Source organism: Oncorhynchus clarkii, chromosome 11 (genome assembly GCF_045791955.1).
Source record: "Oncorhynchus clarkii lewisi isolate Uvic-CL-2024 chromosome 11, UVic_Ocla_1.0, whole genome shotgun sequence".
In the NCBI taxonomy this organism is placed as follows: domain Eukaryota; kingdom Metazoa; phylum Chordata; class Actinopteri; order Salmoniformes; family Salmonidae; genus Oncorhynchus; species Oncorhynchus clarkii.
In genome coordinates this window covers 17,330,923-17,401,427 of record NC_092157.1, presented here as the reverse complement: position 1 = coordinate 17,401,427, position 70,505 = coordinate 17,330,923, and the positions used below count along the sequence as shown (strand labels likewise).

Here is a 70,505-nt window from a genome sequence, read left to right as displayed (position 1 = left end):
CAGTTGACAACTTCAAATCACCAGCCCAGCTGTTGATGAGCCGCTCAAGCCTTCCTAGCACCAACCAGCAGCTGCAACCTGAGGTCGTCAGCTACAAGGAAATGCAAGAAAAACATGAACAGAGACAACAACAAAAGTGATACTTCAACGGGTCAGCTAGACTACTGTCACCACTGAACGACGGAGAGTCAGTTAGAATCCAGGAGCATGGCCACTGGAAGCCAGCAGTCGTCATCCAGCCAGCTGACACTGAACGTTCATATCACGTCAGCACCGCAGAAGGAGCAGTGTACCGCCGCAATCGTCGTCACCTACTGAACACAAAAGAACAAGACCCTGACGAGAAGAACTGTTCCCCTGAAAGCGAACGTGATGGACTAAACACACACACAGCACAACATACACCATACTTACCTGCAACACCACAAGAACTGATGACTGACACAGAAGCATGCTCAGCATCATATCACACAAGGTCAGGAAGAGAGGTCAAGCCCAGAGCTGTCCTAGACCTGTGAAATGTCAAAGGGTGTAGGCGGATCGCTGCCCTGAAAGAGTTCCAGACTGTAAACTTGTTATTGAAAAGTTGACTTGAAATGCTTTGGTATTTGTTTGAAACGTGAAGATGTCATTGCTACAGTGAGAGCTGAGTTGCTGAGAATCATTTGTTCTAAAAGGAACCGTATGCTGAATCATTGATTCAGAGTCTGTTGTGTTGATTCAGTTGGTGCAGTATGCAGTATAAATGGTTACCTTGAGTTCAAACTACAGAACATGTATTCTAAATAAACACTCAGAATATGTAAAACAATTTTGTTCTAAAAAAGGGGGATGTAATATTCATGTGTAAACAATTGTAATTGGATGCATTTTACCGCTGTATCATACTGCGCTATGATTGGTTATGCCCACCCAGGTGGAGAGGTCATGGTCAGTTGATCATGGTATGAGACACGTGAACATGCCAGTTATAGCTAGCTAAAGAGCTAAGTTAAGAAATATCCTGTCGTACTGCATTTTATTATTTTGTACAAATTGTGCAAAACAAGACAACAGGTTACCCCCTCATTCGAACGTAACGCAGCATAAGATCCTTGGTCTTGAAACTGTGACAACAGATAATTCCTGGGCGAGGACGTTGGCTCGGTCCAGGCATGGGGATGAGTTTGCGATGTGCACGGTCCAGCTGCGGCTCCGAAGCCAAAACTTTCGATCGCATTGTATCCCTCAGTAGCTTAGTGAAGAAGTCGGTGGGACGAGAGCCAGCCTCCACCCCCTCTGCCAGACCTGCAATGCGAAGGTTATGACATCTGGACCGGCCTTTTAAGTCAACCATTTTCACAGAAAGCCTCTGCACACTCTCCTGCAAGGATGTACATAGCTTCTCTAACTCATTGATCCTACCAGCGTTGAATTTAGAAGCCTTCTCAAAGTCCACAATACTCTGGCCTTGCGAAGCAACCATTTGATTTGTGCTCTCAATTTCGGTGTCCAGTTCAGCAATAGCAGCCTTGAAATCCTCAGCTATAGCAACACGTAGTTCTCCCAGAGCCAGGGTAAGTTCTGAAAGTGTCACGTTATGACATGTGCCTTCCGCCATGGCTGCCTCGCTGTTTGGTGGGGAGGAGGCCTCCAATGACGATTTCTTGTCCTTTAGTCACCTATTACTCAACATGTTGACAAAAATTCACGCTATTGTATTAAAGACTTATGGTGCAAAAAGTGAGATAAAGTAGGTTAAGTATGTTTTGTAAAAAGTTGCGGGAGCCTCTCTCAAACACAGCCTTTCACTCCAACATGCTAGCACCGCCCCCGAAAGAACTTGTTTTTAGTATTGACGAGACACTGATGTGACTAGGACATAGCATGGCTACCAGATAAGCTGTTGAAAAGATTAACAACTTGCTCGACTCCATCTTATATAAACTTAGATCGGGTGCTGAATCCTTGTATATATCCAAAGAATAAAAGATCCCAGATCTCCCAGAGGAGGATCTCTCCTGTCCTATTTGCCATGATCTCTTCAAAGATTCTGTTGTCCTGTTGTGTAGGCACAGTGTCTGTAAAACTTGTCTGCAGTAACACTGGAAACAAAGGCTACATCGGGAATGTCCAGTGTGCAGGAAGAGAAGCAACTCAAATTCTTAAAGAACATATGTGTCTTTCTTACTGGAGAGGAGTCAAAGAGATTCAGGGGAGTTTGAGGAGCTCTGCAGTCTACACAGGGAGAAACTCAAGCTCTTCTGTCTAGAGGATAAACAGCCCATCTGTGTGGTGTGCCAGGCCTCCAGAAAACACAAAAAACACAACTGCTGCCCCATGGATGAAGCTGCACAGTATCAAAAGGTACAGTTGCATAAAGATCTGCATTTAATATCCCAAAATATATCAGATATAGTATAGTATCAATGTGTTGTATTTGTGTGTGTGAAACCAGTGTATTTTTCAGAGATGTAGTGGTAAAAACTAGGTAGGTAAACTAACGCTCCCTTAGCTCTCGAAAACCCTTATTTTCTGTATGTAAGGTTTTCAGCCATTACATTCCCCCAAGGTTGGTTCCATGCAAACTACAATTCCAACACTGTGAATGTTTAGAAACGTCTGTCACGTCCTGACCTTAGTTCCTTTTTCATGTCTCTATTTTGGTTTGGTCAGGGCGTGAGTTGGGGTGGGCATTCTATGTTTTTCATTCTGTGTTTTGTTCTGTGTGTTGTATTTCTATGTGTTTGGCCTGGTATGGTTCCCAATCACAGGCAGATGTCAATCGTTGTCTCTGATTGAGAACCACACTTAGGTAGCCTGTTCTCACCTGTGTTTGTGGGTAGTTGTTTACTTTTTTGTGTTGTGTCACCTTTCAGGACTGTTTCGATTTTCGTTGTTTCACTTTGTTATTTTGTATTTCGTGTTCAGTTATATTAATTTACATGGACACTTACCACGCTGCACCTTGGTCCTCACCTTCTTCCACCAACAGTCGTTACAACGTCAATAATCTTTGCTTTCAAATGGCTTTCGAAACTTATGAGAATATGCTCTTTATCTTTCATGTCAGCGAGAAATAATCTTTCAAATCAAAATATACACTTACTGTAGCAGGGGTGGGTATAATCTGTGGAACGTTCCAACAGTTCCAAAAACGTCATAAATAACAAGGTTGCCAACAAACAACGCATACAAAGTTATATAGTGGCAGAATAAGATACAGGGCAGGGAGTGGGCTATTTAATTAAAATTTTCACGTCGAAAAATGTCTGTCCTCACACCTGTCTCGCTCCTCACCGCCCCTGGGACTGTGTCATCAACCTGCTTGCAGGTTCAGCACCTCCGCACAAATGCATCTATCCTCTGTCGGTGGCTGAGACCCAGGCCATGGAGGATTACATCCAAGAGGCACTCCAACAAGGGTTCATCTGCACGTCCACTTCTCCTGCATCAGCTGGTTTCTTCTTCGTGACCAAGAAGGATGGAGGGCTACGTCCATGCATTGACTACAGAGGACTCAATGAGATTACCACAAAGTATCGTTACCCTCTCCCGTTTTGTGCCGGCAGCCATCGAACAGCTGCGCGGGGCCCGGTTCTTTACCATATTGGACCTGAGGAGTGCTTACAATCTCATCTGCATCCGGGAGGGGGATGAGTGGAAGACTGAGTTTAGCACGATGTCTGGTCACTACGAGTACTTGGTGATGCCATTTGGCTTAGCCAATGCTTCGTCAGTGTTCCAGTGTTATAGGCATTCGTTGCTCGGATGCCAGGTGGTTGTGTATATCGATGACCTCTTGATCTACTCGGCTACCTTGGAGGATCACATCACTCACGTTCAAGCAATCCTGGAACGCCTCCTGGCTAACCACCTGTTCGTCAAGGCTGAGAAGTGCCACTTTTATCAGAGGGCAGTCTCCTTCTTAGCCTTCTTAGGCTACTAAATCATTCCGCAGGGAGTGAAAATGGACAACAAGAATGTAGGTGCAGTCAGGTCATGGCCAGTCCCAACCACCATAAATGGGTTACAATGGTATTTGAGTTTTGCCAATTTCTACCGCTGTTTCATCAGGAACTTCTGCTCCGCTCACCTCTCTCCTTAAGGGAGGGCCCTGTATGTTGTTTTGGAGCCCAACAGCCGACTGGGCCTTCTGTCTACTCAAGGGACATTTTACCTCCGCCCCATTGCTCAAACACCCATGTGTGTTTACTATAAGAAACTGTCCCCTGCAGAGAGGAATTATGACGTCGGTGATCGTGAGCTCCTGACAGTTAAGTTGGCATTAGTGGAGTGGAGACACTGGCTGGAGAGCACCAAATAACCATTCGTCATTCTCACCAACCATCAGAACCTGGAGTACATACGGACAGCGAGGAGGCTGAATCCTTGCCAAGAAAGGTGGGCCCTTCACAAGGTTTGACTTCACACTGTCGCCCAGGTTCTAAGAACAGCAAGGCCGATGCCCTGTCACGTCTCTACGATTCGAGAGAGGGTCCATTCCAGAATGCGCCTATATTCCCATCCTCCCGAGTCATAGCTCCTGTGGTCTGGGATGTAGATTTGTCACGTCTACTCCCGTTCCTCCCCTCCAGCGTTCAACGTCGCCGGTATACTAAACACCGGGCCTGGGATCCATCATTACAAATACATGGCTTCTATCATTACACGCACCTGCAGATCATCATTATACCCACCTGGACTCCATTACCTTCCTGAATACCTCCCCTATATCTGTCCCTCCCTTGGGTACTTCCTCAGTCAGTATTGTTCCTATGTTCATGTGTAAACACCACTGTTGTGTTGTCTCGTTTCATGTTTGTTATTTTATTAAACGTTTCTCCTGCTCCTGCACCTGCGTCTATGAATGAAGTAACGCTCCTTATACATTCAATGCATTTTTCTGCAAAAGGTGGTTGAACTGTTGAGCAAAAAAAAAGTGTAAACTTTGTTTACTTGCGTTTATCCTTCAGAGCAGAGTACTGCTGATATTTTTCAAGTACTTTTCTCAGTGGAGAATAATTTCCTCATTCCTGTAAAACAGATATATCCGGATCTAACCACACACGTGACGCACCTACTGTACACTCACATAACCTGACTTAAACACAGAGGAGAGCAGTCTATTCATCTTTCTTCCATGTAGATAAACTCTAATTAAAAAAGGAAGGAACATTTCGATAAAACATCCTCTCATTCCAGGAGGACCTATAGACTTTCCTGAAGCCCTTACAGGAAAAACAGGCGGTCTTTAATAAAGTTAAACAAACCTGTGACCAAACAGTTAAGCACATTAACGTGAGGATGACTAGTAATAAGAGAACAGAGAATTGTATGTATTCGGATCACAGTATTTTTGTGGGTAAACTGTGACAATTCAATTAACATAATTTAGTTGCTCACTGTCTCCAGACCCAGCACACAAAGATAATGATTAAAAAAGCTTTTCATAAGTTCCGCCAGTTTTTTTTCTTAACTGCATTGTTGGTTAAGGGCTAAGTAAGCATTTCGCTGGAAGGTCTACACCTGTTGTATTCTGCGCATGTGACAAATAAAATTTGATTTGACTATCAACTGTGCAGTACAATTTTAGCAGTATCAATGACAGTTGTACACAACTATTATTAACTTAACATGTTCTTCTTGGCTTCCAAAAAACATCACCAACTAGAAATCACCCACAGTTCTAATCTAGACTGAACAAAAATATAAATGGAACGTGCAACAATTTCAAAGATTTTACTGAGTTATAGTTCAAATAAGGAAATCCGTCAATTGAAATACAGATAAGCATTTGCTGGTCACAGATACTGTACCTTTAAAAAAAAGTAGGGGTGTGGATCATAAAACCAGTCAGTATCTGGTTTGACCATTTGCCTCATGCAGCGCGACACATTTCCTTCACATAGAGTTGATCAGGTTGTTGATTGTGGCCTGTGGAATGTTGTCACACTCCTCTTCAAATGACTGCGAAGTTGCTGGATATGGGCAGGAAATGGAACACGCTGTCATACACGTCGATCCAGAGCATCCCAAACATGCTCAATGGGTGACATGTCTGGTGAATATGCAGGCAATGGAAGAACTGGGACATTTTCAGCTTCCAGGAATTGTGTACAGATCCTTAAGACATGGGGCAGTGCATTATCTTGCTAAAACATGAGGTGATGGCGGCGGATGAATGCTACAACAATGGGCCTTGAGAGAAATAATGTTTTTGTCCGTATGGAAAATTTGTGGGATATTTTATTTCAGCTCATGTAACATGGGACCAACACTCAGCTCCTGTCACTCTGGACCCAGACACTGCCTACCCAGATCTCTGGATGTCTGAGGATCTGACCAGTGTGAAACGCAGGAATGAGACATTGTAGCTTCCTGATAACCCAAAGAGGTTTGATGACTGTATGGATCTGGATCTTGGGTTCTGAGGGCTTTAACTCAGGAACACAGCTGGGACGTTGAGGTTGGGAACAATAAATTATGTCAACTGGGTGTGATAGAAAAGTCTGTCCAGAGGAAGACAGCAGTTAAGAGTGGACACTGGCGATTCTGGCACTTCAAACATAAATACAGTGTATTTTCCCCACCAGAATCAACCAGTGTACTCCCAGTGGCAAAGAAACCCCAGACGATATCAGAGTGCAGCTGGACTGGGACAAAGGAAAGCTATCATTCTCTGACCCTGATAAGAACACATGTTTACACACTATTGCACACACCTTCACTGAGAAAGTCTTTCCATATTCTTGGTAGTTATTGCAAGCTCTCCCCTCTGAGAATCTTTCCAGGGATGGTCTCTGTAAAAGGACAAAATAGTTAGTTAGTCTGGCTGTAATGGGACAGCCCTGGTGGTGATGTTGTGATTATGGTACAGTATGTCAAGGTTTTATCCCGGGAACAAGACGATACTGTTGAGTGTGTTAGTGGATTTTAGGGGAAAACCAATTGTCTTAATAAAGTTTTAAAAAGGCATCTTTGAAATCAACTGAATGATACTTAGTACTATAACGTAAAGAAATTGTTGTTGTTTTTTACAGTGAAATATTTTGTATTGCATGTTTAAGGTCATTGCGCTGTATGAGTGTGAAACTCTTTTTCTTGATCAACCTTGTCACAGTGTACTACCATTTCCCTACCCCAACATATTTATGTAAATTAATTGTACAATTATTTGGGAAGCTGAGTCATTGCAGGCTTCTAATTAGGCAGACTGGGGTCATGTTTGGTCCAGGGCACCCTCAGCGGTGCCAGATGCAACCAGTGTTCAGGGGAAATGGAAAGGGAGCCTGTGACGCAACTTCCAATTTTGGACATTGAGACAACTCCTCCACATTTACTGAATTGGTTCAACACTGCAGACGAGAACCTCCTCTGACAGGTAGATTGTTTTCACATTAGGGCAAAAAAAAAAGAAACGCCACTCAGGCTATGTTAAATTATTGGTGCTTTGAAAAAAACAAGGGCAAATATTGAAATTAGTGATCTTCGGGTCAGAAAGTCGGAGCTCTAGAAAGATACCAGAGTAATTCAGTTGGATGACCATTCAAAACTATTTTAACCAGTTGGAGCTAGTTTTTATCCCCGAGTTCCCAGTTGTCTTGAATGCACTGAAGTCTGAGATTTCCAAATTCCTAGTTGTTTTGAACACATCATTAGTACAGGGTAATCCGGGACAAAGAACCATGAAGAATAGAATAGCGCCATTCAGAGGTGAGAGGTGTCTGATTTACAACAACTGACCCAGGTCCTAGGTTCTGTCGATCTATTGGTCGGTGGGATGGGTTACAGAGTGTTGATGAGGGAGTAGGGTGAAGTTGCCACTAGAGATGCTGATTTTGAGTCAGTTTAGCATTTTCCAACCTAATGGTTAAGGTTAGGATTGTGGAAGGGGAAGTTGATCCTAGATCTATACCTAGGGCAAACTTCAACCCAGAGCGTTGATGGGCGAGTGAGGTAACCCCAATGCCTGGTCAGTAAGGACAGGACATGTATAAAGTGTCCTGGAGTCCCTTTGGCTGCCACGGCTCCTGGTGGTCTGACCTGTTCGGAGTCTATGGAAGACCAATTGCCTTGTAGGGTTTGAACCTCAGCAGAGCAGGCTGGGGGGGAGTTGTTGTACAAGAGGTATTCTATCCACCCTCAGTATTATAAATTAATTATAAAATTGTTTAAACGCCTGTTGTACGTTTTTTTTTATTACCAGTAGTTCTATATAATTAAGTCTGACAAAAACATGGTGTTCTTAGTATGAGCGTTTAGAATAGCCTGAGCGCCAGTCTGTTTACGCTATCATGCCAAGTCCTGTCACTCAATGCCAATGGCTTGAAAATGAGCAATGGGGTTGGCAAGAGCATGAGCACAGATCTGGGTCCAGGCTAGGTTTAGAACACTGAGGAGAGCAATAACAGTATGTGCAGAGTTCCAGTTGACTCAAATATCCACCCCTAATCAATCTATCAATTAAATGTATTTATAAAGCCCTTCTTACATCAGCCGATGTTACAAAGTGCTACAGAGAAACCCAGCCTAAAACGACAACCAGCAAGCAAGGCAGATGTAGAAGTACGGTGGCTAGGAAAAATTCCCTAGAAAGGCAGGAACCTAGGAATAAACCTGGAGAGGAACCAGGCTCTGAGGGGTGGCCAGTCCACTTCTGGCTATGCCGGGTTGAGATTATAACAGTATATGGCCAAGATGTTCAAACGTTCGTAGATGACCAGCAGGGTCAGATAATAATAATAATCACAGTGGTTGTAGTGTGTGTAACAAGTCAGCACTTCATGAGTAAATGTCAGTTGGCTTGTCATTGCTGAGCATTCAGAGTTAGAGACAGCAGGTGCGGTAGAGAGAGAGTGAGTCAAAAACAGCCGGTCCGGGACAAGGTAACACGTCTGGTGAACAGGTCAGGGTTCCATAGCCGTATCCATCAGCCCCTCACCTGACATTCACCTGCTCATGGTAATATACTGTACAATCCCATAAAACTTAAAGATCCACCCCTCACACACCAAGTCCATGATTACACACCTGCTCACGGTAATGTACAACCCTCTCAGCTCTCTTAGGACATAAAACAGGACTTCTACAAAAAGCAAGTTTAAACTGAACCATTGAATATTCCACGTAAACTGTAACTTTCAGGCCCTGCTAACCAAACAAGGGTGAGTCTTGGAAGTGAACTGTTGCCTCCAGAAGCCATTCCAGAGAAAGGAATGTGACTATAAGAGAAAATGGCTTCCAAATTGTTGCGCATATCTCCTGTCCATTGTGGCATGACATCTTCAAGAATCCAGTCCTACTTTATTGTGTAGCCACAGCTTCTGTAAACCCTGTCTGCAGAAACACTGGGGAGAGGAGGAAGAAAAGGAATGTTCTGAATGCAAGAGAAAATCTTCAACAGAGCTTTTCCTTCACCTGGCTCTAAAGGACATATGTGAGGCCTTCTTACAGGAGAGAGCTTCAACAAACTCCAAACGTGCTATGCAGTCTGCACAGGGAGAAATTCAAGCTCTTCTGTCAGGAGGATAAACAGCCAATCTGTGTGAAATACCAGACCTCAATAAAACATAAACACTGGATCAGATCCATAGATGAAGCTTCACAGGTTTATAAGGTTTAGGAAAACATTGATTAAATTCAAAAATATTATTTGTGTTTACTATTCATAAAACAAGCAAAACATGGATAGACGCTTTAAACAGTTTTTTCCTGATGGTTGTCAGTCTGTAGGGCAACGATATGTTTAAATTGTGAAAGGGGTTATATATTTTCTATAGTCACTTTACAGACAGTTACCAAGTTTCCCTGTCTGATGTCATACATGTTTGAGTTTAGCCACGCCGATCACTTATATTTTGAATACAGTGCTCTGTTCTCTCTGTTAAGCTCCTGTGATTCTAGACACTGCCCACCCAGATCTCATCCTGTCTGAGGATCTGACCAGTGTCAAAGTCAGTGAGACACAGCAGCTTCCTGACAACCCAGAGAGGTTTGATAGCTACAAATGGCTCCTGGGCTCTGAGGGCTTTCACTCAGGCACACACAGCTGGGACATTGAGGTTGGGGACAGTTATTGTCACTGGGTGTGATACAGGAGGGTGTCTGAACGAAGGGAGTAGTTAAGAGTGAGTACTGGTCATTGAAGCAGTTTGATGCAAAATACACAGCACAGTTGCCACCAGGACCATCCATTGATCTGACCGTAGCACAGAAGCCCCAGAGGATCAGAGTGCTCCTGGACTGGGACAAAGGAATGCTGTCCTTCTCTGGACCTGTTAACAACACACACATACACACTTTCACACACACTTTCACTGAGAGAGTATTTCCATTAATTGGTGATTACGGCAAACACCAGTGCATAAGCATCTTGGCAGAGGAGGCCTTTTTAACAGTGGAATAACCCTGCAATGATATTTACTCACAGCCAAATACAGCTGAGGTAAACACTCCACAATGCTTCGGTATTTTTATTTTGAATTTGTCAGCAATGTTCCATTTATTTATTTTTAACTGCTCCTTGCACTGCCATGTATTATTAGGCCTGTTCTTTGAGTGGTGAGGACTTGTTAAAATCCTTGTGGAACTGTTTTGGATGAGCTGTAATCTGTTGTTTGCAAGTACAAGTAAGCCTACAACCACTGTTTCCATAATCAATTCTGAAGAGAAAATAACCAATGATATTATTGTTTTATATGATTGTTGTAGAGATTATTGTTTTGTATAGACCAACAGATTATTTTGTACTACAAATAATTGTTTTGTATAAGCCTACAGATAATTGTTTTGTACAGGCATACAGATAATACTGATTTTAGTTTTGTTGCCCCTCACTAGGCTAGGGAAATTCAGATGGCTGATTGTTGGCCTTTTACTGACTGTTGTTCTTTATGATTGTGTTGTATTGCTCTAGTTTTCATAGTGTATTAATGTGTATATTTTTGACATTTTTGTAATTACAGGGCTCTTATGAAAAACCTTGTTCTCAGCATGATCAAAATAAAGGTTCAATAAAAGACTGTGGCTAGACAGCATTGAAACACAAGTTTCAACAATACAGATTGGGAAAGGAGGACCAAGGCTCTCTTCATATAATGAATTAAAATGACTTTATTTGTATGGCATGCTCAATGGAAACAAAGTTTATAAACTCCGACGTGTTTTGGCTGCTTGGCCCGTCAGGGAGTACAAAGATATGATAATAGTCCTCTTTTGAACATCTTTTTCCAATCAACCCTGATTTGAAGAGGGAGTGGTTACATAATTAATTAGACAACACCTAGTAAGCAATACTATACACATTCAAAAGTGAAATACTGTAGATATGTTATCAAAAATGCAACTGAAGGCTAGAAGCATCAGAACCCATAGAAAGGTAGTTAACCTTGAATATGACAGGGCAAAGTGCTAAGAATAGGAGAGCCATCTATTTTATAGTACACTAGAACACAGAAAACATGGACCACAGCAGTCTAAACATAGCTGAGTGCATTAGAGCAAAATGTCCACTAGATGACAGCAAATGGACCTATCACAACCCTATAGGAAAGGTGAGAAATCCGTATCTTCATTTAAACCAGGGTACTTAGCGGTCTGTAGTTTGTAAATCCATATCTTCATTTAAACCAGGGTACTTAGTGGCCTGTAGTTTGTAAATCCATATCTTCATTTAAACCAGGGTACTTAGCGGTCTGTAGTTTGTAAATCCATATCTTCATTTAAACCAGGGTACTTAGTGGCCTGTAGTTTGTAAACCGAAAAACATTCCCTTTGGTTTAGCTGTTTAAGACGGTCCCCTTTTTTAATTGAAGCCAAAACATGATCAACATCCATAGCTTGTAGGGTTGCCATGGTGTAAGGACTTGTAGTGCCTAGCCATGGGGTAGTCTTCATAGCCTACCCGTATGGCGTACTTGTGTTCCTCTAAGTGCTCTTGAAGGCATCTCTTTATCTGTCCAATGTAGAACACCTTGCACTGTGGACATTTCAATCTGTAGATGACATGAGCGGTTTTGCAGTTAATGAAATGCTTGACATGATTCTCCATTTAAAATCTGTGTCAACAAAATGCTTTTTCTGTGCAATATTTCCAGAATGGGACATGGGAGTGAGTCTTTTTACAATGTTTTATTTCACCTTTATTTATCCAGGTAAGCTAGTTGAGAACAAGTACTCATTTACAACTGCGACCTGGCCAAGATAAAGCAAAGCAGTGCGACAAACAAGAACACAGAGTTACACATGGAATAAAGAAACATACAGTCAATAATACAATAGAAAAAGTCTATATACAGTGTGTGCAAACAAGGTAGGATAAGGGAGGTAAGGCAATAAATGGGCCATAGTGGCGAAATAATTACAATATAGCAATTAAACACTGGAGTGGTAGATGTGCAGTAGATGAGTGTGCAAGTAGAGATACTGGGGTGCAAAGGAGCAAAATAAATCAAATAAATAACAGTATGGGGATGAAGTAGTTGGATGGGCTATTTACAGAAGGGCTATGTACAGGTGCAGTGATCTGTGAGCTGCTCTGACAGCTGGTGCTTAAAACTAGTGAGGGAGATATGAGTCTCCAGCATCAGTGATTTTTGCAGTTTGTTCCAGTCATTGGCAGTAGAGACCTGGAAGGAAAGGCAGCCGAAGTAGGAATTGGCTTTGGGGGTGACCAGTGAAATATACCTGCTGGTGCGCGTGCTACGGGTGGGTGCTGCTATGATGACCAGTGAGCTGAGATAAGGCGGGGCTTTACCTAGCAAAGACTTATAGATGACCTGGAGCCAGTGGGTTTGGCGACAAATATGAAGCGAGGGCCAGCCAACGAGTGAATACAGGTCGCAGTGGTGGGTAGTATATGGGGCTTTGGTGTCAAAACGGATGGAACTGTGATAGACTGCATCCAATTTGGAAGCTATTTTGTAAATTACATTGCCGAAGTCGAGGATAGTCAGTTTTACGAGGGTATGTTGGCAGCATGAGTGAAGGATGCTTTGTTGCAAAATAGGATGCCGATTCTAGATTTAATTTTGGATTGGAGATGCTTAATGTGAGTCTGGAAGGAGAGTTTACAGTCTAACCAGACACCTAGGTATTTGTAGTTGTCCACATATTCTAAGTCAGAACCGTCCAGAGTAGTGATGCTGGACGGGCGGGCAGGTGTGGGCAGCGATCAGTTGAAGAGCATGCATTTAGTTGTATTTGCATTTAAGAGCAGTTGGAGGCCACGGAAGGAGAGTTGTATGGCATTGAAGCTCGTCTGGAGGTTAGTTAACACAGTGTACAAAGAAGGGCCAGAAGTATACAAAATGGTGTCGTCTGCATAGAGGTGGATCAGAGAATCACCAGCAGCAAGAGTGACATCATTGATGTATACAGAGAAAAGAGTCGACCCGAGGATTAAACCCTGTGGCATAACCATAGAGACTGCCAGAGGTCCGGACAGGCCCTCCGATTTGACACACTGAACTCTGTCTGAGAAGTAGTTGGTGAACCAGGCGAGGCAGTCATTTGAGAAACCAAGGCTGTTGAGTCTGCCAATAAGAACGTGGTGATTGACAGAGTCGAAAGCCTTGGCCAGGTTGATGAATACAGCTGCACAGTATTGTCTCTTATCGATGGCGGATATGATATCATTTAGGACCTTGAGCGTGGCTGAGATGCACCCATGACCAGCTCGGAAACAAGATTGCATAGTGGAGAAGGTACGGTGGGATTCGAAATGGTTGGTGTTCTGTTTCTTAACTTGGCTTTCGAAGACCTTAGAAAGGCAGTGTAGGATAGATATAGGTCTGTAGCAGTTTGGGTATAGAGTGTCTCCCCCTTTGATGAGGGGGATGACCGCGGAAACGTTCCAATCTTTGGGGATCTCAGACGATACGAAAGAGAGGTTGAACAGGCTAGTAGTAGGGGTTGCAACAATTTTGGCAGATAATTTTAGAAAGAGAGGGTCCAGATTGTCTAGCCCTGCTGATTTATAGGGGTCCAGATTTTGCAGCTCTTTCAGAACATCAGCTATCTGGATTTGGGTGAAGGAGAAATGGGGGAGTTTTGGGTAAGTTGCTGTGGGGGGTGCAGGGCTGTTAACCAGAGTAGGGGTAGCCAGGTGGAAAGCATGGCCAGCTGTAGAAAAATGCTTATTGAAATTCTCAATTATCGTGGATTTATCGGTGGTGACACTGTTTCCTAGCCTCAGTGCAGTGGGCAGCAGGGAGGAGGTGCTCTTATTCTCCATGGACTTTAGTGTCCCAGAACTTTTTGGAGTTTGTGCTACAAGATGCAAATGTCTGTTTGAAAAAGCTAGCCTTTGCTTTCCTAACTGCCTGTGTATATTGGTTCCTAACTTCCCTGAAAAGTTGCATATCGCGGCGGCTATTCGATGCTAATGCAGTACGCCACAGGATGTTTTTGTGCTGTCAAGGGCAGTCAGGTCTGGAGGGAACCAAGGGCTATATCTGTTCCTGGTTCTACATTTTTTGAATGGGGCTTGCTTATTTAAGATGGTGAGGAAAGCATTTTTAAAGAATAACCAGGCATCCTCTACTGACGGAATGAGGTCAATATCCTTCCAGGATCCCTGGGCCAGGTCGATTAGAAAGGCTTGTTCGCTGAAGTGTTTTAGGGAGAGTTTGACAGTGATGAGGGGTGGTCGTTTGACCGCAGACCCATTACGGACGCAGGCAATGAGGCAGTGATCGCTGAGATCCTGGTTGAAGACAGCAGAGGTGTATTTGGAGGGCAGGTTGGTTAGGATGATATCTATGAGGGTACCCGTGTTTACGGATTTGCCGTTGTATCTGGTAGGTTCATTGATCATTTGTGTGAGATTGAGGGCATCAAGCTTAGATTGTAGGACAGCACAAGCTCTGAAGATAGATGGGGGGCAATCAATTCACATATGGTGTCCAGGTCATAGCTGGGTGCAGAAGGTGGTCTACAAAGCGGCAATGGTGAGAGACTTGTTTCTGGAAAGGTGGATTTTTTAAAGTAGAAGCTCAAATTGTTTGGGCACAGACCTGGAGAGTAAGACAGAATTCTGCAGGCTATCTCTGCAGTAGATTGCAACCCTCCCCCGTTGGCAGTTCTATCTTGTCGGAAAATGTTATAGTTAGGGATGGAAATGTCAGGGGTTTTGGTGGTCATCCTAAGCCAGGATTCAGACACGGCTAGGACATCCGGGTTGGCAGAGTGTGCTAAAGCAGTGAATAAAACAAACTTAGGGAGGAGGCTTCTAATGTTAACATGCATGAAACCAAGGCTTTTACGGTTACAGAAGTCAACAAATGAGAGCGCCTGGGGAATGGGAGTGAAGCTAGGCACTGCAGGGCCTGGATTAGCCTCTACATCACCAGAGGAACAGAGGAGGAGTAGGATAAGGGTACGGCAAAAGGATAGAAGCCTTCTAGGCCGTCTAGTACGCTCGGAACAGAGAGTAAAAGGAGCACATTTCTGGGCACGGTAGAATAGATTCAAGGCATAATGTACTGACAAAGGTATGGCAGGATGTGAATACAGTGGAGGTAAACCTATGCATTGAGTGACGATGAGAGAGATATTTTTTCTAGAAACATCAGAGGAAGGAAATAATTGAGTAGATATATTTTATTGTCAGAAGAGGAGCTTACATTTACATTTTAGTCATTTAGCAGACACTCTTACCCAGAGCAACTTACAGTAGTGAGTGCATATATTTTCATACTGTTTTTGTACTGGTCCTCGGCGGGAATCCTACCCACAACCCTGGCATTGAAAGCGCATGCTCTACCAACTGAGCTACACAAGATGGGCTCATTGTAATGGCTGGAATGGAATTAATGGAAGGGGGTCAAACATGTGGCTTCCATTAGTTTGATGTGTTGGATACTGTTCCATTTAAGCCATTACAATGAGCCCGTCCTCCTACAGCCCCTCCCACTAGCCTCCTCTGATTATTGTATATCATTCTGAAGATAAACATGTAGCACAGTCCCCACTGGGGTCATCCCCTGACCTCACAGTGTCACATAAATCCCAGAGGATCAGGCGCTGTCATTCTCTGACCATGGCCTGTTAACAACAACACATCTTCATATAGACTTTCATTGAGATCTAAACAATGGAAGAATAAATACCCAAATGAGAATCTTACCAATGAAGACCTCTGTAGTGGAACAGCACAGTTGGAGCCTCTTTCTGTAACAGTGAAAAAGCACAGCTGGTTAAGTGGAGTGTTTAAAATGGTTAAATGCTGTAGGTTTGGGGTGTTGAGTGGCTCTACAGTATTTACCATAATTGAGTTATGGTATATAAAGCTTATTTGTTTACCATTTGATTTCTTGGCTTAGTTTATAAACTAACGTAATTGTAATAAATCCGGTTGTGTCAATTAAATAAAAGTGTGACTCATTGGTTGGTTGTGTTTCTTCTTCAAACAAATATCCACAATTTATTTTATATTTGTCTGATGCGCATGTGTTTGGATTTTGCCATTTTAGTTGTCACCAGTTACCACAGCCACAGTGTAATAAACCCCGCCTATTTCTACCAATTGAAACCTAACCACATTACTAACCTTATGCCTAACCCGAACATTAAATTAAGACCAAAAATCGTATTTTTGTTTTTAGACATTTTTACGATATAGACCATTTTGACGTTGACGCTGTGGTAACCCACTCACCGTGTCATCATCATTTCATTTCACTAGGAGAGATCTTAGCGCTGCTACATCATCTTGAGACAACTGCGAAACGAAGGAAATCCATCTCAGTCAAGAACCGAGTAAAGGAGGCGCCGATAGCTAGATTCCTGAACCTGTATTTCTCTATTGCTGGGGCAAATAAACGGTTCAGAAATGGTAAGAATAGCTTATTATTCTATTGTCTAAGTGCCATGAAGCTTTTATTTGAGCTAGTTAATTAGCTATCCTGTAGCTAGCTCGTTGTGGGTAGCCGCGCAAGCAGGAGATGTTTTGGCGAATAATCCTGACTCATTGAACAGGGTGCCATTTTAATTTATCGGAAATTATGGTTTTAACCTCATATTTAGTTAAGAAAATATTGTCTGGCTCGTCATAACATTATCAAAATACTCAAACATGAATTAGACCGACGCCCGGTGACGGCTAGCTATCGGGTCCAACAATGGGAGCTACGCTGTTTAGAAAACTAACCTAGCTAGCTAACGGCTGACTTAGCTGCGTCAGCTAACGTTAGAAACGTTATCCTAACCTAGTAATGGTGATGTTACTTTAGCTAGTCCATGAATGTGTTGATTTAGCGAACAAGTAACTTATACCAACAATAACTAGCAAACTTGAAAAAGTCACCGTGTTACCATATGTGCTCAAATGTTTTGCCATTAAATAACGTTAGCGAGTTAACGTTATCGTTAAGTTAGTTTGCTGGCCAACAACAGTTCATGACACTCACTAGTCTGGCTAAATGCTGTTGGCAAACATGTCTGTAATTTGGTCTGTATTTAGTTATGACAATACAGATGAGATCGAAGGCAAGCTGCTTTTGGGCCTCTGTAATATTGAAGATATTGCCCGCTAATGTACATTGAGCAAATTAAAACTAACGTTATTTATTTTGCCATAAATACCCTGTCCAACCGAAGTACTGCAGTCTTTAGCCTCTTCTGGCTCTGTCACTAAACTACACTCATTTGGTCTGAGTATCACAACAAACAATTATTTCTGCTCTGTCAAGGCAGAGTGGTAAGTGAGGGAAAGACAGTGTGTCAATGGAACAGTCGTCTTTTAGGTCATGTAGGCCTAGTTAGTGTTTGGTTTCAAGTGGGACAGAAATCTGACCCTGCCTGCCTCACACTCACCACCCCAGTAATGGCTTCCCCCACCAATCACTAACTACCCCATGGTGGTTAGTAGGAAACAACCTCTTCCTACAGGCTCTGTGCTTCCCTGACTTCCTCTGAGGCAGAACTGCTCTACTCTTGTAGGAAATAGAGCAGCTTGACATCTCTTGTTTTACCTTTATTTAACTAGGCAAGTCAGTTAAGAACACATTGTTATTTACAATGAAGGCCTACCGGGGAACAGTGGGTTAACTGCCTTGTTCAGGGGCAGAACAACAGATGTTTGTTTACCTTGTCAGCTCTGGGATTCAATCCAGCAACCTTTTGGTTACTGGCCCAACACTCTAATCACTAGGCTACCTGCAGCCCCGTTCTGTTCCTCTGAGTCAGTCAGCAAAGAGCCTGAGGAAACCTGGACGCTAGACGTGTGTGTGCAAGGCTGAACACCCCCTCCCCGCCTTTACCTTAGATGACCTGTGTCTGTTTAACATGTGAGAGGTGTGCTGACTGCTGAGAGCTGTGACTATAAAATCAATCCTGGTGTGCGTGCGCACTAGCCTTTCAAATGCTGAGCTGAGTGAGAATCAAAAGCTGTATACACTAATGAAATAGCCTGCCTTATTGCCCCAAAACACACCTTGCACTCCAAGCTAGAAAGCAATTAAGTGGTTCCCAATACACTATGATTTGACTACAGGATTGCATGTTCCCGAGGCATAGCTTTTGCGTTATCTGATACACAGCATCTCTGTTCTGTGAATGAATCACTCTTTCATGGTTAGAGCATTGGGCCAGTAACCAAAAGGTTGCTCGAATACCCGAGCCGACAAGGTGAAAATGTGCCCATGAGCAAGGCACATGGCCCTAATTTGCTTCAGGGGTGCCGTACTATTATGGCTGAACCTATAAAACAACTCATTTCACTGCACCTATCCGGTATATGTGGCAATGAAACATTTATTCATACATTTTTTTTGCTTGTGGCAGATGACACCTAAGGTTTACCTTTTTACATTTTAATTTTTTTAAATGTGTCATTTAGCAGATGCTCTTATCAAGAGCGATTTACAGTAAGTAGTGAGTGCATACATTTTCATACTGGTCCCCCTGCTGGAGTCAAACCCACAACCCTGGCGTTGCAAGCGCCATGGTCTACCAACTCAGCCACACGGGACCTCTAGGCATTGGGTTTGTTAAATCTGTAGTCAATAAGGAAGTAGGTTAATTTTCTCTCGTTGAGAAGGCCTGATTGGGTCGAAGGCTAGCGAGGTGGTTTAGCTCTGTTTCTGTTTTATTACATTGTTGGTGTGTGTTAATGTATATGTAGGCTATTAGGTAGGGCCAGGAAGATATCGGTATCACTATCTTTTGTCAAAAATGAAAACATGAAGCAGAACAAACTATTTGGTCCTTTAAAAACCTGCTGTGTGTAAAATATTGTGTGCTATAATACATGTGACTCTGGATGATGTTTGTTACCAACATTAGGGTTGTTTTCTATAGAAGTTAAATCTGCTTTGTTTTGTTTCCTTGCCATGATACTAACGAGTATCGCGATACTGGTATCGTCCCGGGCCCTAGTAAGGTTCAGTGACTCTGGCCAGGACACAGTGACTGAGGTAGCCTAATGAGATTTACCGGACTGCTTTCCCACGACCACAGCTCTCTCTCTTCCCTGACTCATTGTGCCCTTATGGTTTCTCACGTGTTGTATTGTGTTGTTAATGTATAATTTCCTGCAGAAAGGCCCAATTGGATTAGCTAGATATTTAAACATTAGCCTTACTGTTAGTGTAAGCAGTTGTAGGGTTGGTGAACCTTATTCGGATCACCATTAGCTGACGCCATTAGAAAAGTTACGTTACTGTTCTTGTCATGTGTTGACACGCTAGTCTAGCACAGATGTTAGTTCCTATTAGCAATCAGCCCTGAGGGGTATACTACAATAACAGTTCAGTGAGTTAGCCAGCTAACTTCTCTAAATGTTCTGAAACAACTTAGTATTTTATTTTTTATAGATGCACTTGAAATGGGCATGGTCGCTGACTCAACAACCAAAAACACATATCTGAGTTTAGCTTTCTTAATGAACCAAAAAAGCAATAGGTATTTTGGTTGTTTATCAAAGTTAGCTGGCTAACTCATTTAACCTCCTTTGTAGTATACCCCCTGGGGTCTTTCCTAGAAACAGCACATGATGGGGTCATGAAATTTGCAGTAGTGGAACATGATGACGTTGATGTGCCAGAGTTTCAGGTTTCACAACTAACTGTGAGGAAATCACTGTCATGGCCTCCATGTTCACAGCATGGACATCCTGTAAATTACTCACTCACCCCCCTTCTGTCTTTATTGAAGTTTTTAAGACTCCTGCCATCATGTGTACACACACAGATACTTACACACACACACCGTAAGCAAGTGACCACTGCTACTGGTGTGTCTAAATATAACATGGGAGAACTAGGCCTATCCACCAATCTAGTGCTGGTCATAAGCACAAACACACACAAACTGCTTGTCAACAGTGTCAGGAAGTAAATAGTGTTCAGGTTGCAACACAAACAAACATCCTCAGCCTTGGGCCTAAATGATGGTAAATGACCAGAGATGGAGACAAGGCTAGCTGTCCTCTGCTATATATAGACCCTCTGCCTAGCTGTCAACAACAATGAGCCTCACTTCCCTTCTCTCTCTTCATATCTTTGTAAATTGGAGAGGGACATTGTTGATGTTGCCATTTCCTGGTCTCCTGGCTAATCAGGGTTTATATTACATAGCGATGTATCTGACTGTAATCAATGTCTTTGGACTGTGGAGAGCTCCTCTCATGTTCAATGTACTGTGGTTTCTGTCACAGTATTCGAGGCCTGTCTGCCTGGCAGAGGACTGGGAAGGAAGTAGCCTGGCCCTAAAGTGGACTAATCTGTCATTAGCTAGCTGTAATCACGTAGTTCGTAGTTCATAGTTCAGCTGCTAGAAAGAACAGCAACCATCGTTAGTAACCACTGTTTTCTCTCTCTTATTCCTCCAGGTCTTGTGGTGAGGTGTTGCTGGCATAAGGCTGTGAGGAGGAGCAACTGACGACAGAGCCAAACTTACTGACACGCACTCACCAGCCTCCCATGGACGGCACACTCTGAGACAACACTTGAGAGGAGAGAAACAACAGGAGTGGGAGCAGAGGAGAGAAGAAGGAGCTGAGGAGAGCAGGAGGGACGTGACGATGTCGTCCAACAGGGGCCAGAACCCACATGGGTTGAAGCAGATCGGGCTGGACCAGATCTGGGATGACCTGAGGGCTGGCATCCACCAGGTGTACACACGGCAGAGCATGGCAAAGTCACGCTACATGGAGCTCTACACGTATCCCACACGCCAAGTGGGGGGGGGTGGAATTTAAGGGGTTATTAGGTTGGTAAGGCTGCTGTGAATTCCCTTTTGAAGGGTGTTTAAGGTTTATATGGCCTACTTCCCAAAGTGGAAGCTCACAGCAGTATGCAGTGTATATTGCAGTGTCATTATGGTGTTGTGTTCATGGGTGTGTCCTAGTGGTGCAATACTTACTGATGGGCTAGGTCACATCACATGTAGAGGTCAGAGTCCTGCTGCCATAGACCTGATACCACCACAGTGTTTCTGTCTTAACTCCCCTGCCTGTCAGCCATGTGTATAACTACTGTACCAGCGTGCACCAGTCCAGTCAAGGCCGGGGATCTGCCGTCCCCAACAAGCCCTCCAAGAAGAGCAGTACTCCTGGGGGGGCCCAGTTCGTAGGCCTGGAACTCTACAAGAGACTCAAGGAGTTCCTCAAGAACTACCTGACCAGTCTGCTCATGGTGAGTGGTATAGTGACATGGGGATTCCATCCTCTCCTGACCCGCTGGCACTTTGATGACCTTTCACAGGTCTAATGTGTGGTTGGATACAAGGAAAATATGGTGCCAATTCCACCTATCATTGTTTACTCTTTTTCTTGAACTGTACCTTATTTTGTTTGGTGACCAATGCATCTTCCATCTCCCCCTCTACTCTCTCTCCCAGGATGGTGAGGACCTGATGGATGAGTGTGTGTTGAAGTTCTACACACAGCAGTGGGAGGACTACCGGTTCTCCAGTAAGGTGCTGAATGGGATCTGTGCTTACCTCAACAGGCACTGGGTCAGACGTGAATGTGACGAGGGACGCAAGGGCATCTACGAGATCTACTCGGTGAGAGGAAGGAAGGAAGGAAGGGAGGGGGTGTCTTTGTGTCAATGTTCAACTGTAAAAGATGAGTGAATTATGACATTAGTTTATCCTCTCTCCTCCATTTATCCCTCGTGCCCTCTTCTGTAGTTGGCGTTGGTAACGTGGAGGGAGTGTCTATTCAGACCCCTAAACAAACAGGTGGGTATGATGATGATGTCACATCTGACTGACACAACACACGCACGGTAAATAGAATCACCAACCACGTCAGTTCAGTGTGTTTCACTGTGTCGTTCTATGTGTAACTGGTGTAGCGATGGAAAGAGCTGGCATCTTATTCTAAGACGGCGAACAACGTAATTCATACATTCATTGACTTTACATCGCTCGCTCGCTCTCTCTCTCAGGTAACGAATGCGGTCCTGAAGCTGATCGAGAAGGAGAGAAATGGAGAGACCATCAACACCAGACTCATCAGTGGTGTGGTGCAGTCCTACGGTACAACACACCTCAAACCAATCCACTTCAAGTTTTCACTTAGACACGCATTTAGAAAATATCATCACATTCCAGCACATCACCGAATTCTCTCTTATAGAAGATTTCAGAAGTCTCAGACTTGACTGTGTGTGTGTTGTCTCCTATAGTGGAGCTGGGGCTGAATGAGGAGGATGCGTTTGCTAAGGGTCCTACGCTGTCAGTGTATAAAGAATACTTTGAGTGCCAGTTCCTCACGGACACCGAACGCTTCTACACACGAGAGAGCACCGAGTTCCTCCAACAGAACCCTGTTACCGAGTACATGAAGAAGGTGAGGATGGAGGGGATGAAAAAGAGGGTGGGGGTAACAGCAGTGACGGGTGTAGCTCCATGAAAGCACCGGGAAGTTAACCTTGTGTTTCTGTGTGTGTAGGCCGAGGCCCGTCTGCTAGAGGAACAGAGGCGTGTGCAGGTGTACCTCCATGAGTCCACTCAGGATGAGCTGGCCAGGCGGTGTGAACAGGTGCTCATAGAGAAACACTTGGAGATCTTCCACACAGAGTTCCAGAATCTACTGGATGCTGACAAGAACCAAGGTAGGGAATGATGTAGGGGGGTTTTTAGCTGCTCAACCCACAAAATGGAAAATACAATAGAGAATAAGTATAAGGAGTTATATATGCCTTGCTGTTATGAGTGCCTGTGTTCTTAGACAAAAGTTGTGTGTACTCAGTCTCTCATTCTCTCTCCTCTTTCTCTTTTCCTCCCTCTCTCAGATCTAGGTCGGATGTATAACTTGGTGTCTCGTATAACGGATGGCCTAGGAGAGCTAAAGAAACTCCTAGAAACACACATCCACAACCAGGGCCTGGCCGCTATAGAGAAATGTGGAGAGGCCGCTCTCAACGTATGTACACACACACGCGTGTGTGTGTATATATATATATTTATTTATTTGTATGTATGTATGTATATATGTGTGTGTTTGTCCCTCCTAGGACCCTAAGGTGTATGTCCAGACCACACTGAACGTCCATAAGAAGTACAACGCTCTGGTCATGTCTGCCTTCAACAATGACGCTGGCTTCGTAGCTGCTCTAGACAAGGTGCACTCTAGTTTTTTTTATAAACAACTTTTTTTCTCCTTGGAAAAAAAGCAATGTGGTAAGGATTCCTATATAAATGCCCAGAACTGATGTTGTAGCGCGTTCTCTCTCCAGGCGTGTGGTCGTTTCATCAACAACAACACGGTCACTAAGATGGCCCAGTCCTCCAGCAAATCACCTGAACTACTGGCTAGATACTGTGACTCTCTGCTCAAGAAGAGGTGGGTAATCTACTGTATGGCGCTGGGGCTATTGTCTGTCTCTGATGTATCTAAACATTCACTGTGTTCTGTTGTTCTCCAGTTCTAAGAACCCAGAAGAGGCAGAGTTGGAGGACACACTCAACCAAGTGGTGAGGACCTTCTCTTTGTTCATAAACCTTTTGACTTTCTCTTCAAAACTAATTTGAGTTACCAACTGTTTCAACCTCCTATCTCAATAAACCTTTCATATGTTGCTCATCCCTCAGATGGTGGTGTTTAAGTATATAGAGGACAAGGATGTGTTCCAGAAGTTCTATGCTAAGATGCTGGCTAAACGCCTCGTCCACCAGAACAGTGCTAGCGACGACGCAGAGGCTAGCATGATCTCCAAACTCAAGGTCTGTACCACATATATATATATACACACACACACACGCATTTATCCAATCTCACACAGACTGATCACCCCAAGGAATGTAAAATAAAAAATGTAATTTTGAAAGTATTGTGACTTTCTCTCTCCCTTAGCAAGCGTGTGGCTTTGAGTACACATCTAAACTACAGAGGATGTTCCAGGACATCGGAGTCAGCAAAGACCTCAACGAACAGTTCAAGAAACACCTGACCAACTCTGAACCTCTTGACTGTAAGCACCTGTTGGTTTGTCTAATACTTCTGTTTACTGGTATTTGTTGTAAATGTGTTTGCAATGCTAAATAATGAGGTGTGTTACAGTGGACTTCAGTATCCAAGTGTTGAGTTCTGGGTCCTGGCCGTTCCAGCAATCATGCACCTTCGCTCTGCCCTCCGAGGTGAGACTCAACTCAATACCAATTCAACCTTGTAACAATACACACATCCCTCCTGTAACTCCAACACAACTCAATACAACAAAAAATACACTCCCCAACACATTTATGGACAGTGAAGTTAACTTTTAATTTGGCTCTATACTCCAGCATTTTGGATTTGAGATCAAATGTTTTATGAGGCGATAGTACCGAATGTCGCCTTTTATTCTGAGGGTATTTCCAAACGTATCTGTTTTAGAAATGAAAGGACGTCATGTATCTAGTCCCACCATTTGAAGGTGGGACTAGTTTGAAAGTAAATTCAGCAAAAAAATGTCAACTGTTTATTTTCAGCAAACTAAACATGTGTAACTATTTGTATGAACATAGTCTTATGAAAAAGTTTGGACACCCCTCTGAGGCTGCATAATAATTTACTCTGTCGTCACAGAAAATGATCATAGTGGCATGCCATTCATTTTCTAATAAAATCTGAGTACTGGGGTATTGTCCAGACAAAGATTTTTAGTGTAGAAATATTAAGTTGTATGAAATTAAATCAGATGTGAAAAATAGGCTATGCAAAAATGTGGGCACCCTTGTCATTCTGTTGATTTGAATACCTGTAACTACTTAGCACTGATTAATTGGAACACACAATTGGTTTGGGTGAGCTCATTAAGCCTCAAACTTCATAGACAAGTGCATCCAATCATGAGAAAAGGTATTTAAGGTGGCCAATTGCAAGTTGTTGTTCTCTTTGACTCTCCTCTGAAGAGTGGCAACATGGGGGCCTCAAAACAACTCTCAAATGACCTGAAAACAAAGATTGTTCAACATTATGGTTTAGAGGAAGGCTACAAAAAGCTATTAGAGAGATTTAAGCTGTCAGTGTCCACTGTGAGGAACATAGTGAAGAAATGGAAGGCCATAGGCACAGTTCTTGTTAAGGCCAGAAGTGGCAGGCCAAGTAAAATATCGGAGAGGCAAAGGCGAAGTATGGTGAGAACGGTCAAAAACAGCCCACAGACCACCTCCAAAGACCTACAACATCATCTTGCTGCAGATGGTGTCACTGTGCATCATTCAACAATTCAGAGCACTTTGCACAAGGAGAAGCTGTATGGGAGAGTGATGCGGAAGAAGCCTTTTCTGCACACACGCCACAGTGTCGTTTGAGGTATGCAAACGCACATTTGGACAAGCCAGCTTCATTTTGGAATAAGGTGCTGTGGACTGATGAAACAAAGATTGAGTTATTTGGTCATAACAAGGGACGTTATGTATGGTGGCAAAAGAACACAGCGTTCCAAGAAAAACACTTGCTACCCACAGTACAATTTGGTGGGGGTTCCATCATGCTGTGGGGCTGTGTGGCCAGTGCCGGTACTGGGAATCTTGTTAAAGTTGAGGGTCGCATGGATTCCACTCAATATCAGCAGATTCTTGGGAATAATGTTATGCCGGGGCTGGATATTTCAACAAGACAACACCCAAAATTCTACCTGGGCATTTATGCAGAGGAACAAGTACAATGTTCTGGAATGGCCATCCCAGTCCCCAGAGCTGAATATCGTTGAGAATCTGTGGGATGATTTGAAGTGGGCTGTCCATGCTCGGCAACCATCAAACCTAACTGAACTGGAGATGTTTTGTAAGGAGGAATGGTCCAAAATACCTTCATCCAGAATCCAGACACTCATTAGAGGCTATGGGATGCGTCTAGAGGCTGTTATTTTAGCAAAAGGAGGCTCTACTAAATATTGATGTGGTTTTTCTATTGGGGTGCCCAAATTTATACACCTGTCTAATTTTGTTTTGATGCATATTGCACATTTTCTATTAATCCAATAAACCTCATTTCACTACTGAGATATTACTGTGTCCCTCAGTTATTTGATAGATCAAAATGAAATAGCTGATCCAAACACCCAATTATTTATAAATGGAAATTGACAGGGAAATTGCCCAAACTTTTTCATATGACTAACAAGATTCAACAGCTGAGACATGAACTGAACAAGTTACACAAACATGTGACTAACATAAATGGAATAATGTGTCCCTGAACGGGGGGGGGTCAGTATCTGGTGTGGCCACCAGCTGCATTAAGTACTGCAGTGCATCTCCTCCTCGTGGACTGCACCAGATTTGCCAGTTCTTGTTGTGAGATGTTACCCCACTCTTCCACCAAGGCACCTGCAAGTTCCTGTATATTTCTGGGGGGAATGGCCCTAGTCCTCACCCTCCGATCCAACAGGTCTCAGACGTGCTCAATGGGATTGAGATCCGTGCTCTTTGCTGGCTATGGCAGAACACTGACATTCCTGTCTTGCAGGAAATCATGCACAGAACGAGCAGTATGGCTGGTGTCATTGTCATGTCAGGATGAGCCTGCAGGAAGGGTACCACATGAGGAAGGAGGATGTCTTCCCTGTAATGCACAGCGTTGAGATTGCCTACAATGACAACATGCTCAGTCCAATGATGCTGTGACACACCGCCCCAGACCATGACGGACCCTCCACCTCCAAATCGATCCTGCTCCGGTGTACAGGCCTCGGTGTAACGCTCATTCCTTCGACGATAAACGCAGAATCCGACCATCACCCCTGGTGAGACAAAACCGTGACTCGTTGTTGAAGAGCACTTTTTGCCAGTCCTGTCTGGTCCTGCGATGGTGGGTTTCTGGCCATGGTGGGTTTCTGGCCATGGTGGGTTTCTGGATGATCAGCTGTCACAGTACGGACATAGCAATTTATTGCCCTAGCCACATCTGCAGTCATCATGCCTCCTTGCAGCATGCCTAAGGCACGTTCACGCAGATGAGCAGGGACCCTGGGCATCTTTCTTTTGGTGTTTTTCAGAGACAGTAGAAAGGCCTCTCTTAGTGTGCTATGTTTTCATAACTGTGACCTTAAATGACTACCGTCTGTCTGTAAGCTGTTAGTGTCTTAATGACCGTTCCTCAGGTGCATGTTCATTAATTGTTTATGGTTCATTGAACAAGCATGGGGAAACAGTGTTTAAACCCTTTACAATGAAGATCTGTGAAGTTAATTCGTAAAAATCCAAATATCTTTGAAAGACTGAAAAGGGGACGTTTTCTTTTTTTGCTGAGTTTATTTGGACAAATTCACTTGTGTATTACATTTAGTCTAAAGTTTGGTATTTGCTCCCATATTCCTAGCACACAATCACTTTTATTGTAAATAAGAATAGAATGTTTCTGAACACTTCTAAATGAATATGGATGCTACCATGAATTCATCGTGAATAATGAGTGAGAAAGTTACAGATGCATAAACATCATGTCCTCAACATGCTAACCTCTCACCATAACCAATAACAGGGGTGGTAAATGTTTTTTGGGGGGTATGATATTTATGCCTCTAGCTTTCTCACTCCAAATGCTTATGACTCCTTCAAATGGATGAACTATATGCATGAAGTGCTTTCACTTCAAAATGGTAAAACATTGTATAAAAAAAATGTCCATAAATTAAATGTGACGTTCTGTAGCGTCACCTCATATCCAAATGATAGAGTATATAGAAACCAAGTAAAAGTTTTAGCTTTACTGACCAAATACGTAAGGGAGAGTAGACCTAATGCATTAACCTCTCATCCTCCAGTTGGAGCGTAGCTACCAGCGGTTCACAGCATTCTACGGCAGCAGACACAGCGGTCGGAAACTCACCTGGCTCTACCACCTGTCTAAAGGAGAGCTGGTCACCAACTGCTTTAAAAACAGGTACAGAGTTGGTACAAGGTCATTTCTCACTAGAATCTGGAGATGTATGTCATCACATATTTAATTCAATGTATGTTCCAGGTACACTCTGCAGGCCTCTACCTTCCAGATGGCTATCCTGCTGCAGTACAATACAGAGGACCTGTACTCCGTACAACAGCTCACTGATAGCACACAGATCAAAACCGTGAGTTATGCTGGTACTGTGCTCTAAATAGAGATGTATTAAATGTTTTTAAATGACCCCTGATGAGATTAGCACATTTGTATTTCACTGGCTGTGAATATTGTTTTTACCATTTTGTTGTTTTTAGGACATTCTGGTTCAAGTGTTGCAGATCTTGTTGAAATCCAAATTGCTGGTAAGTGCAAGTCAAGTAGAACGTGTTGTATACAATGATAGTCCGTTCACTAGAGGGCACTGGACTCTGCAGTATAAAAGCCTACACGCTGATGGAAAGTAGTGACTCAAATCAAATGTTATTGGTCACATACGCATGGTTAGCAGATGATAATGCGAGTGTACCGAAATGCTTGCGCTTCTAGTTCTGACAGTGCAGTAATATCTAACAAATTCACAACGACTACCTTATACACAAATGTAAGGGGATGGAATATGTACATAAATATATGGATGCACGATGGCCGTGCGGCATAGGCAAGATGGTATAAAATACAGTATATACATACGAGATGAGTAATGTAGGATATGTAAACATTATTAAAGTGACTAGTGATACCATTATTAAAGTGGCCAGTGATTTGAGTCTATGTTGGTAGCAGCCTCTCTGTTAGTGATGGCTGTTTTAACAGTCTTGAGATGGAAGCTGTTTTTCAGTCTCGCGGTCTGGTCTGTGTGTCAGGTCCTGGAGGATGAGAATGCTAACATAGACGAAGTGGAGTTCAAACCAGAAACCCTGATCAAACTCTTCCTGGGATACAAGAAGTAAGTCCGCTCTCTGTTTCTCCTTTTGTGTTGTCTGGTTCTTGTGCGTTTTCTGTCTAAGCATAGGTTTAATCCTTACAAAAAATGTTGTTCATGTCTCCAGTAAGAAGCTGCGTGTGAACATTAACGTTCCTATGAAGACTGAACAGAAACAGGAGCAGGAGACCACACACAAGAACATAGAGGAGGACCGCAAGCTCCTCATACAGGTGTGTTCCCGACCGCATATACATGTTTGTTGAAACTCCTGTACTGAATTTCTCTTTCAGTGTGTATCACTAAGTATTATGAACTGTGTAGGCTGCCATAGTGAGGATAATGAAGATGAGGAAGGTTCTGAAACACCAGCAGCTCCTGGCTGAAGTCCTAAACCAGCTCTCGTCCCGCTTCAAACCCAGAGTCCCTGTCATTAAGGTAACACACACCTGTCCCAGTCATTAAGGTAACACACACTCTTACCTGTCGCAATACATTTTCAAAGGACTCCCACACATTGCACCAACTGTAATATTTTTGTCTTAAAGTACATATTTTTCACCCCCTTTCCCTCTCTGCCCCCTTTTTCTCTGCTACCCTTGTCTCTCCTCTGTAGAAGTGTATAGACATCCTGATAGAGAAGGAGTATCTGGAGAGAGTGGATGGAGAGAAAGACACGTACAGCTACCTGGCTTAACCCGCTCCCTTCCCTCTTATTTTTGTCTCTTTTTTTTTTTTTTATGTCCGAGTAATAAAGTGTGGTTCTTCTGACTGGCAGACGTGTGTGTGCTCAGTGGGACATATACACATGGACACACTATCTTGTTTTGATATGCAAATATGATCAGACCCCCCCCCCCCAAACCCTAGTGGGAAGTCCAACCAGAGAGCTGTGTCCATAGTTACTGCATGCAACTGCCTCCCTGCTAGCCTGGTCTCAAATTGATATCCTACGAAGCAGGTTTGAGGAGTTAGCGAGGTAACTTTGGTCAACTGAGTTCAACTCAGGATAAGCGGTCATACGAAAGTGGCTCACCTTTTAGCCAGGTACATTTATATGGCAATGAATCCTTCAGAACTACCCTGCTCTAACTCATTGTTAACTCCACTTACCTTGAATTAAATGACTGGGCCTTGAGTTGAGAACCAATGAAATCAGATTCCCTCATCAACCCCTACATTTCAGGAAGATGACTGATATTTGATGAATCAAATGTGTTATGTTAAAATCACATTACATATTTTAGTCATGTCAGAATGCATTTTAAACTTAACGCAATGTAACTTTTGTATGACTTAATACAAAATAAGTGTGTATATAAGAGGGAGGGAGGGAGTGAGTGCTTGTGCATTGATAAGCACACCAAAGCAGGCATTAATTAAAAATAAAGACAGCCCTTCTGAAAGCATTTCACACCGCAGTCTGCTGAATTTGCAAGATACATTTTCATGCATTCTGATTTCGACACAAATTAAAATGTTAAACTGAGTCGCCCATGGATTGATTTTTGTCTCATTTGAGTTCGCCGTAGACAAGACATTTTGACCGTTGTGGTGTAAGGATGAAGCTGGTTAGTTTTAGAAAACTCAGAGTAGATCCAGCTTGCTTCGTAGGATACTCAGGTGTAGCTAACTATCGTTATCCTCCCAGACAAACATGACAATACATGCACTAGGAGGAGTTGGCTGAAGCACACAGAACTGGACCAGTACGCTACCTCCATATAGCCAGAGGAGTAGAGATGACTGGTTTTACCACCGGTCCGGACGAAGGAAATCAGTTGTCTGGATAAAATGGAGACGCCCCTGCAATTTAGATCTGTCGGGGGGCTTTATTCAATCTGTATCGCTGAAGTTCAGCGGAGACTGCATTCACGGCAAACGCTACATATTGCCTCAAACTACCTTTTAATTTCTATCGCGTAGAGCGCTGAAGTGTTGGATCCACTGAACTAGTGCCCCACCCCTAGCCTCTTCCCCCACGGGGTCTTGTAAAATCCCTGGTATGGGGTTAGGGTTTCATAGGGGATTGGACCTGTAACCCCCTGTATCATTACTGAAATGAGGAAACCATTTGTATAGTGTGGTTAATTTTACAAATGTGTGCTAAATAAAGGTTTCTCTAGTGGTCTTGTCACTGGCTGGGTTGTTACTTACACCAAGATGTGGTGTGAATTGTCATTATAAACTGGGTGGTTTGAGCTCTGAATGCTGATTGGCTGGCAGCCGTATACACGGGTATGACCAAACAGTTCTACTGCTCTAATTACGTTGGTAACCAGTTTATACTAGCAATGAGGCACGTCGGGAGTTTGTTGTATATGGCCAATATACCACGGCTAAGGGCTGTCCTGCTTATTAACTCCCATATACCACACCCCCTCGTGGCTTATTGCTTAATTATAGCACTGTAGTCTATACCGCTCGTTTAACGCGACTCTGAAAAGTTGTTTGTGCAAAATGACTCATTACTGAAGTGGTTTTAAAATGCATATAAGGTTTTGGTTGTCAGTGGTTCAAAAAAAAAAACAATTGGACACCTTAATTTTCTCATTTTATTCTGGATCACTTTGAACAATACTCCCTGTAAAGACAGTAAAAATCAGCACCTTGGAAATCAGACAGTAGTGGTCCCGGCTAGACAACTGGAGGAAACGTTACACAACAGTCAATATATAATTTGTATAGAGCAGTTTCCCTATTCCTTGACAGAAGCACCGCTGTTCTATGTAGTAGGCCTATATTTCTATGAACATTCTGTAATGTCCAATCCCACTGGACGCCAGCTGGCTCTACAACTCAGGAAGTATACATCCTAAACAGATGGGTGAGATACTTGTCCTCGAGCTGCTGTATCTGCTGGTTTTCCAGTCAGACCGATTTAGACCTGGTGTAAGCTGTGACATTGAATCAATGGATCTCCCAAGAACCAGAGTTCCCCACCCCTCTACTAACATGAGCAACAAACTACTTAAAGGAGATCGGCTCCTGACTTCCATCTAAACACAACCGTCAGTCATCTAGATCTGTCTGTAGGTCTTTACAGAGCCCTCTCTCAGTTGCTGGTAAAAGTTGACAAAGTTAGTTGTAAAAACAGGAGATAAATCGGAGCAGTTCATCCCACTGCAGGTGAAGACGTGAACATTACTTAACATTATTCAAGGCTGGTTGTATTGGTTCAAGTCTGCAGTATTCACAAGCACCAGGCATCACTAGATTATAGTAGCAGTGAGGTCTTCCCGGGACTACAAACATGGAAGCTTTCATCATCATGCATTAACCAGATTGAGGATACATCTTTATCAATAAATCAACACTTAAGGGCTCTAATCAAGTGACTATTCAGTGTTCTAACGACGAGATTCAAGGCACAGCAGAAGTGGATACCTGGGGGCATTTACAAAACATCACACCGTCTTAGTTAGCACCATCTAGAATAGAGATTGTATCAAAGCATGCCTCAGGTGGTCAATGGTCATCAAATGTTCAAAACTTGAAGAAATTAAAGACAGAATATAGTTTTAGGAATAAACCAGAAGTCAGAGGAAAAAAACAAAACAGGTAGTGCTGCTGGTCAACATGCATCGTACACTGTCACCTCAGATATCAGGCTAGTCTCAAAACAATGTTCGGGCGTTCAAGAGTGGGTCTGAGACTAAGGGGTTTAGACACTGGCTAGGGGAGGGGGAAAAGTCAGTCAGATGTTTTTAACCTGCATTTAGTCTAGCTGGTGGTCAGGGGCTAAGTAAAATGTTCAACAACCACTTGTTATGGTTGAGTCAATGTGTCCATGGATTTGGATCAAGTATAAAAAGCGTAACAGAGCTAAAGAGATCCCCGCAGTGGATTTATTAAGACCTGTTTATGTGTTAGTTAGCTGTAAATGGAGGAAAGACCGTTCTAGTGACCATAGCAATGAGTCCTACATAACTCGGAACAGGAAGATTTGTTGGTAGGAAAACTATTCAAAGTGGGGAAAAAAAGGTCTAAACTTCCCAGAATTCTTGAAGCACCCCAGGATTCCGACAATGAGTCGTTTGTGTTTCCTGAAGAGAAGAGCGTGCGTGCGTGTGTAAGGCCTTTGATCTAGAGGTAGAAGAGGGGATCATGGCATCTCCGATTCCCGCTCGATGCCGACGTACTTCAGAGCATCTGCTTGACTGTACCTGAGAGATAAGACAAGTTAGCTACAGACATCAAATCAACCACAAAGTGAGTATGCGTACGTATAAGTGTGTCAATGAGACCAAACAAGGAGCCAGTTTTAGACACCCTCCTCACAGGGTATTCAGATTGAAATGCTGCAGACAGGCTGGTTAGTAACCCGTATATACTGACCGGTAGTCAAAGAAGAGCTCTTCTCCAGTCTGGATGGTTCTCTTAGCAAAGATCCCTATCCTGTGGTCCCCATTCACCATCATCACTGCAGAGATAGGAGACTGTTAGCACAACACAGAGGTCTTATCGGTGAAACTCTACATCAGTAACGTCTGTTGGTCCCATCTGCCGGGGTATTAGGTTATACACAACTGGCTGGATCAGCTGACATACTATACATCTAGTGGTTTAAACAGTACCGTAGCACACCTAGTCTGATCCTCTCTGGAAACAGTCACCCAAAATCAACTAATGAAAGGGATTATGGTATTGTCTGACCTTTTGCATAGCAGTTGGGGTGGACGGAATGGTTGGCGAAACGAATCTTGTTTCCTTTCCTAGTAGCATCCACTACAAAATCTGGGGTGGAGAGAGAAAGAATTAGCTTTCCCTCCCACTTAGCTTATCAAAAACAGTATTTCAATACTTCTGTATGCGTGTGTTTTACCGTTGTTGAGGTTGAAGAGGAAGCTACACATGTATTTGTCGTAGACCTTCCCTCTGCGATCCGCCTCATCTTGGGAGATTATCTACAAGGAGGGGAGAGAAAAACACGGAGAACAAAATAATTATTTTCCACAGGCTTGTACATTACACACGAGTCAAACAAAACCATCACCCTGACAGACACAGGGCCAAGCCTCACCTCCCCACAGTACTCAGAGATGAACTCATTCTTCTGAACTGGCTCTTTGATGAAGATGCCCCAGCCTGCTACATCAGACGGAGCTAGGAGCAGGTGCTGAGAGGGGGGGGGGGGGATCACAAGAGTGAGCTACTGATATCAAGTGTGTGTGTGTGTGTGTGTGTGTGTGTGTGTGTACCTTCTTGGCTCCCCTCTGTATGGAGCAGTTTTTACAGGAGACGTTCTTGCTGTCCCAGTGTTCAGCGGCTCCGCAGGTCAGACACAGGTCAGGGTCACACTCTCTGACCGCCAGGTAACACGGACACTGTTTAGTGTTACACTGGGCCTTACACCTACAGCCTGGGAAACGGTTCTGACCTACCCACACACAGAGAGAGAGAGACGATTCGAGAGTGTGGACTGGTTTGCACTGTAATTATGGATCAAAATAAACTATTAAAACATTTCCTCACACTCTGAGCTGCACTGGCAGAACTTCTCACAGAAGTTCTGAGCAGTGACACAGGGACAGGAGGAGTCACAGGGCTGGCGGGGGTGGTCACATGGCTGGTAGTTATACACGTGGTTGGACGAACCATCTACAGGGGTAGGGGTCAAGCACAGGTCAGCGCTATCACACAAAGATAAAAACTGATAAATGAATCACAATGATAAAAAAAAACACATTCAATCACATTCTAAGATTGAGTGAGGCTGTAATGTCAGGAGAGTTCTAGAGACAATCGTCACCTTTCTTCAGTTGGATCTTCCTGCAGTGAGTGGCCCACAACCTAAAAAAGGAGATTGTGAGTAGTCTTTTCCGTGGAAGTTGACAACCAGAGCTGACTATGTCCTGCAGTCAGCCCATTACTGCACCCTGAAGTAGTCTGTCCATATTTGGGCATGGCGTACCTGTGTTTCCTCTTCTTCTTGCGAGGGGGCGTGTCTTCGTCCTCGGCCGGAGCGCGAGCGATGATACTAGACTCCTTCACTCTGAACTCATATACCTAGAGACACACCCATTACCAGACAATATACAAAATGTCTTTCCATAAAACCTGCCAGGTAAAGAGGAAGTCATGGGAGAGAAAGCCAGAGAAATGCATAGGTGCTGTGGTGATAAAAACAGACCTGTCTGCAGGTCTTGGTTCCTATGAGCCGTGCTATAGCGCAGTAGTTGTCGTAGTAGGTGCCGATGAGAACCCTAAAGAGTGAAGCCTCGGCTCCGCTCCAATCAACAACCTGAGGGTCACACGTCAGCTTCAACTTCACTGGAGTCTGGCACCGTGAGTTACCCTCTGGATTACATAAAAGGCAATGGTTAGTGTGTGGGTGTGTGCATAGGACTGGGTATGGTGTTTGGCTGGCGCACCTGTGTATGTACCTGAACTGCTGGTGGTCTCGTCCTTCTTGTCATCATCATCATCATCATCATCATCGTCGTCTTTCCCCTCCTGCTCGCTGTCCGTGTCTTTGGTGTCGGTGGAGACTGTTGGTGTACTGGGCCGGCTGTTGCCGATGGGTCGTCCCCGGCGACGGCTCACTGGGCGTTTGGAAGGGGTCTTGGACCTCTCGGTTGCCATGCCGTCAGGATACTCCCTCACCAATCCATCCTAAACAACCACCACAGAACAACAGTCAGAACTGAAGGTGTCTGAGTGTGTGTCTGAGTGTGTGTCTGAGTGTACTTGCCTGCACCAGGTACATGTAGCACTCGTCACCACAGGGTTTACTGTCCACCAGATTCTCCATGTTCTTACGCTTATAGGTGTTAGGAGTCGCATGGAAGGCTGGAGAGAGAGATACAAAGACGAGAGAGATGAGGGGTCATAGTGAAGTCAGAGTGTTGGTGCAGAACAGTCCAAATGTGGTGAGAGAGAGTGTGTGTGTCTGTGTCCGTACACTCACGGTGCAGGAAGCAGTCGTATTTGAAGCAGCGTCGGCAGAAGAGTGTGTGGAAGGAGTGTAGACTCTGTTCCCTCTGAACGGAGCGAGCGTTGGGACCGTCCATGTTAGGAGTACACTCTGGAGGCAACGCACCAGGCAACTGGGGCTCTGTCAGCTCCTTGTACCTGATCACACACACACCATTAGATCTGAGGCAGGACAGGAATATGTTCTACTGACACACACAGGCTGATACAATAATCGTATTATCGTGTAACCAACAATTATGGACAATAACTGAGCTAAACGAATGATCGTCATAATAATTTTAGTAATGGGGGTATTCAACTATATTTTCAAGTAGATATAGTTGACCCAATAGCAGTTTTTTTTCTCTTTTTTACATCAAGAGGGTAAAGTTGGTAATGGTTTTACAACCAGAATGGCACAGTTGAGAGAAGGTTCATTTCCAAAAGCGCCAAACATTAGTTTGAGAGACAGGGTACCATAAAAGCTGTGTTGTATTAGGTATGACAAACCTCATTTGCAAATATGCATTATGTACAGTACAAGCTCAGAAATAAAAATCAATCATTACAATGACAATTAATTGTTACTCCAAACTCCATCATCACTGCCCTAATACACACACACTTTATATGACACACACAGAGGGGTAGTTACTTTTCTCGAAGTTCCTCTGTTGAGCCCTTATCAGGGAACATTGAGGAGATGGCTTCAAAGATCTTATCAGACGGAAACTTCTTAGAGCTGTCACTGCTGCCTTGGCCTGCAAGCAGAGGACAAAGGGGTTACACACACAATTTCTACCAACAGTCACTGCGTCAGCCCACACAGGAGAGCGTAAGGAGAGATAGAAATCTGAAAGGACAAGGACCTAGGGAAGGGAACTAGGGGAGAGATCTGTGAGATAAAGGTTTAAGGGAATGGTTTTGGGATAGGGCCCATATCTATTCTCAGTTGGATGATAGCAGTGGCCGTCTGTCTTACTGTCAGTGTTGATCAGGGGTTCCTTTCGGGGGTCCTCGGCCAGGTGGTCCTTCGCCTCACAGAGCTCCATCTTCTCAAGCTTAAACTCCTGCTCTTCTTCATCATCATCCTCATCATCGTTGTCACTGTACTGGGTCAGGGCACCCACCAGCTCCACAAAGATCTCATCGTTGATGAAGCCGCACTCTGGAAACACAGACAGTCATTTAACATGAACACACACAACACATCCAAAAACACAAGACAAGATATTATCAAATATTTGTGTGTGTGTGCGCAAGCGTGCATGTCTTACCCCTGTCTCCGTGAACTTTGCCATCGTAGTTCTTGATGAGTTCTTCTATGAAGGTTCCGTCTTGGTCCAGAATCTCGTCTCCCATGTAAGGGATGTTGTGGAGAACTGTTTCGTCTTCTACCTACAAGGCAGACCAGGTGTGTCAGGACAACTCCATTATAGTCTGTGACGTCACTATCATCAAGTCGGTACTAGACTACGGCATCGGGTTGGATAACTGTGGTTCTAGTGCACGTGTCAGAACAAGCTTAGTAATGCGTGTTTACAATGAAGTTCTGCTGTAGCAGTGTGTTTACCATGAAGTTCTGCTGTAGCAGTGTGTTTACCATGAAGTTCTGCTGTAGCAATGTGTTTACCATGAAGTTCTGCTGTAGCAGCGTGTTTACCATGAAGTTCTGCTGTAGCAGCGTGTTTACCATGAAGTTCTGCTGTAGCAGTGTGTTTACCATGAAGTTCTGCTGTAGCAGCGTGTTTACCATGAAGTTCTGCTGTAGCAGCGTGTTTACCATGAAGTTCTGCTGTAGCAGTGTGTTTACCATGAAGTTCTGCTGTAGCAGTGTGTTTACCATGAAGTTCTGCTGTAGCAGTGTGTTTACCATGAAGTTCTGCTGTAGCAGTGTGTGCGTGTTTACCATGAAGTTCTGCTGTAGCGGGGACCAGGAGTACATGACAGGGACAGAGGCTACAGCGTTGAGCGTCTTCAGAGGTATCACCTGTTTGGAGAACTCAGAGAAACCACTGTCCACTGTGCACTGTAGGAGACAAGACCACACACACACACACACACACTAGAGGACTCAGACAAGCCTCCACTGGAAAGTGAAGTGTAAAAAGTCCTAAATGGTGAAAAACAGTAAACTGGTAACGTAGATTTTCAATATCTCTGGAAAGGTGTGTGTTGTTTGTGAAACATGCGCTGACCTCTCTGGTCCCTCGTAAGGAGCTAACAGATGTCATGATGTGAACGGGCTGGATCCTTCTGGTCTTCCACTCAGCGTTCAGGATGTCTGTCCGCTCCAGGATCCTCTGACGGTTAGAGTTAAACATACTCTGGGGGGAGAGACACTGTCAGAAACCTGTGTGTGTGTGTGTGTGTGTGAGATATATCTGTAATGTTTGTTTGTGTATATGTACCTTGACCTCATCAGCCCGTCTGAAACGTTTGAGTTGGCGTAGCCTCATGTACTCAGACTTCACCCTTCTCCTCCAACACACTGGTCCCTTCTCAGACCGCTTCCCTGTCAGCACCATGGTCAACCTGGAACACACACACACAGAGCTTTAGAACCATGCACAGTACAAGAGTAAAGGCAAAGAGCTATGGTTCTGGACTAACGGCTAAGAGTTGACATGAAAACACACAACTGAGCTTTGGACCCCATAGCTGGTCATGGAACATGTTGATAAGGGTGCATGCACAGTCTCTTCAGAGTCAACGGCTGTTTCAGTTTCAATTCCCACCTCTACTCCCTTTCTACAGCTGCAATGAGACAGTCATGCCAGGCCAGTTCATAGTTATGCAAATAAGGGGAAACACCCCCAAACTAATTTCTGGTTGCATGTTTCAAATTCATTGTCCATTTACTTGGGGTAAAACATAAATCACAAATCAGTCTTTGCTGGCTTCCATTACACATGCTCAGTCCCAACTAAACACAGTATTGAAGCCTCCATAATAACATCCGCGTCTCTCTGCTCGATAAGGCCTGGAGAAACGGATGCTGGAGAGGGCCCTAGTTCGAAGTCATTGGCAACAGAAATCAAATTAGAGTTGTGCGTCTGCTACGTGACTGCTGTCTAGAATAGGATGATCTTTAATGTCCCCAAGGGGAAATTGTCTTACTAACAGAGTACTGATGTATACAAAATCGACACTGTACATTACACACTCAGGTTTTTTTTCTGCATAGAGTTTTTTCCAGCCTCCTATGTCCAAACAGTACAATTATATATATTTTATAATTTGGGGGATGGAAAAATGTTTTAGTGTAAAATTAAAATGACTAAAACCAGATATAATCGCAGTTGTAAAAGAGAACATGTTCTCAACTTGCCTACCTGCTTAAATAAAGGTTAAATAAAAATAAAATAAAAACGTAAAAACTAAAGTACATAGAAAAGATAATGGACCTATATATTTTTTACAAGATAATCTTTGAGATCTAACAATCACCAAAATAAACACTAGTCAGTCAAATTCCCCAAATGATGCATTCAGAAGTATTTTTGTCATGGCATGGGGCACCCATTGATTTGTTATAATGTTTGAGTCACTCAGATAGCATAAGCCATGGTGAAATGTGTAGAATTGAAGGAAATCAACTTTGAAATGGCAACATGTTCTCAGCCCCATGGCACGAAATTAGCTTTAAAACAGCACCTTTTTCCTCTTAGCAAAATGTGTAGAATTGCAGGACATGAGCTTTAAAACAGCTACATTTTGTCACTGTAGCCAACAGGAGGGCCTCTAACATTTTAAGTCAGTGACTGCACCATTGGCCAAGCCCATGGTCCCACCCCCACCACCATTTTCACCCAGAAAAACCCTGCAGACTAAACATAATAAAAACATTGCATTGTCTGTGATTGTTCAAAACAACTTACTGATCACATACTGCTAGAAAGAACACTGACTATAGCTCTGACTAGAGGAACTAGAATGTATCCTTTTCTTAATCTGCACTGATATTGTGCATCTGTCCTGCCTGGGTGGGTCTAACCCAATGGATCCCCTACCTTAAGGAAATACAGTATCCAGTGCTGCCATGAAAATCTGTTATCTTATCACACCAGTCACCACACTGGATGCTCATGTTTAGGGCTTTGCCACGCATAGAGGAAAGGAGTAAGACTTACTGTAGAATTACACATCACTGAAAAGTATTTGTCAAATGTTTGTGTTCAACAGTTCAATACAAACATGTTCATATGTTAGATTGAAGGGCTCAATACTCAAAGATGGAGGGGACAATTAACAGTATTATAATTAAAAGGTAATAGAGAACAATAGTAAATGCGTCTCTTTTTGAAGGCACTAACTACTCCATGGTTCGTTGAACAAAGTCTTTCAGCTATTTTTTTGGATAAACGCCCAAAATAAGGCCTGTGTCTGTGGTAAACACAGGTTAGGAGATCTTATACGTTTTGTTCTATGAGACAATCTTCATCAGCTAACATCACTTTGTGATTTTTGAAGCATTTATGTAATACTTAAATATATATAACGCAAATAAAGACTTTATAAAGGTAATGTTAACTGATTGATATTACCATTATAGAACTAAACGTATAAGATCTCATAAGCCCGTGTTAATGTCAGACCTTATTATCGGCGTTTATTCAAAAACCCTATTCCTTCCTCATAGAAATGTCTAAACGAACCAGAGGTAAATCATTTCCGGTTTTTAGGACTACAAGCTGGCGAGTTCTATTCTGTACTAGACTAGTGCCATATTACTGGTATGTAGTGGCAAGTGGCTGAATAGCGCCCCTATTGGAAATATGAAGAACAACAAGTTATCAGAGTCGGGAAGGCTTTCACCTTTCGCTCTCAACTGCCTCGAGTGACACACATTGGAGCCTAATTCTGTCATTGTCATTGCTGTCATGTCAAATGTGGCAATTTTTTTTGATAGAATTGTAGCGAACACTAGCTAGCGGTTCTCGAGATAACTGACGTTAGTATCATGCACATTTACCAATTCAGATGTTAGCTAGCTAAAATGTCCATTTCAAACCATCCTGACAAATAATTCGATTTAGCTAGCTAACTAATGTTAAAAGGATGAATGACACCGCTACACAGTTCAATAAAGTTCAATGTTGGGAGTAAACGTGTAAACCTGGTACGATTTGAAGTGAAGAAAGGAAAACCCTTCCGCGCCTCCACCGCAGACAAACACTCCAGTTAATTTGCAAGGTGAAGTAACGTTACACAACTATCATCTTGCCACATTCATTGGCTGGCTAACTTATTGGCATAATTTACAAAGATAACTTCCAGATCAAACAAGTGCATAAATGTATCAATTCTAACATTAACCTTCCATACCTGGCTAGCCGGTTAGCTAGCAAGCTAACTAGCGACCAAGACAGAGATAGCTAACGTTACATATGTGGCTATTATTTATTTTTTCAGAGGAAAGAAGAATTATATATTTTGACAGCATTTCCTACCTGCAGAGGGGGGTCAGTCCTCATTCAATGAAATGACTCGGGATCTATCCGATACGCACCAAGCGAGAATCTTTCGTTGATCGGGATTGGATTACTAACGTTACTATGTTTTGTTGGCTAGCTTGTTAGCACCGAGAGAAAAGGGGGAGTCGATTCACCTCGCGCGTCCTCTAGCTAACGAACGCCGGCTTGCTACGCTTCTTTCTGGTATGTACTTCCCAATGGAAATAACACGGATAGTTTGATGCGGAATTAACGTCTTGTAAAATATTAGGTTTTACTGAACAGTTTCTCAATTTCTATATTTCCGCCTCAGCAACTATTCAAACGTCTCTCTCCGTCTCTTTCACTCACATTCGCCGCCCACTCGGGCCACTGCAGCTTCAACGAGCGCCAAACATACGGGCCAATCACCGCCGCCGATATTCAAGATTCTCACTACGGTGCATTGCGATGGGTCGGATTGTATCAGGGAGCTGGCCAATGATAGGCCGCGCTACAACGGGGCCCCGGAATGGGGGACATGTGGAGAAGTTTCCTTTGTTCTCTTGGTTATCAACGATACAAATGCCTAGCAAAGATGTAGATGCGAAGTGTTTACTCTATTACCTGGTGCCACATGTATGTGCAACTATTTACAATTACGACTCCTCATCATGGTAATATCATATTTAACAATCCATGAGAAAATGTGTAATGTACAATTTCAGTAGATATGAGTAAATATTGGTAGCAAAACCGTTTAGTACAAAGCAATGTACTAAACGGTGGATGTGTTTTATATTGTAGAAAACAGTGTATAAAGTAAATATCTGCTTTATTTTTATTCTGGTCATGGCATGTAACCTTGTTATGGTCGGGTATAGCCTCAACAGTCTAAAGTCGCTTTCTGTCATCACATTTTCTCTATATGCACTGACAGCAAGGAGCTAGGGAGGATAATTGCTTACTCATTGCGTTAGCTTCCCTCTCCTCCTTCTCAAAACTCATTGAAGGAGAAGTGGCTCTCATCTAATAGATTTTGGGAAGGAGAGAGGACGCGAGGAGTAAGCAATTATTCTCCCTAGCTCTTTCCTGAGTATTCGATTGACATCTTACCCATGACAGTAAAAACGAATTATTTTTCATCCTCTTGTACATACTTTACAGCTAGGCTGAGTTTACTGACTTGTAATCATGTAGGGAGGTCGACAAGGAGAGGGAGCCACTTTAGATTATTGAGAAGGAGCCCTCCTCTCCGCTAGGGTTATCCAGTTTACTAAGTCCCGCCCTTCTCATACGCTCATTGGTAGATGGCCCGGGTTACGAATCGGCCTCGTTCAGAACAGTTCAGTTTGCTCATACAGTAATAGCAAAGAGTTTTATAACTAAACCAAGATTGAACAAAACCCGTCGTTTCAAATGGGAACGAATGAGTCAGAACTAACAAGGAGGTGGGCAGAGCCAAGCACGAGCTAGCGAGATCCTATTGGTTCATATTTCCGTTAGGGAACGCCTAGTTTATAAAAATGTATTTAACCTTTATTTAACTGTGAAGTGCGTGTAGCGCATGAACTAAAATCGCATTTGCACTCCTAAACAATGCACTTTAAAAAAAAAACTTTAGCAAAATGTAGTCTACACAATTTTGTCCACTCTGTTCATAGCATATTTTAGTTTTGGGAACAGAACTGTATTGAGATCAATTGTTTCATCGATAAGAAAATAGGCCAAAATCCATCTCATTGCATCTTCTCCCACTGCCAGCCATGTAACGTACTTAAGTAAAAAAAAAATAGTTTAATGTACCACTTAAGTCGTTTTTGGGGGTGTCTGTACTTTACTATTTATATTTTTCTCTGCTTTCACTACATTCCAAAAGAAAAGGATTTTTACTTTTTACTCCATACATTTTCCCTGACATCCAAAAGTACTAGTTACAATTTGAATGCTTAGCAGTGCAGGAAAAATATCAAATTCACACACTTATCAAGAGACTCACTAAACATGAATGCTTCCTTTGTAAATTATGTCTGAATGTTGGAGTTGCCACTAGCTGTCAACATTGTTTTATTTTTACTATTTATTTTTACTACTTTATTTTACTGGGTTACTTTTACTTGAGTCATTTTATATTAAGGTATCTTTACTTTTACTCAAGTATGACACCACTTCCCACTGCCTGCCACTTGGCTTTGGAAACGCCAAGCGGATGCTTCACATTTATACATCCAGTGAAATATTTTCAATGAACAGAAATATCTGTCTTATTGTTCTATCTGTGGTAGTATTGTCTACAGTATGCACAGAATATTCAATATTTTCATTTTACAAACCACATCTCATGTGTTCTATAGCCCTCAAATTCAACTCTGAACCTCAAAAGCCAGTTCCACTGCTTTTTTTCATTGTTCCCCTCAAGGTTATTATAGTAAACTAGAACGGAAACTAAAACTAATGATGAATGATTAGCATGAGGTTGTAAGTAACATGAACATTTTCCAGAACATAGACATATCTGATATTGGCAGAAAGCTTAAATTCTTGTTAATCTAACGGCACTGTCCAATTAAAAGTAGCTATTACAGTAAAGTAGCTATTGTTTGAGGAGAGTGCACAGTTTTGAACTTAAAGTTTTTAATAAACAAATTAGGCACATTTGGGCAGTCTTGATACAAAAAAATTAACAAATGTATTGGATCAGTCTAAAACGTTGCGCATACACTGCTGCCATCTAGTGGCCAAAATCTAAATTGCACCTGGGTTGGAATAATACATTATGGCCTTTCTCTTGCATTTCAAAGATGATGGTACAAAAAAAAGTTTTTTTTCTTTGTATTATCTTTTACCAGATCTAATGTGTTATATTTTCCTGCATTCTTTTCACATTTCCACAAATGTTTCCTTTCAAATGGTATCAAGAATATGCATATCCTTGCTTCAGGGCCTGAGCTACAGGCAGTTAGATTTGGGTACGTCATTATAGGCGAATATTGAAAAAAGGGTCCGATCCTTTAGAGGTTTTTTAAGATAGACTTATCGTCGGGGAGTGGTTTTCCAAAAGCAAGGCTCAGATCAACATGGTATTAGGCAGGTTTCCATTGACACAGGTTTATTCTACAAAAGCAATTTCGCAAAAAAAAACATTGCGACTTGTGTAATGGAAACGGCAGATATAGGAGACATTTTCTAAAGACAGACATTTTTATGAGTTCGACAGGTAGATTTTTTTTTCTTTATTGCAACAAATGATGGAGACTGTGTTTTTCAGGTAAATTATGATTGCCAAATACGTAACTATAAGCTCCACTTCACATTTAATTCAAAATGCCTACAGCTTGCAAAATAAATAAAAATTACTATAAAAATAATGTTTCTTTTCAGGACAAGGATTATCCTGACTTTCAAGAATGCCTGAATTGCTTTGCCTTGCTTTTCTGGTTGGTTATTAAGTTTCACCATCCAATTATTTCAGATCTACAGGAATGGAAGTTTCACCATGGCACTGTCTGTGGAAATGTAAGTTACAGCCTTATTCTAAAATGTATTAAATCGTTTTTTTCGCCTCATACAATACCCCATAATGACAAAGCAAAAACAGGCATTTTTGCAAATGTATTAAAAATAAAAAATGGAAATATGACATTTAAATAACTATTCAGACCCTTTACTCAGGACAAGTCTTCTTGGGTATGACACTTCAAGCTTGGCACACCTGTATTTGGGGAGTTTCTCCCATTCTTCTCTGCAGATCCTCTCAAGCTCTGTCAGGTTGGATGGGGAGTGTCTCTGCACAGCTATTTTCAGGTCTCTCCAGAGATGTTAGATCGGGTTCAAGTCCGGGCTCTGGCTGGGCCACTTGTGGACATTTAGAGACTTGTCCCGAAGCCACTCCTGCGTTGTCTTGGCAGTGTGCTTAGGGTTGTTGTCCGGTTGGAAGATGAACCTTCGCCCAAGTTTGAGGTCCTGAGTTTTCTGGAGCAGGTTTTCATCAAGAATCTCTGTACTTTGCTCCGTTCATCTTTCCCTGACTAATCTCCCTGTCCCTGCTGCTAAAAAACATCCCCACAACATGATGCTGCCACCACCATGCTTCACTGTAGGGATGGTGCCAGGATGCACCTGAGCTAAAGTTCGAGTCTCATAGCAAAGGGTATGAATACTTGTGTAAATAAGGTATTACTGTTTTTTTTATTAATATGCAAAAATGTCTAAACCTGTTTCACTTTGTCATTATGGGGTATTGTGTGTAGATTGATGAGGAAAACATTTTATTTAATCCATTTTAGAATAAGGCTGTAACGTAACAAAATGTGGAAAAGGGGAAGGGGTCTGAATACTTTCCGAATGCACCGTATTAGTCAATTACTGCATTCTATCCATGCTGGCTTTCGCGGGCTACCTGAGACATGAAACAGCTAGGTAGGAGGGCATACAGGCTGTCACCAATTTATTAATTTGCCTAAATGGTAATGGAAACATTTTGGTGTGACTTCATTATGTCCACCAGATTTATCGACACAAGATAGTTAAATGGAAATGCACCATTGCAGGCAATTGTCACATCTATTTTCAATGCAAACCTTTTAAATGTCGACAATAAATCACTGGATAAGTTAAGGGATTGTATATTATTTATAATGAGGCATACCTGGAGAAAATTGGAAGTCTCTGAAATGAAAATGGATGGCCCTCCCTTCAGTACCCTCCCTTAACACTCGAAATATAATTAGTGACCCTCCCCTATACCCAAAAGATGAACTAAAACATAAAGTGGGTAGCAGAGAACATGCATACTGTTTACCCTCACTCCTAGGACAGACCAGAGCCTTAGATAGGCCTACTGTATGCCATTTTAGAAACAGATCTTCGTTTTGTAAGCATTACATGATAAAGTAGCTAGAAGGTTGTGGTTTCGCAGACCACTCGGACAATGATAGGGGTGAAAAATCTTTATTACAATAAAATCACTGCATTAATCTATATTATTTACGGTTTGAGAAAAATAGCCTTTTATAAACGCATTTCATGCAATTCTACGTCATTTTACATAACAAGCAGAATCTGTTATAATACCATAACAGAGCATGACAACTAATGAACAGCACCAGGGATGTTTTGATTTCTATACAAGCTATTGTTAAAAAAATAGGATAGTCTAAGTTTGGGACAGTGCTAAAGTTGTCTAAAATTGAGCACAACAGAACCAGTTATGACTGAAGTATATAAGAGTATCTTCTAGGCTAAATTAGAAATCCTAAATGTATCTTCTAGGCTAAATTAGGATCCTAAATGCGAAATGTATAGGCATGTTGCTGAAATGCTGAGCACTGCTGCCAGGCTCTAGTGCAGGGGTATTCAACTCTTACTTTACGAAGTCCGGAGCCTGCTGGTTTTCTGTTCTACCTGATATTTAATTGCAAGCACCTGGTGTCCCAGGTCTAAATCAGTCCCTGGTTAGAGGGGAACAATGAACAAATGCAGTGGAACTGGCTTTGAGGTCCAGAGTTGAGTTTGAGGGCTCTAGCGTGTAACAAATGCTTCACAATTTATTTAATAAATGGTAGTCTATAGCCTTGAAATAATTATAATGTAGCCTAAATAATTCATTTTTGTACCTTGGTGGGCTACATGGCTTGATCCTGACTGATTTAGAGTTAGTATGTTGTTTAATAGCCTGCTGAAATGTTGAGCGTCAATTAATAGTGACAGAATCACACTTTACATCCCAAGCGAAGTAAATTGTTTGTCTCCTTGACTATAGGTTGTAACGCAGCCTCTGCATGTCATAGAGACAAACCAAATATATTCTATATGTATCGGAGTCACGTCTTTCCCCGACATGTTACAGCTTGTTTCTAGCATAAAGAATTGCGGACAAAAGCATTGTTATACACTAAGTGTACAAAATATTAGGAACACCTTCCTAATATTGAGTTGCACCCCCCTTTGCCCTCAGAAAGTGTTCCACAGGGATGCTGGCCCATGTTGACCCGAATGCTTCCCACAGTTGTGTCAAATTGGCTGGAAGTCCTTTGGCTGGTGGACCATTCTTGATACACGCAGGAAACAGTTAAGCGTGAAAAACCCAGCAGCATTGCAGTTCTTGACACTCTCAAAACTACACATGGCCACTACTACCATACGCCGTTCAAAGGCACTTCAATATTTTGTCTTGCCCATTCACCCTCTGAATGGCACACATACACAATCCTTGTCTAAACTGTCTCCTCCCCGTCATCTACACTGATTGAAGTGGATTTAACATTAATAAGGGATCATACACTCATTCCAAAATCATGGGTGTTAATATGAAGATGGATCCCCCTTTGCTGCTACAACAGCCTCCACTCTTCTGGGGAGGCTTTACACTAGATGTTGGAACATTGCTGCAGGAACTTGCTTCCATTCAACCACAACCATTTATGAGGTCAGCCACAGATGTTGGTTGATTATGCCTGGCTCACATTTGGAGTTCCAATTCATCCCAGAGGTGTTCGATGTGTTTGAGGTCAGGGCTCTGTGCAAGGCCACTCCAGTTATTCCACACCGATCTCAACAAACCATTTCTGTATGGACCTCGTTGTGCATTGGGCCATTGTAATGCTGAAACAGGAAAGGGCTTTTCCCAAACTGTTGCCACAAAGTTGGAAGCACAGAATTATCTAGAATGTCATTGTATGCTATAGCTTTAAGATTTTCCTTCACTGGAACTAAGGGGCCTAGCCCGAACCATGAAAAACAGCCCCAGACTATTTTTCGTCCTCCACCAAGCTTTGCAGTTGGCACTATGCATTCGGGCAGGTAGCGTTCTCCTGGCATCTGCCAAACCCAGATTTGCCCATCAGACTGACAGATGTTGAAACGTGATTCACCACTTCAGAGAATGCTTTTCCACTGCTCCAGAGTCCAATGGCGACAAGCTTTACACCATATATCGTTGTGCATGGGAGACGATGCTTGGCATTGCGCATGGTGATCTTAGGCTTGTGCACGGCTGCTTGGCCATGGAAGCCCATTTCATGAAACTCCTGACGAACGGAGAGTTTGCTTCCAGAGGTAGTTTGGAACTCGGTCGTGACTCGGTCGTAATCTGATTACATTCAGGGCTCCCGAGTGGTGCAGTGGTCTAAGGCACTGCATCTCAGTGCTAGAGGTGTCACTACAGACCCTGGTTAGATTCCAGGCTGAATCACAATCGGCCGTGATTGGGAGTCCCATAGGGCGGCGCACAATTGGCCCAGCTTCGTCCGGGTTAGGGTTTGGCCGTGGTAAGCCGTCATTGTAAATAAGATTTTTTTCTTAACTGACTTGCCTAGTTAAATAAAAATCCAAAATACTTTTAGATTACTTTCCCCTTAAGAAGCATTAGAAAAATACCAACATTTATGTTACCAATTGAACAAAATCTATTGCAGGATAAATCAATGTTAAAGTTTACATAGCTGTTCATATATGGATGATACATTTTACTTTATGGGTTGGTTAAGATGGCTTCTTCTAATCCATTGCTTTCTACTACAGATAATAAATAATACAATCAAATTATATCCTTATATTAAAAACCAAAGTCTATCAGAATTACAGTCATTGTAATAAATGTTATACCCCTTGATCTTCAAGAATAGGATTTGTAGATATGGAAGTACAGATTAGCCAAATTGTTTAACCTGAGCATAACTCCAAAAACGAAGGACTTATTAGCCAGCCCTACTGTGTTGTTTATGATTTTGTTGTCATGGAGGTTGGATTGGGCTCATTGATTTGTGTTTAAAAATAAATGCCGCGCTCATGTAATGTCATGCTTTCAGCACTACTGAAAAGTGCTTTTGACGTGTGAAAAATGAATGCCGTATGCTGCATTTGCTATAGGTTTATTGTTTACCTTTTTGTTGGGGACCCTTTATATCTTGATAATATGCAGCTGTTAAGAGGGCAAATCCACAGATGAAACAATAACAACCCCCCCCCCCCCCTGAGCTGAGGGATGGGCCTGGAGAAATTTAACCACTCTCAGATTAATAGACAGAGCTAAGGATATACACTGCTCAAACAAATAAAGGGAACACTAAAATAACACATCCTAGATCTGAATGAATTAAATATTATATTCATATTTCTTTACATATTTGAATGTGCTGACAACAAAATCACACAAAAATGATCAATGGAAATGAAATGTATCAACCCATGGAGGTCTGAATTTGGAGTCACACTCAAAATTAAAGTGGAAAACCACACTACAGGCTGATCCAACTTTGATGTAATGTCCTTAAAACAAGTCAGAATGAGGCTCAGTAGTGTGTGTGGCCTCCACGTGCCTGTATGACCTCCCTACAACGCCTGGGCATGCTCCTGATGAGGTGGCGGATGGTCTCCTGAGGGATCTCCTCCCAGACCTGGACTAAAGCATCCGCCAACTCCTGGACAGTCTGTGGTGCAACGTGGCGTTGGTGGATGGAGCGAGACATGATGTCCCAGATGTGCTCAATTGGATTCAGGTCTGGGGAACGGGCGGGCCAGTCCATAGCATCAATGCCTTCCTCTTGCAGGAACTGCTGACAATGAGGTCACATGAGGTCTAGAGCATGAGCATATGGTATCACAAGGGGTCTGAGGATCTCATCTCGGTACCTAATGGCAGTCAGGCTACCTCTGGCGAGCACATGGAGGGCTGTGCGGCCCCCCAAAGAAATGCCACCCCACACCATGACTGACCCACCACCAAACCGGTCATGCTGGAGGATGTTGCAGGCAGCAGAACGTTCTCCACGGCGTCTGCAGACTCTGTCACGTCGGTCACATGTGCTCAGTGTGAACCTGCTTTCATCTGTGAAGAGCACAGGGCGCCAGTGGCGAATTTGCCAATCTTGGTGTTCTCTGGCAAATGCCAAACGTCCTGCACGGTGTTGGGCTGTAAGCACAACCCCCACCTGTAGACGTCCCGCCCTCATACCACCCTAATGGACTCTGTTTCTGACCGTTTGAGCAGACACATGCACATTTGTGGCCTGCTGGAGGTCATTTTGCAGGGCTCTGGCAGTGCTCCTCCTTGCACAAAGGTGGAGGTAGCGGTCCTGCTGCTGGGTTGTTGCTCTCCTACGGCTTCCTCCATGTCTCCTGATGTACTGGCCTGTCTCCTGGTAGCGCCTCCATGCTCTGGACACTACGCTGACAGACCCAGCAAACCTTCTTGCCACAGCTCGCATTGATGTGCCATCCTGGATGAGCTGCACTACCTGAGCCACTTGTGTGGGTTGTAGACTCCGTCTCATGCTACCACTAGAGTGAAAGCAGCGCCAGCATTCAAAAGTGACCAAAACATCAGCCTGGAAGCATAGGAACTGAGAAGTGGTCTGTGGTCACCACCTGCAGAACCACTCCTTTATTGGGGGTGTCTTGCTAATTGCCTATAATTTCCACCTGTTGTCTATTCCATTTGCACAACAGCATGTGAAATTTATTGTCAATCAGTGTTGCTTCCTAAGTGGACAGTTTGATTTCATAGAAGTGTGATTGACTTGGAGTTACATTGTGTTGTTTAAGTGTTCCCTTTATTTTTTTGAGCAGTGTACAGTTGAAGTTTACATACACATTAACCAAATACATTTAAACTCTAAAAATTCCCTGTCTTAGGTCAGTTAGGATCACCACTGTATTTTAAGAATGTGAAATGTCAGAATAATAGTAGAGATAATGATTTATTTTAGATTTTATTTCTTTCATCACATTCCTAGTGGGTCAGAAGTTTACATCCATGGGCCAAGGAATGGGCCAAAATACCAGCAACAGAGTGTGAAAACCTTGTGAAGACTTACAGAAAACGTTTGACCTCTGTCATTGCCAACAAAGGGTATATAACAAAGTATTGAGATAAACTTTTGTTATTGACCAAATACTTATTTTCCACCATAATTTGCAAATAAATTCATTAGAAATCCTACAATGTGATTTTCTGGATTTTTTTTCTCATTTTGTCTGTCATAGTTGAAGTGTACCTATGATAAAAATTACAGGCCTCTCTCATCTTTTTAAGTGGGAGAACTTGCACAATTGGTGGCTGACTAAATACTTTTTTTGCCCCACTGTACATCCACAGGTACACCTCCAATTGACTCAAATGATCAATTAACCTATCACGCTTCCTTACTCAAGAAAACAAAAAAAAGAGACCATGTTTATATGCGGCGTTATTAACTCAATTATTTATTTTTTACATTGTTCACAAACATTTCCGATATGTGACACGTATTAATGCCAAAATAACATGCAAAACAGGCAAGACCCCCCCAAAATATATATTTATGTTTTTGCAAAAAATGTGGGTCTCAAAACAGGTGGGGCTCTGCCTTTCTCAATGTCATTGAAAAAACAGAAGAGTCAAAGATATTTTTTTCCTCACATGCGTTCCGAATTTAAAAGTAATCCTCAAAGTAATCTTGTTCTTTGAAAGTATCTAATCGGATTACAATAGTTTTGCTGGTAACGTAACAGATTAGTTCATTTTTTTGTAATCCCTTACATGTAACAGATCACATATAATTTATGGTCGGGGATTTACGGATTACATGACCCTCCCCCATTTTCCATCAGGTAACTATTGTGTACATTTCATCCACTCCCTAAAGGAAACATGAGTGTTGCCATTCATCACACATACTCAATCTGAAACCATAATATGTGGACATTGTACAATCAGTGAGAACCTCATATTACATGAATATATAGCTACTGTACACCGTGCAAATTGGTTGTTTGTCATGTCTTTGGTCACATTCGTGTGGGTCAAACAAATTGGTTGACAATAGAGCCTCACAATGCAGGAAATCCCTGCAGGATGAGCAACTGTAGACAACTGCAGTCAAAACGTAATCTTTGATCACAATTTTTGTAAGGTTAATGCAGTTGACATGTAGGTCCAAGTTGGACAATTTTATCCCCAAAATAGGTGGTCACCACCTTTCAAAGTGATCCAGTCGAAAGCAGCCATTGAGATGAGAACATGCAGGACTGCACTCTGCCACACCAAGTATCTGCACATGTGCAAGTGTCACACAGCAGCTATGATACCAAAACAGCTCAACCCTCCTGGTTGTTGCAGAGTGACTCACTAGTTTGTCGTGCATCTAGGTATTCTCGCAGTCAAAATTGATACAACACACATGGAGCCTAGCCTCCCACACATCTGTCCAACAGCAAAGCTAAATAAAAAACAATGTTTTTATAAAACTTGAAATAAAATGTAGTAAAGTGATCTAAAAACAATTCATCTTAATAGTATAATAACCTCTAATCAGGGAATGATTTAGAAGGGGTGCAATTAATTCAGGTAGATCAGAAAACCAGCAGGCTCAGGACCTTGTAGGGTAAGAGTTGAATACTCCCATCCTATATAAAGTAGGACAGACATTTGTTAATTTTGCTTTCACCCATCCTCAGTACAGCTGACAAGGAGAATAATTATGCACCCCACACAACACAGTTCATGTTTTATTTGAAAAGGCTTAGAACTCAGTGCTTACATGCTTTCGGACATGGAAAACAAAAGCAGAATCTCTTGATTTGAACAGAAAGATTTCACATGTGGTACATCAGAGAAACTCAGTAACAGCCCTCTGTGGGGACACTCAAATCAACTCCGACCCCCTAAACACTAGGCCCTAGTGGAGATCTGAGATGGTTGGATACATATGGTGATAGCGCCATCTTGCACATAGGTGGCTAGGGTGTAGGGGCTAGGAAGGGTTGATTTGGAATTGACAGTCTGCCCTTGGCTCCTCCAGGGCACCTGGAACGTGTAGTCTCTACACTGGCATGGTTAAAGTTCTTAGCTACTCAGAAAGAGATTTTTAAAGTTCATCTTTGCTCTGTGATAACTGTGTGGCGTGCTGTTCCAAGAACTTACTAAATCCTTCTATGGTTCTATCCCCACCCTCAAATTTGATTGGGCTCTGCTTGCTGTTGCTAGGTGCAAAGTAGATGGTAGGGAAGCCCTCTGTTTTATAGCTGTCGTGAGGCACGTCATTAGCCGTGGCATCCATTTTGGCAATGACCAGGTTCTTCTCGTTCTTGTATTTTTTGCCCAGGGCGGTGTAGTCAGGGTCCAGCTTCTTGCAGTGACCGCACCACGGGGCGTAGAACTCGATCAGGACGTCTTTCTTGGTATCCATGACAATGTCGTCGAAGGTCTTTCCAACCACTACCTTCACAGGGCCTTTGTTGTTCTTGGGCACCGGCTGGGATTTGATGACGGGCTTCAGTTTGCCTACAGAGAGGGAGAGACAAGAATGGACACAGACATGGTGACCAATGGACACTAATGTATAGTCCATTACACGATATTGGCAAAGACCTGTCACATACGGATGATATTTGGCTGGCTGCAGACAAGGTACTCAACTCAGGTTAATATGTAACTCAATACAACATCTTGTGGTTTAAAGTCGTGACATTTTATAACAATTGCTGTAAAGCTCACCTTTCTTAAAGGCCATGATGAATTCCCTCAGCACCTCAGAGTCAAACTCCTCAGGCTCCATGGCAAACTTCTTGCCACCATCTGCCAGAATCCCCACATTGACTTCCTCCCCGCTGTCGCTGAGCCCCAGGCTCTTCAGCTCATCTGAATAGTCCTCCTCGTCAGCGATTGCAAAGGTGTATTCCGGGAAATCCTTGGCCACCTCCAGAACCTTGCTCCTCCAGAATTGGGTGGCTAGAACAGAAATAGAAGGGGTTCAGACACGATGCATGAGATGAGCTGCAATTAACACCGTCAAGGTAGTCCAACCGCCGGTCCTGGAGGAGAGCTACTGGTAGTGCAGGCTTTTGTTCCAGCTCTTCAGCATGTCAAGAAAGGTATTATGGAAGCTACGCAGCTTTAGACAATATTCACAATCTAGGAAATAAGGGGTTGAGGACACTTGCCTTTCCTGAAGTCGAAGCCGAAGTCCACACCATAGTAGACAACGACCAGCGGTCTCTTAGTGTAGCGTTTAGCATCGTTGCTCTGTTTCCTGTGACCCACCAGTGGCAGGATGTGTTTCTTAAAAAAGTCCTGCACCTCAGACACCTCTGTGGAGTCCTGAAAAGGAGAGAGGCCAGGTTATGAGATCATACATTAAAACATGCACAAATTATTTCAGCATTTTCTTAGGTCAGGAGAGCATGCTTCATTGAAGTCTACTTGAGGTTAGACAAACACACACCTTGTGGACAGACTTACTTTGATGGTGAGCGTGTGTGAAGCTTTCTCATACTTGGACCTGAACTTCTCAGGCTGCACCATGACGACCTGGCCGTGGGAAGCCTTGAGGAGCTTGGCCAAGTCTGAACTGAAGGTATGGAGGAACTTGAAGTCCTCTCTAAGAACATGACCTGGGAGGACAGATAGGAGGGGAACACAGTACAATCACTATTGATCCCCTTTAGAAAGCCTCACCAGGAGCGCAGGAATTTCTTATACACCTTCAATACTAAACATATAGCATGCTATGTGTAGTCACTCAGGGTTTGTACAGACCGTGGCAAGTATTTATTTTCAAGGACCATCAATTTTTAAAAGTTCATCGCCACAACTTTCTGGGGAATCTTACAAGTTCTACTCAATAATGTTTTGTAGGGCTGTCCCAGACAAAAACATAAATAAACAAAAATTAAAATGTGGAGTTCCCTATATAGACACACCCTGTTTGAAGAAAATCTATACTGTAGGTAGGCTACTGAGCTCATCTTATGCTTTAAGCACACTGATTAAATAATCAAGACACAAATGACAGGGAGCAAGAGATCAAGATAGCCTAAACAGAAGAATGGTATACACACACACACACACCACACACCACACACACACACACAAAAATAACTGTTCCCGAACCTCTTCCAGCTGGCCTTGGCAGATTCTGCCAGTAAGCTCCTGAAGTTACCAGTAGGTAATGGCTACAGGGGTCATCAAATTTTTCAATTTAGAACACCAATTTATCTTACCATTTCTACCAAACTGCATGCCAGTTATGATTGTCATATGCACATTTCCATGTAACAGTTACATTTCATATACACTGCTCAAAAAAATAAAGGGAACACTTAAACACAATGTAACTCCAAGTCAATCACACTTCTGTGAAATCAAACTGTCCACTTAGGAAGCAACACTGATTGACAATAAATTTCACATGCTGTTGTGCAAATGGAAGACACAACAGATGGAAATTATAGGCAATTAGCAAGACACCCCCAATAAAGGAGTGGTTCTGCAAGTGGTGACCACAGACCACTTCTCAGATCCTATGCTTCCTGGCTGATGTTTGTCACTTTTGAATGCTGGTGGTACTTTCACTCTAGTGGTAGCATAAGACGGAGTCTACAACCGACACAAGTGGCTCAGGTAGTGCAGCTCATCCAGGATGGCACATAAATGAGAGCTGTGGCAAGGTGGTTTGCTGTGTCTGTCAGCGTAGTGTCCAGAGCATGGAGGCGCTACCAGGAGACAGGCCAACAACCCAGCAGCAGGACCGCTACCTCCGCCTTTGTGCAAGGAGGAGCAGGAGGAGCACTGCCAGAGACCTGCAAAATGACCTCCAGCAGGCCACAAATGTGCATGTGTCTGCTCAAATGGTCAGAAACAGACTCCATCAGGGTGGTATGAGGGCCCGACATCCACAGGTGGGGGTTGTGCTTACAGCCCAACACCATGCAGGACGTTTTGCATTTGCCAGAGAACACCAAGATTGGCAAATTCGCCACTGGCGCCCTATGCTCTTCACAGATGAAAGCAGGTTCACACTGAGCACATGTGACAGACGTGACAGAGTCTGGAGACGCTGTGGAGAACGTTCTGCTGCCTGCAACATCCTCCAGCATGACCGGTTTGGCAGTGGGTCAGTTGTGGGGTGGCATTTCTTTGGGGGGCCGCACAGCCCTCCATGTGCTCGCTAGAGGTAGCCTGACTGCCATTAGGTACCGAGGTGAGATCCTCAGACCCCTTGTGAGACCATATGCTGGTGCGGTTGGCTCTGGGTTCCTCCTAATGCAAGACAATGCTAGACCTCATGTGGCTGGAGTGTGTCAGCAGTTCCTGCAAGAGGAAGGCATCGATGCTATGGACTGTCCCGCCCGTTCCCCAGACCTGAATCCAATTGAGCACATCTGGGACATCATGTCTCGCCCCATCCACCAACGCCACGTTGCACCACAGACTGTCCAGGAGTTGGCGGATGCTTTTGTCCAGGAGTTGGCGGATGCTTTAGTCCAGGTCTGGGAGGAGATCCCTCAGGAGACCATCCGCCACCTCATCAGGAGCATGCCCAGGCATTGTAGGGAGGTCATACAGGCACGTGGAGGCCACACACACTACTGAGCCTCATTTTGACTTGTTTTAAGGACATTACATCAAAGTTGGATCAGCCTGTAGTGTGGTTTTCCACTAATTTTGAGTGAGACTCCAATTCCAGACCTCCATGGGTCGATAAATTTGATTTCCATTGATAATTTGTGTGATTTTGTTGTCAGCACATTCAACTATGTAAAGAAAAAAGTATTTAAGAATATTTCATTCATTCAGATCTAGGATGTTTTATTTTAGTGTTCCCTTTATTTTGAGCAGTGTATAATATCGTCTTCGTATCTGAAAATCATCATGTGGTTAATCAAAATTCTAAAAGTAACTTCTATTGTAAAAATAGCCTCCAGAAAGCCAACAAATAAAAACAGTGTAGCCTGCAGGTAGAAAATATCCTGATAAAAATAAATATCCTATGAATCACATTGGCTACGCATGGCCTGTCTACAAGGAACTTTAAACATTGTATCAACTAGGTCCAGCCTGAAGCTGGTGCTAGCAAACTTGCAATATTGTATAGAATATTCTGGGCCCTCAAGAGTTTCCTGTACCAGTGAGCTCTGCACTGACATAGCTGTAGGCTATTTGTGCAAGGGATAAGAAGTGATCAGGTAGGCCTATTCTATTACTTTTCCACCGGATCAGAGCATGACATTGCCTGCCTGCCCCCCGCCATCGTGCTGAGTGGTTATCAAAAGAGCTGGAACATTTTTACAAATTGACAATCATTCCTCAACGTAGTCCTTCTCAATGCATGTAAAAACAGATTTTGATTACGTGCCGTTTGAGGTGAAGAAACATTTGAGAATTCACCATCACTGTGGAGCTTAAGACAATCAGAAATACTATCAGATGGGCAAGTTTATTGGCCTACACTTTACATGCAGGCCAGGTCGCCTAGGCCTACCTCTATGGGTAATCTGGTGCGCGTCCTTACGCAACATTGACAAGAACGCTCCAACCCAAACACATAAACGGTATGAAAACTTGTTCCTCACAAGTGTAGCCTAGGTTGTGCAGTCCGCAAACGAAGTGTCCACTCAGACAATGACCCTGGGGCGGCAGGGTAGCCTAGTGGTTAGAGCGTTGGGCTAGTAACCGGAAGGTTGCAAGTTCAAATCCCCGAGCTGACAAGGTAAAAATCTGTCGTTCTGCCCCTGAACATGCAGTTAACCCACTGTTCCTAGGCCGTCATTGAAAATAAGAATTTGTTCTTAACTGACTTGCCTAGTTAAATAAAATAAAAAAAATAATACAAAAATAAATAAAAAAATACATTAACAAATTACTGTAACCAAACATTGTAGTTGAGAAATTCATGGTAAACTACTGGAGAGCCATCCTCACAGCAATGTATTAGTCCACTGAGACAGGCATTAATCAGACATGTGTCTCCTGTTATGCAGACCCCTTTACTTTTTCCACATTTTGTTAAATTAAAGCCTTATTCTAAAACGGATTAAATAAAAGTACCAACTTGAGACAATGTCAGATTTTCAAGGTATTCCAGTACCAAATTCAAGTACTTGACGCACCTTGTGTGCACCCTGCACTGTGTACACCAAAGCATTGAATACTTACAGGCCTCTAGGTAGAGGTCGTAGGTCGTATCCTGCTCCGAGGAAAACACACCCACTATGACAGCATCGTCACCATCTTTGATAAACTCTGACACCTGTTTCACCATCTGCACCTGCTTGGAGGGAGGCCCTGCCTGCTCGCTCATATAGTCAACAATTCCTACACAGAGAGAACACAGAATAGTTAGAACACTTGGCTATATCATTACAATGGTACACGTCCTAAAATCCATAATGTTAGCAGATATATTTAGTTATTGGGGAGTGTCTGAAAGTCTGAAGTGTGGACATACCACTCTTCTCTCTGGGTCCGTTGTAGTCGAAGGCCTTCCCCTTCCTGAAGATCTTGAGGGTGGGGTACCCCGACACCCCGAAACGGATGGCAATGTCCTTCTCCTGGGTGGCGTCTACCTTGGCCAGGGGGATGGGAGGAGAGCGCTGGCTCAGGTCCTTGGCTGCCTTCTCATACTCTGGAGCCAGCTGCTTACAGTGGCCACACCTGGAGGGACAGTTAAAACAGCACCATAACGCTTCGTTAGGCAGGAACAGTCAGAATAGCTTTATATGAAGCTTCATATAAAGCTATTCTCTCACCTCCACTCCTTTACTAGACAGAAAACACAAAGTGATATATTTCATGCGTCAGACCAGTGCAGATGAAGAGGAGACAAGGACATGAAGTGACTAGATCATTGAGATGCATCCTAAACGTTGACTGGAGGTGGATTGACTGACCATGGGGCGTAGAACTCCACCAGGATGATGTCAGCGTTGTTGACCACATCGTCAAAGCTGTCCTTGGTCAGCACCAGGGTTGCCTCAGGAGGGGGCTTCCAGTCTGGCTCGGCCACCTCCTTCACTTGAGCCACAATGGCTGAAACACAACCACAATTCCCACATTAATAGTGTTACTGAACTGAAACTGGAAGGGGGTTGCAATCCAGTCAGGTTACCTCTTTCACTCGAGCCACTATGACTGAAACACAACCACAGTTATAACATTACCAATGCTACTAAAAATGAAACTAAGATAGTAGCCTGTGTACCAGTCTGTTTCCGCTTTAGTCAAACAAGGCCAAGATGTACTAGCGTAGTCAAATATTGAAACAGAGACAGCCAGGCTACCAGCTCAGTCTTGTTAGTGGTTGTCCTACCCTGCTCATTCTTGGCGCCATCATACTCCACAGGCTCCCCCTTCTTCATGATCTTGAAGGTGGGATATCCCGACACCTCAAATCTACTTGCTAAGGAACTGGACTTCGTCGCATCCACCTTGGCCACAGGGATAGGGGGGTCATTCTCTTTCAGACTCTGGGCGATCTTCTCATACTCAGAAGCAAACTGCTTACAGTGGCCACACCTGGGAGAGGGGAGGAGAACAGATTAGAGAAGTGCCAATCAAGGGGAAAATGATTTCAATGGTGCATATATCCCATGCATTTGAGATGAAGGCCTTCCGGTTTTCACACCTCATTTTCGGCTACCAAGAGCTGCACAACAGATGTGGATGGACACGTCGCCAATGACTGACAAATATTGACTTCTTATTGTCAACTCTCCCATTACGCAAACTTACCATGGGGCATAGAACTCTACCAGCACAGTGTCCTTGCCCTCCATGAACGTGTCAAAGTTGTTGTCGGTCAGGACCAACACTCCGTTCTCATCCTTCACCTCTGTTCCATCATCCTCTTCATCGTCACTGTCATCAACCTCATCAACTTCTGCTACATCTGCAAACATCATTGATAACACTGAAATCAACAAAACATCTAGCAACAAGTCAGGACAGCGCAGTTGGGTTTGCGTTGCAACAAAACCTAGTTCTCAAACCCAGGGGAGCTTACAGCAGGCCCACCATTTGGGTTCTCAGCTGAAAGCATGGAACATACAATGAACAAAATTGCAACAATTTTTAAGATTTTACTGAGTTTGAGTTCCTTCTACTGTATGAACTGTAAATTGAAATAAATTCATTAGGCCCCAATCTATGGATTTCACATGACTGGGAAAATAGATACGCGTCTGTTGGTCACAGATCCCTTTAAAAAATGGTATGGTGGATCATAAAACCAGTCAGTATCTGGTGTGACCATTTCAGGATCTCATCACAGTATCTGTGCACTCAAATTGTCATTGATAAAATGCAACTGTTTGTTGTCCATTGCTTATGCCTGCCCATTCCATAACCCCACCGTGGGACACTCTGTTCACAACATCAGCAACCTTCTCACCCACACAACACCATACACGCCGTCTGCATTCTGCCCATTACAGTTGAAACCGTGATTCATCTGTGAAAAGCACACTTCTCCAGCATGCCAGTGGCCATCGAAGATGAGCATTTGCCCACTGAAGTCAGTTACAATGTTGAACTGCAGTCAGGTCAAGACCCTGGTGAGGACGACGAGCACGTAGATGAGCTTCCCTGAGACTGTTTCTGACAGTTTGTGCAGAAATTCTTTGGTTGTGCAAACCCACAGTTGTATCAGCTGTCCGGGTTGCTTGCCAGACGATCCCACACCTGAAGAAGCCAGCTGTGGTCCTGGGCTGGCATGGTTACACATGTTCTGCAGTTTGGACATACTGCCAAATTCTCTAAAATGTTGGAAGTGGCTTATTGAAGAGAAATTAACATTAAATTATCTGGCAACATCTCTCGTGAAATTCCTGCAGTCTGCATGCCAAATCGCACACTCCCTCATCTTGAGACATCTGAGGCATTGTGTTGTGTGACAACTGCACATTTTAGAGTGGCCTTTTATTTTCCCCAGCACAAGGTGCACCTGTGTATTGGTAGTGATATACCACACCTGTCCGGTGGATGGATTACACTGAGTACAGTAATTGTATCTTTAGTATTAGAAATGTTTGTCATTCCTATAGCAGTTAAGTTCCAAATCTTTCCAAAACTGTATCGCGTGCAGGGTGTATTTGCGTTTAAACTGAGCATTTGTGCAGCGTCGGGGCACTTTCCTCACAAGGTTAAATAAATGGGATGTCCAATGACCCAATGTTATGCAATTAGTCATGATAAGAGCTAAACAAAACCACGCTGTAACGTTACGGAGTACGCACAACATTCTATAAAAGCTAGCCAGCAGTTAATAATTAGCTATCTAGTCACCCAACTAGCTCGCGAATACGAGTTGACTGGCTAATTATAACGACAGAAGCCAGCTAGCTAGCGTGTACACGAACTGGCAAACTTAATTCATTACTAGTTAACGTTAGCTAACTACTTACCATCTTCTTCACATTGGATAACAGTGGCAAAGTGGGCAACGCCAAGCAAGACAATTAGCAGCAGCGCTATCTTCTTCATTGTCAGGTTTTCCAATGGGATGCTAACCGTGTAACGAGTGAGACTTCTCCCTTTAAGCTAGTAACTGATGAATATAATCACATGGGTCTATTATTAGCAATCTCCGTAGCGCTTGATCATTCCTGAAGTGAAGTTAAACTGATCTTTGGCTTGTGGCTTCATACAAACTAGAAAGACTTCAGAAATCACGCTCCCCACCTCCCGAAATTGAATTTGTCTGACTTGCCACGTTCTAATTGGCTGTCATCGTCGGTTTTCCTCCAATTGCGTACCGCCACTTAACTCCTGGATCCTGACGTTCGAGGGTGCCATTGGATAGTTTACCAATTATTGTAATGTCATTGGCCTGAATAGACTACTGTTTTTCAACAGTGAGTGAACAGTAAAACAAGAAAAAGTTGTACTAGTACTTTTGATATCAACAGGATCATGAAGAGGTTAATTTATTTATTGTGCAAGGACGTCTCTGGATTGCTGCAACAATGCAACTGTCCTGTAAACACATTAGTTAGTCAGTGAGCCATGTTGTAATGTTCCTTCTTTAAAGAAACTGTGCGCTCCCCTCACCGTATCCTGCATACCATTTATTTGAGAATGTATTTTACACACCATTTATTTATTTGTTTTACAACCAGGGCACATTGTTAATTTAATGTTTTTGAAAATAGACATGGTGACACAAGCAGTGGCCTACTGAATACTTGTAATTAAGCTTGATTCTCTCCACACAGAGTATTTAAACATGTTTTTTTCACAATATCCCTCTTGAATAGCATATTGATGAAGATAATTCATTATTTCATCCATTCATTCATTAGACTCGACATACAGTGTCAACCCCAGCACTGTCTGACTGTCCCTAGGAATCCCTCCTCTTCTGGCTCAGTCTCCGGGCTCCCATGGACCATAACCTCCACCACAGCCCTCCGTGGCCCTCCATGGCCCTCCATCACCCCAGAAGCAGTGGTATATCTGGAGCTGGGCCCTTCTACTGTAGCCCATTGGGTGTTTCTGGGACTTCTGTGGCTCTTCTTACCAGACCGACCGACAGTGGTCCAGTGGCTGATCTGATTCTCCAGAACCACAGTCTTAACCAGCTGATTATCTATCCAGCCTGTTAGGCTCTGGATCTGAGGCATGTTGTCCCATGTCCGAGCCTCAGCTAGGTGCACCGAATCTGGGGAGGAGAGGTAGCTTGGCCCCCCTATGGAGGTGGAGATCTGGAGGTTTCTGTCTGATGGGTGCTCTCGGGAGATCCACCCTGGTGCTCCACTATGCAGGGGACTGACGGATGGCCCAACCCTACTTGAGAGTCCCCCAGCTGGGGCCGGGGTCTGCCTCCTCTGGCCTGACTGCTGCAGATGGTGGAGGGTCTCCAACTCAAGCTGAGACCTGGGATGGAAATAAAAACGTTTTTTTAACAACCCAGGCCATCTGAGTGACTTAGGGCTATGCTAGCTAACTGAGCTAAAGCCTAAACATAAACTCAAATAATCAAGTAGTCACTGGGCGAACATAGTTCAGTGAATCATCTCTGCCATTCTATGGCAGGCTTATGCTGTTTTTGATGTGAATTATATTTAGTTGTGGTTTTACCTGTAGTGGTGTGCGTCAGGTGAGTGTTCCCTGGAGGTCAGTGGGAGGTTGGTGATGTCAGGGGGATCATTGAGAAGTGTTTCTTCAGTCACGTGTGCTGTTTCACTGGCAGCAGAGCGCTACAAAAGAAACGCACACCTTAAAACTGTGCTGGAATCAGGGACAGCTCATGAGATGGTGGTCAGTTCAAATTGAAAGTGGGACATGTCTAAGTAACTCCACCTAGATTGCTTCACAGAGGCTTACATAATCAAAGGTTATGCCTAAATCATATATACACTGGCAGGTTGGTTCAGACAGTGTGGGTGTGCCCACCTGTGAGGCCAGGCTGGAGGGGCTCTGGGTGGGGGAGAAGATATCTTTAGGATGTAGGGTGTGGTGCAGACTGTTAGAGAGGGCATTTAGTCTAAACTGCAGCTCATCCACCAGGCTCTCAAATTCCTCCAGGTAAAAACTCTGAGGAGAAAAAAATATATATCAGCCAGTTAACCCCTTCCATACCTCAATCTAAACCACAAGGTTGTTCTCTGCTTTCATTGACAGTCAAAGCAAGGCAGTCCTATCTTCAAAACTATCTTTAGCATGGAGGTCAAAGGTCACTCACTCTCCTGTGGGCATGGCTATCTGTCCATCTCTGTCTGCGTTGGCCAATGAGCACAGCTGCCCGACCCCTGACGTAGCCAACCACGTCACAGAGAGTCAGTAGGCTCCTCCTCCTACCAGCTAGTTTAGCAGCTCTCACTAACGAGGAGACGATTCCAGTCAACTAGAGACACAGACACAGACAGACAGACAGACAGACAGACAGACAGACAGACAGACAGACAGAGGGTTTACAGCAGACAGATGTAGCTTGCTAGGGCTGGATAAAGCAACAACAAAGTACAGGGTGATGTATACACACAGTACTGTAGGGTAGACTACGTGTATGTTTGTTGTCTCTGGATCGCCTTGGAAACTAGTTGATTTATGTCAAGGATTTTATCAAACACAAATGTTTAAAAACAGTATTATAAAAAGTTTTTAAAAACAGTGTTATAAAAAGTGTTTAAAAACATTATTATAAAAAGTGTTTAAAAACTGTCACAACTTCCGCCGAAGTCAGCTCCTCTCCTTGTTCGGGCGGCGTTCGGCGTATTTATTCCTCTGTTCCCCCTCATGTTTTTGTGTAAGATTGTTTGTGTTACGTGTTTGTTGTTGATGCGCCAGACTGGTTTGTTTTTCCCGTGGTATTTCACGAAGATGTTAATTGTTAAACATAATTATTGTGACTGTTTTTGCGCGTTTTGCACTTTTGCTCACAAATCTCTGCTCTCCTGCACCGGACTTCGCTACCAGTACACACACACACCTTACAAAAACAGTATTATTAAAAGTGTTTCAAAAAGTTTAATGAGTACCACTGCTGTCCAGGCCACAGTGAGGGTGAGACAGAGAGCTCCATGGTAGAAAGACAGGCTGTTGGGGCTGTGGAGCTGTTGGGGCTGAGAGGCCACGGGCAGGGAGTGGGCCCGGGAGCCCAGTTGGCCCCTGGAGAGAGACAGGAGTGTGAAGACGGAGTGGGGCAGGGAGCTGGACCCCCAGGACCTCCTCAGGAGCAGCAGGTTTCCCACAGAGGACAGGGCCACCAACAGGACAACTCCTGACAGCTGGGGACAGAATAGAAATGGCATCAGGACACACTCTAGAAACAAAGTGTGAATTTTAACCAACTAACTTTTACCTGAAGTACTGAACTGTTACTTGAAACTTCTTTAAAAAACATTTAAAATAGGATTATTATATTTTAAATAGTTTCCATGCAGACTGTTTGTAGTTAAGGTAGAAGGTGAAAGGTTGCAGTGTCTGTGGGTTGTTTACCATTGGCCAGAGAAGTCTGGAGAAGGCGAGTCTGAGTAGAGTCACTGAGGCGGCCATGGTTCTGTTAACCCCCGACAAACACATACACCGCACCACCAGGAGGAAGAGCAGTATGCCACGCAGTGTATGGGTGTGCTGGAGATACAGAGGACTCATCATCATCATCATCATCATCCTCATCATTATCATACACACATACACCTCACTCTCTCCCATTCTCACCTGTTCCCAGGTAGACAGTAAGCTGACATCCACATGCATCCTGAAGTCGTGTCGCTGCAACAGGTCAACGACCTCCAGAGTCAGAATGGACTGATAGATGTAGCAGATGTAGTACACCAGGGTTACCAGGAGTATACTAGCCTGGAGGGAGACAGAGAGGTGTTACCAGGAGTATACTAGCCTGGAGGGAGACAGAAGGTGTTACCAGGAGTATACTAGCCTGGAGGGAGACAGAGAGGTGTTACCAGGAGTATACTAGCCTGGAGGGAGACAGAGAGGTGTTACCAGGAGTATACTAGCCTGGAGGGAGACAGAGAGGTGTTACCAGGAGTATACTAGCCTGGAGGGAGACAGAGAGGTGTTACCAGGAGTATACTGACCTGGAGGGAGACAGATAAGTGTTACCAGGAGTATACTGACCTGGAGGGAAACAGAGAGAATTGTTACCAGAAGTATACTGACCTGGAGGGAGACAGAGAGAAGGGTTACCAGGAGTATACTAGCCTGGAGGGAGACAGAGAGGTGTTACCAGGAGTATACTAGCCTGGAGGGAGACAGAGAGGTGTTACCAGGAATATACTAGCCTGGAGGGAGACAGAGAGGTGTTACCAGGAGTATACTAGCCTGGAGGGAGACAGAGAGGTGTTACCAGGAGTATACTAGCCTGGAGGGAGACAGAAGGTGTTACCAGGAGTATACTAGCCTGGAGGGAGACAGAGAGGTGTTACCAGGAGTATACTAGCCTGGAGGGAGACAGAGAGGTGTTACCAGGAGTATACTAGCCTGGAGGGAGACAGAGAGGTGTTACCAGGAGTATACTAGCCTGGAGGGAGACAGAGAGGTGTTACCAGGAGTATACTGACCTGGAGGGAGACAGATAAGTGTTACCAGGAGTATATTAGCCTGGAGGGAGACAGAGAGGTGTTACCAGGAGTATACTGACCTGGAGGGAAACAGAGATAATTGTTACCAGAAGTATACTGACCTGGAGGGAGACAGAGAGAAGGGTTACCAGGAGTATACTGACCTGGAGGGAGACAGAGAGAAGTGTTACCAGGAGTATACTGACCTGGAGGGAGACAGAGAGAAGAGTTACCAGGAGTATACTGACCTGGAGGGAGACAGAGAGAAGTGTTACCAGGAGTATACTGACCTGGAGGGAGACAGAGAGGTGTTACCATGAGTATACTGACCTGGAGGGAGACAGAGAGGTGTTACCAGGAGTATAATGGCCTGGAGGGAGACAGAGAGGTGTTACCAGGAGTATAATGGCCTGGAGGGAGACAGAGAGGTGTTACCAGGAGTATAATGGCCTGGAGGGAGACAGAGAGGTGTTACCAGGAGTATACTGACCTGGAGGGAGACAGAGAGAAGGGTTACCAGGAGTATACTGACCTGGAGGGAGACAGAGAGAAGGGTTACCAGGAGTATACTGACCTGGAGGGAGACAGAGAGAAGGGTTACCAGGAGTATACTGACCTGGAGGGAGACAGAGAGAAGGGCAAACTGACCTATTATTCCTAAACAAACAGAAAGAAAATTCCTACTGAGAGAAATGTTTGTAGGGTATAAAGTTCAGTGTGGTTTGCTTAGTACTGAGTATGAAGAGGCTAGCTTGAGCTAGAGAACTCAAGACAACTACAGTGAGCAAACCCACATTTACAGAGAATGTATTGCTGTATATACTGTATGAGAGAAGGGAGGGGGTTCTCTCTCACCTGGAGCCAACTCTGGGGGTCTCTCAAGTATCCCAGCATGCCTTTTTCTCCAGCAGAACAGATCTGGAGGGCGAGCTGGACCAGAGAGACGAGGAGGAAAAGGAGCTGGAGAGATGAAGGCAAACAAAGCTACAGCTCATATTCACCTTCAGATATCATTGGCCTTCATGTCTGAGATAAGACTAATAGAATGGGCCTTTGTTCTAGCTCAGCTCACAATTCACTGCTCATAGTTCACTTCTCACTGCTTGTTGCTAGTAGTCCTGTGTGACAGCGGATGGAAGACCAGACCCTATCTGACTGAATGTGGGGGGTTGTCGTGGAGGGAATAGATCAGGGGTGGGAAAACTCCTGCGCGTGAGCCCATTCAATCCGGGCCGCAGGAGGTTTGAGTAAACACATAATATACAGTACCAGTCAAAAGTTTGGACAACCCTACTCATTCAAGGATTTTTCTTTATTTTTAGTATTTTCTACATTATAGAATAATAATGAAGACATCAAAACGATGAAATAACACATATGGAATCATGTAGTAACCAAAGAAGTGTTAAACAATTCAAAATATATTTCATATTTGAGATGATTCCAAGTAGCCACCCTTTGCCTTGATGACAGCTTTGCACACTCATGAGGTGTTGGAACGCATTTCAATTAACAGGTGTGCCTTGTTAAAAGTTCATATACGGACTTTCTTTCCTTCTTAATGCGTTTGAGCCAATCAGTTGTGTTGTGACAAGGTAGGGGGGGTATACAGAAGATAGCCCTATTTGGTAAAAGACCAAGTCCATGTTATGGCAAAAACAGCTCCAATAAGCAAAGAGAAACAACAGTCCATCTTTACTTTAAGGCATGAAGGTCAGTCAATGCGGAACATTTCAAGAACTTTTAAAGTTTCTTCGAGTGCAGTCGCAAAAACTATCAAGAACTATGATGAAACTGGCTCTCATGAGGACCGTCACAGGAAAGGAAAACCCAGAGTTACCTCTGCTGCAGAGGATAAGTTCATTGAGTTAAATGCACCTTAGATTGCACCCCAAATAAATGCCTCACAGAGTTCAAGTAACAGACACATCTCAACATCAACTGTTCAGAGGAGACTGTGGGAATCAGGCCTTCATGGCTGAATGGCTGCAAAGAAACCACTACTATGGAAATGCAATCCTGTTTGTTTTTCAACAGGATAATGACCCAACACACCTCCAGGCTGTATAAGGGCGATTTAATCAAGAAGGAGAGTGATGGAGTGCTGCATCTGATGACCTGGCCTACACAATCACCCAACCTCAACCCAATTGCGATGGTTTGGGATGAGTTGGAGCGTTAGAGGATGGGGCTAGGGACTAGGAGTGTTATGGTGTTACCTGACATGCCATACTGAAGTAGTCCCATACAGTAAGTGAATGGTAGACCCTAGCTGACTGGACACGGGCGGAGGTGTGCAAAGCTCCACCAGGTAATCTCTCGGCCATCAGGTTCACACTGTTGAACAGGTTGGTGGGGGGGTTGTAGAGGGTGAACTGGGTTGCCATGGCTACCGTTAGTCTGTCCAGCCAGCCAGCGGACCTCAGGGATTCTAGCCTGGACACAAACTCTGACCTGGGCGTTAATTAGAGAAGAGAGGACAGGGTGACATCAGCAACATGGTTTCTGTTATCATAGACTAAGCTCAGGTGTGTGTTGTAGAATAGGTGAACAGACATTTAAAAAAGCTATTTAACCTTTATTTACCTAGGCAAGTCAGTTAACAACAAATTCTTATTTACAATGACGGCCTACAACGGCCAAACCAGTACGACGCTGGGCCAATTGTGCGCCGTCCTATTGGACTCCCAATCACGGCCGGTTATGATACAGCCTGGTGATACATACATGATGTGAAAAAAGTTCAAGTCTGTTTACTCATGTACATGGTAGTTTCTTTGAGATAATGGTGCTGAGTGGTTGTGTTGTGTTCTGACCGTGTTAGACCCAGTCGTACTGTGGTCCCAGTTCCTGTGTAACACTGGAGTTGACCGCAGAGACGAAGTCCGACCTCCATGGGTAACGCCATCCCAGAGACTCTTTCCGTGAGGCATTCTGGGAACAAGGTCGCCATTACAGGAGGCACCTGAGGGGAGGTCAGAGGTTAGTTATGGGTTCACCCAGCAGGATACATTTAGCTATCAAACACACAGACAATAACTTAATTTTCTAGTTTCTAAAGAAAGTAGACCACTCACAGCAAAATTAAATGTAGAATACATAGACATTATGATTCCACATTGCACAGACAGTAAAATCTGAGCTGTACTGCAATACTGTGTATGTAACACCTACATGTTTCAAGCAGACCACCATAGTCCCTGTGCCCAAGAACGCCAAGTTAACCTGTCTAAATTCAACAAGCTCTCACAGTCTCACATCAGAATTTGACATTCATCTGCGTTTCTGAAATGCCAAATTTGAAGTTGTTCCAAACGTAAAATATCGAAGTGTTTAAGGATAAGTTTAGGCATCAACTCCGAATTCTTAAGGTTAGGTATTAACTCTGAATGGTGAAGGTAAGGGTTTAAGGTTATGTATTAACTCTGAATGGTGAAGGTAAGGGTTAAGGGTATGTATTAACTCTGAATGGTGAAGGTAAGGGTTTAAGGTTATGTATTAACTCTGAATGGTGAAGGTAAGGGTTAAGGGTATGTATTAACTCTGAATGGTGAAGGTAAGGGTTTAAGGTTATGTATTAACTCTGAATGGTGAAGGTAAGGGTTAAGGGTATGTATTAACTCTGAATGGTGAAGGTAAGGGTTAAGGGTATGTATTAACTCTGAATGGTGAAGGTAAGGGTTAAGGTTAGGTATTAACTCTGAATGGTGAAGGTAAGGGATAAGGTTTGGTATTAACTCTGAATGGTGAAGGTAAGGGTTAAGGTTAGGTATTAACTCTGAATGGTGAAGGTAAGGGTTAAGGTTAGGTATTAACTCTGAATAGTGAAGGTAAGGGTTAAGGTTAGGTATTAACTCTGAATGGTGAAGGTAAGGGTTAAGGTTAGGTATTAACTCTGAATAGTGAAGGTAAGGGATAAGGTTTGGTATTAACTCTGAATGGTGAAGGTAAGGGATAAGGTTTCGGATAGGCCAAAAACAACTTTCTATGTATTTGAACATGCAACCATTGGCACCAAAGGCAATACTGAAACCTGCTTGAAGGTAAGAGCGCTCACTGTTGCCCCTAGTGGCCAGTTACCAAGTCATCTCCCGACGTCCTCATACATTGATGGTCGTCGAATACTGACTTGTATCATGGGTGACCT

The 70,505-nt window shown here is 43.4% G+C and overlaps 4 protein-coding genes across 5 annotated transcripts; 1 reads left to right on the top strand and 3 right to left on the bottom strand.

Annotated features, from left to right (window-relative positions):
- The first annotated feature begins 16,444 nt into the window (after positions 1-16,444).
- LOC139420308 (cullin-1-like) lies at positions 16,445-30,002 on the top strand. Its single transcript, XM_071170255.1, has 22 exons — positions 16,445-16,816; positions 20,813-21,144; positions 21,443-21,617; positions 21,823-21,990; positions 22,117-22,167; positions 22,377-22,467; positions 22,617-22,780; positions 22,883-23,045; positions 23,226-23,356; positions 23,448-23,555; positions 23,670-23,776; positions 23,859-23,907; positions 24,025-24,156; positions 24,287-24,404; positions 24,494-24,570; positions 28,185-28,303; positions 28,385-28,490; positions 28,618-28,665; positions 29,167-29,249; positions 29,353-29,458; positions 29,550-29,663; positions 29,842-30,002. Exons 2-22 carry the CDS (start codon positions 21,005-21,007, stop codon positions 29,920-29,922), a joined length of 2,331 nt encoding a protein of 776 aa, XP_071026356.1. The 5' UTR covers positions 16,445-16,816; positions 20,813-21,004; the 3' UTR covers positions 29,923-30,002.
- A 1,764-nt stretch (positions 30,003-31,766) lies between these two features.
- Positions 31,767-41,999, bottom strand: LOC139420307 (enhancer of zeste 2 polycomb repressive complex 2 subunit). Of its 2 annotated transcripts, none has more exons than XM_071170252.1 (20): positions 41,597-41,999; positions 38,555-38,678; positions 38,342-38,470; positions 38,053-38,172; positions 37,421-37,541; positions 37,126-37,311; positions 36,799-36,904; positions 36,130-36,299; positions 35,920-36,017; positions 35,612-35,840; positions 35,359-35,525; positions 35,140-35,234; positions 34,978-35,018; positions 34,701-34,826; positions 34,427-34,605; positions 34,249-34,344; positions 34,051-34,132; positions 33,882-33,962; positions 33,564-33,648; positions 31,767-33,391 (listed from the first exon to the last, which is right to left on the bottom strand). In XM_071170252.1, exons 2-20 carry the CDS (start codon positions 38,669-38,671, stop codon positions 33,331-33,333), a joined length of 2,289 nt encoding a protein of 762 aa, XP_071026353.1. In that variant the 5' UTR covers positions 38,672-38,678; positions 41,597-41,999; the 3' UTR covers positions 31,767-33,330. The 2 variants fall into 2 exon arrangements, with proteins under 2 accessions (XP_071026353.1, XP_071026355.1); XM_071170254.1 differs by having other exon boundaries at positions 36,136-36,299; positions 41,597-41,991.
- Positions 42,000-53,052: 11,053 nt separating this feature from the next.
- On the bottom strand, positions 53,053-62,065 carry LOC139420309 (protein disulfide isomerase family A, member 4). The gene is made up of 10 exons (XM_071170256.1): positions 61,739-62,065; positions 60,069-60,225; positions 59,647-59,852; positions 59,228-59,366; positions 58,786-58,991; positions 58,494-58,652; positions 54,798-54,949; positions 54,500-54,656; positions 54,054-54,287; positions 53,053-53,840 (listed from the first exon to the last, which is right to left on the bottom strand). Exons 1-10 carry the CDS (start codon positions 61,815-61,817, stop codon positions 53,425-53,427), a joined length of 1,905 nt encoding a protein of 634 aa, XP_071026357.1. The 5' UTR covers positions 61,818-62,065; the 3' UTR covers positions 53,053-53,424.
- A 585-nt stretch (positions 62,066-62,650) lies between these two features.
- Positions 62,651-67,511, bottom strand: LOC139420548 (polycystin-1-like protein 1). Its single transcript, XM_071170742.1, has 8 exons — positions 67,214-67,511; positions 65,496-65,636; positions 65,274-65,408; positions 64,814-65,062; positions 64,018-64,179; positions 63,729-63,869; positions 63,414-63,532; positions 62,651-63,209 (listed from the first exon to the last, which is right to left on the bottom strand). Exons 1-8 carry the CDS (start codon positions 67,250-67,252, stop codon positions 62,651-62,653), a joined length of 1,545 nt encoding a protein of 514 aa, XP_071026843.1. The 5' UTR covers positions 67,253-67,511.
- Positions 67,512-70,505: the final 2,994 nt, after the last annotated feature.

What these genes read in the sequence shown, in the direction of transcription:
- LOC139420308 (XM_071170255.1), top strand. Translation starts at nt 21,005, where the DNA reads ATGTCGTCCAACAGGGGCCAGAACCCACATGGGTTGAAGCAGATCGGG. An exon ending in GCATCTACGAGATCTACTCG is followed by an intron (nt 21,991 to 22,116) that starts GTGAGAGGAAGG and finishes CCTCTTCTGTAG; the next exon opens with TTGGCGTTGGTAACGTGGAG. An exon ending in TCAGACCCCTAAACAAACAG is followed by an intron (nt 22,168 to 22,376) that starts GTGGGTATGATG and finishes TCTCTCTCTCAG; the next exon opens with GTAACGAATGCGGTCCTGAA.
- LOC139420307 (XM_071170252.1), bottom strand. Translation starts at nt 38,671, where the DNA reads ATGGTGCTGACAGGGAAGCGGTCTGAGAAGGGACCAGTGTGTTGGAGG. An exon ending in GAACCAAGACCTGCAGACAG is followed by an intron (nt 35,235 to 35,358) that starts GTCTGTTTTTAT and finishes GTGTGTCTCTAG; the next exon opens with GTATATGAGTTCAGAGTGAA. An exon ending in CCTCTTCAACCTCAACAACG is followed by an intron (nt 33,963 to 34,050) that starts GTAAAACACACG and finishes TCTCCACCCCAG; the next exon opens with ATTTTGTAGTGGATGCTACT.
- LOC139420309 (XM_071170256.1), bottom strand. Translation starts at nt 61,817, where the DNA reads ATGAAGAAGATAGCGCTGCTGCTAATTGTCTTGCTTGGCGTTGCCCAC. An exon ending in TGGCGCCAAGAATGAGCAGG is followed by an intron (nt 59,367 to 59,646) that starts GTAGGACAACCA and finishes GTTGTGTTTCAG; the next exon opens with CCATTGTGGCTCAAGTGAAG. An exon ending in CGGACCCAGAGAGAAGAGTG is followed by an intron (nt 58,653 to 58,785) that starts GTATGTCCACAC and finishes CTCTCTGTGTAG; the next exon opens with GAATTGTTGACTATATGAGC.
- LOC139420548 (XM_071170742.1), bottom strand. Translation starts at nt 67,252, where the DNA reads ATGCTGGGATACTTGAGAGACCCCCAGAGTTGGCTCCAG. An exon ending in ATAGCCATGCCCACAGGAGA is followed by an intron (nt 63,870 to 64,017) that starts GTGAGTGACCTT and finishes TTTTCTCCTCAG; the next exon opens with AGTTTTTACCTGGAGGAATT. An exon ending in CCTGACGCACACCACTACAG is followed by an intron (nt 63,210 to 63,413) that starts GTAAAACCACAA and finishes TTTCCATCCCAG; the next exon opens with GTCTCAGCTTGAGTTGGAGA.